The 58269-nt window shown below is 48.5% G+C and overlaps 2 protein-coding genes across 2 annotated transcripts; one reads left to right on the top strand and one right to left on the bottom strand.

The window, feature by feature from the left end:
* Positions 1-29973: 29973 nt before the first annotated feature.
* Positions 29974-34380, top strand: KCNJ9 (potassium inwardly rectifying channel subfamily J member 9). Its single transcript, XM_007947699.2, has 2 exons — positions 29974-30823; positions 34049-34380. Exons 1-2 carry the CDS (start codon positions 29974-29976, stop codon positions 34378-34380), a joined length of 1182 nt encoding a protein of 393 aa, XP_007945890.1.
* Positions 34381-38086: 3706 nt separating this feature from the next.
* IGSF8 (immunoglobulin superfamily member 8) lies at positions 38087-45028 on the bottom strand. Its single transcript, XM_007947700.2, has 6 exons — positions 44962-45028; positions 41060-41437; positions 39944-40402; positions 39167-39574; positions 38566-38979; positions 38087-38202 (listed from the first exon to the last, which is right to left on the bottom strand). The coding sequence occupies exons 1-6, from the start codon at positions 45026-45028 to the stop codon at positions 38087-38089; spliced, it is 1842 nt and encodes a 613-aa protein (XP_007945891.1).
* Between the last annotated feature and the right edge of the window lie 13241 nt (positions 45029-58269).

Below are 58269 nucleotides of genomic sequence, written 5' to 3' on the forward strand. Positions count from 1 at the left end.
GGGTTTGAACCGCCAGCCTTCTGGTTAGCAGTCAAGTGCTTTTAGCCACTATGCTACCAGAGCTCCTATTTGCCGTCCTAGTATGCCATCCTAGTATGTGTCATTTACTGTCTTTGGGAACTTCTGTCAATCTCTTAATCTCCCTAGGGCTGTTTTCTCATCCAAGGAGGCAATAAAACCTTCCATTGTGTGGTCAGGATTACATGAGACAAAGTGTGTGAAATCTGTAATTCTCTTATGAAAATATAAGATGTTTATTACCCTATTTTGCAGGTGAATAAAAAATATTTACTGAATTAGGGAAGCAAAGGCTCAGAGAGGTAAGTGACTTGCCTACATTTATTTAATAGCAGAGCTTCTGACTTCAGCTTTCCACTCCCATTGTCTCTCTACACCCAGTGGGCTGTATGATACTCAAGCTAAATCACTGTCCTATTTCTCCTACCCCCTCCTTTCTCTAGGGTAACATTGATTTGTGGAGTAGGATTTAGTGTAATTCCAGAATTGGAAGGGGAATCCAATTTACTATTCTTCATCCCAAGGAACCTTAGTGGCACTGTGGTTAAGTACTTGGCTGCTAACCAAAAGATTGGCAGTTCAAACTCACAGCTGTTCCGCAGCTGAAAGACGTGGCAATCTGCTTCTGTAAAGATGACAGCCTTGGAAACCCTGTAATGTAGTTCTGCTCAGTCCTATAGGGTCGAAATGAGTCAGAACAGCAATAGGTACTCTTCATCCCACCTCCTGATAATTCTTAAGATGAGGCTCCTGCCAAAACCCTCTCAACCTGCCAAGAGGTAGGGAAGGTGTGTAGTAAGGGATACTGAATAGAATTAAAGTCCTCAGTTACTGCCTTTCAGCCCCTTGCCCTCCCTCTTGCCCCCCAACCTTAGTGGCTCCAGGCACCTGGCAGGCTCCTTAAAGACCAGGATGGCCAGGTCCCAGGAGATAAGGTCCTTGGAGCAGAGACCAGTGAGCCACTGAGCTGTCACCAGATCTGTCACCAGAGTCTGGAAACTAAAGAGGGGCCAAGCTGATGGGACCTGGTCCTTGGGATATCAAGGCCCCAAACAGGGCCATGTTGTTCTCCATAGAGAAGAAAGGGAGGCAGACTTGTTCCAGCTGCCCTTTCTTGTCTGTGATTTTTGAAGGTGTGAGGACTAGTAATGAGGGCAGTCCTAGACCTACTTGATGAGAAACCCAAGAGTCACTGAAGAGTAGGAGGAGGCAGAAGTGTCACTCCCCAGTATGCAAGCATCCCCAGGGGCAGCTCCCATAGGGTTCATTACATCTGCCCCCACTCCTTTCAGGAAGGGCCATCCCTACCTTCCCAAACAGGAGAATCTGATTCTTAACCTGTGCATTGTTCAAACCTGTAACCTCCTCAGTGCCTGGTATAGAACTTTGGCTAGGTGTCTTTTTATTAAAGGAATTTCTAAGATTGATATTCTCCATCACTTTGTCTTTCCTCAAGCCCCCTTTCCAGTGTGTGTTGTTGTTGTTGTTAGGTGCTGTTGAGTTGATTTTGTCTCACAGAGATCCCATGTGACAGAGCAGAACTGCCCCAGGGTTTTCTTGGCTATAATTTTTATGGAACCAAATTGCCTCATTGGTCTTTCTCCTAAGGAGCTGCAGGGTGGGTCCAAGCCTGTGACCTTTCATTTAGCAGCAGAGCACTTGATTCTTTGAGCCACCAGGCTCCTTTCCAATATGTGGCATACTTAATTATTGAGAAGTCCTTCCTTTGAGTTTCGTGTTGCTGCTTCAATTTTTAGACACTTGGAGCACTGACTTAGTCTCCCCATTAGCTTAGCCTTTACTCTAAGCTGAAAAGACATCTTTTCTTAGTTTCCTTCAGTCCTCTCTCCAAGCTACCCTCAGCCTCACTGCCATCAACAGTCTCTCAATTCTCTACAGTGAGGGTGGCCAGAAGGGAAACTGCAGCCCACAAGGGGCACACAATCCAGAACCTTCAGTGGGAAGTAGAGTCCCTCTTTCACAGTAGGAAAGGAGAGAGGCAGAAAACTTCAGGCCTGAAGACTTGGAAGTTCTCCTTGGACCAATCAGGACCTCCTGGGGGCCCAGAGCTATCTTATACCTGTGTGACACACCCTGACCAAAGACAAGAAGATTGAGTCTTGGGAGAGATGTGGTTGTTGTTATGTGCCATCAAGTCAGACCCAACTCATAGTGACCCTCCTTGGGTTTCCGAGGCAGTATCATTTTGGAAGTAGATTGCCCAACCTTCCTTCTGAGGAGTGGCTGGTGGTTTGAACCTTCTGGTTAGCAGTCAGGTGCCTTAGGCACTATACTACCAGAGCTCCCCTTGGGAGAGAAGGAGAAAGAAAATGAAGAAAAGGAAAATGGAGGGGAAGCAGAGGAACCTCCTTGTTAAGGCCTAGATTATAGGTGAGAGAGTCTGGCCTCTGCCGACATCTGCAGCGTCAGCATTCTCTATCATCTCTGTCTCACAAATCTACTTTACCCTTCAGCCACACTAAACATTTCTCAGCTCTTGATCAGGCCATGCTTTCCCTCACCAAAGAACTTCCACCATCTTTACCTTGGTAATATCTTATATACAGGAAGTGCTCCCTGTTAAGCTAAAATTTAACTGCTGTTGCCTAGTCATCTTATTCTTGTTCTTTGCAAATAATAGGACTCTTCCCCTTCCCACTTGCTTAGTTAACTTTTACTTCTCCTGCAAGCCCCAGCTAGATGTTACTTTTTCTGGGAAGCCTCCCCGAATTCCCCCATCACATACAATGTAGGTTAACCCCCTCCTCTGTGTTCCCACAGCACCATGAACTTCCTCTGTCTCAACCCGTACAACGTGCCAGGCGTTGTGCTGAGTGTTTATTCACTGGCATCACATCATCCTATCCTCCCTGCGAGGTCAGTAATACCATTGCTCTCTTTTCAGTGGTGTGGAAACTAGGACTTTGAGAGGTTAGGAAATGTGCCTAGATGACTATATGTAAGAGATGATATTGCAAGTTGAATGTAGGGCTGCTTAAACCAAAGTCTGTGCATTTCAACTTGCCACTGCACTGTGTCATAGAACATTGGTGCCGGGAGGCCCTTCGTGGTCATCCAGCTCAATCCCCTCATTTTACTGAAGAGAAAGCCAAGACCTAGAAAAGTTGGATAGCTTTCCCAAGATCACACAACTAGCTAGTAACAGATGATATTTTATATCACTAGTGTAGGGTTACCCAATAAGCTAGGTAAACATGGGCTTACTTGTGCTTACTTACTAATCTGTATTGAACAATTCCACATTTTTTCACCACATCAAGGACTCTACCCCTCGGTATGGCTGACATCTGTCTCTTTCCTCACTCCACAGAATCTTCCTACAGAATCAAAACCTCTTTTTAAATTTATGATCGCTACAGGACAGAGTACCCAGTAAGCAAGGTGAACACGGGCTTATTGTGTTTATTTACTAATCTATAAAGGACGGTTTCACATGTTTTAGGGTGAAACCCAAGTGAAATTGTTTACCACAGAACAGTAACCTTGCTTAATGGGTAATCTGCTTCTATATGTCAGAATCAGAGCATAAACCTGGCATAACCCTCTGTCTTCCTACAAGATCCTTTTCTCAACCCTGGGGTCCTGAAGGGTCAGTGTTGTGAAGCCAGCCTTGAAACATTACCCGCTGACCTCTTGCCCTGGACAACCCCAGCCATACCCCAGTATATGTGGGATGTGCCTCTCCCGCCCAGCAGGTCTCAGGAGTCTTCTCAACTCCTCCTGCAGCAGCTGCGCCAACTATGCCCAGAGAAGCTGCAGTGAGCAGCAAACACCAGGCCCATGGAAGGGGACACATTAAATGATGCTCTCTGCTGGGGTCTGTGAAAATGGTCAGGAGTGTTTCTTTAAGACAATGGAAAATCACACAGCCCACTAAGGCTCCAAGGGTCATTGATGCTGCCTCCCAGGCCAGCTAGCATTTACTCAATGAGGACTAAAGGTGGCCCTCTCTTTATCAAACTCACTCCAAACTCAATGCCATCAAGTAGATTTGATTCTGACTCATAGTGACCCCCACTGGGTTTCTAAGGCTGTAAATCTTTATGGAAGCAGACTGCCCCATCTTTCTTCCTCAGAGCAGCTGGTGGGTTAGAACCATTGACCTTTTGGTATGCAGCCAAATGCCTTAACCACTACACCACCAGAGCTCCTTTCTCTTTATCAGAGAGTGTACATTCTCTACCTCCTTCTGTTCTTCCCTTTTACCTTTACCAATTGCCCTTGAGTGGACTCTAACTCTTGACAGCCCCTTGTTGTATCAGAGTAGAAATGTACTTCATAGCATTTTCAGTGGCTATTTTTTTCAGAAGTAGATCACCAGGCCTCTCCTCCAAGGCACCGCCAGGGGGACTCAAACTTCCAACCTTTCAATGAGAAGCCCAGCACACTGTTTGCACCAGACTCTCTCTCCTTTACCTAGGTGCTACCTTATACCCAGGAAATTCTTCCTACGTTAAAGTTTATCACTGCTGCCTAAGCAATTTATTCTTATTTCCACTATACTATGGGTATAGTGTACCATGGAGATGGTACACTATACCCATAATGTGTATTCAGGAAATTGAGATACCTTCCCTGACAAGTATCCCCTCATCTCCCTTTCTTTCCCCTTTCCTTCGCAGGGCTCCTGCTCGACACATGAAGAGTAACCTCTGACGCTGACACAGAGAAGTCTAGGAGGTCTACAATCACTCCTGGGAGAGATTCTTCCCTATTCCCCAGTTTCCACTTATAGCTTATCCACATTCCTCATTTGGGAAGGATGAGGGCCAGGTGGCATGAAATCACTGACTACATGCACTCACTGTCCTCTCTTCTGCAGTAATTGCTCCAAGTGCAACAAGAAAGGTTGCAGTCATACTTTGGGCAGGCCTCTTTCTTTAGTATGTGGAGAGGCCATTTGGAGACAGAAGACCCACTTGAGTATAAGGGCTGGAGCAGGTATGTTCCTGCACTGAAGAAGTCAGATGGGTGAAGAGGCTTAAGCAGAACTCAGCAGCCAAAGGGGGAACATTCTAGGTAAGAAGTGGGAGACAGAGATGGAGTAGGAGGGTCCAGGGTTCTCCTGTGCAATTCTGACCCAAGGGAAACATTGTGGAGATGTACATTCAAAGATATTTGCAGATGAGCAAACTAGTATCAGCTTAGCTCCCTATCTAATAGAGTTTCTGCAGCTGCAACTCCCACCCATCACCTCAGGTCCCACCCCAGCTCTCAAATCTCTGGGATCCTGGTGGTCCTCTGTGTCTTCCCTTTTCAGGGTGTCCACTCCACACTTCCAGAAGATGCCCAGACCAGAATAGTAGGGGAAGCAAAGACATCCCCTACCGATCTTTGTTCAGACCCAAGGGTATTAGCAGGGCAGTTTAGAGCCAGGAATTACAAAGGATTTATAATCAATAAACCAAAAATCAGTTGCTGATAAGCTGAATCCAACTCATGGTGACCCCATGTATATCAGAGTAGAACTATGCTCCAGAGGGCTTTCAATGACTGACTTTTCAGAAGCAGAGCACTTAGGCCTATCTTCTGAGGCCTCACTGGGTAGACTCGAACCTCCAATCTTTTGGCTAGCAGCCCAGCATGTTAATCATTTGCACCACCTAGAGCCTCCTTATAAATCAATAAAGATCTTAATTTCTAAACTCTAGCCAAGAAGGCTACGGGGTTTCTCTCTCTCCGTCTAAAGTCCATAGCGGGAGCGGAGCCCACAGGAGAGTAAGAAATGAAAGGTGGTAGGTTCACCCTGCCTAGAGGTGGCAGAAGGATCAAGGTGACCTTTTGAAGTTCTTTCTAGACCCAGAGCTTATTTAAGGTTCCTGTATCTGTTGTCACTCCACCATAGCCTCCATTCCTTCCCAAGGAAGGTGGTTACAAGATAGCTCTGTTAAAATTCCACATGGGGGTGAGTCATCTAAGTGAAGAGAAGAACTTGGTGCAAAAAAAATCTAGAGGTTAAGGGACCTCCATTCTAGTCCCAGCCTTGCCACAAACTACCTGGACATATCATATCACCTTTCTGAGCCTCTCTATAAAACAAGGAAATGACAAGTGTCCCATCTACTGCACAGGGCTGTAAGGGTCTGTGCTATACCTCAGTGCACTGGACAAATGGAAAGATGATCATGGGGGGCCTGTGCTGCAAGGGTTATTGTTATTGACACACACCCAGTGTGGGCAGGGGTCATGGTCCACTCAACTCTCCCTGGTTGGGTGGGGGTGGGAAGCCACGCTCACAGTTCAGTAGAGGCTGCATCCGTGATTAACATGATTAACATATAAGCAGGTTCTGTCTGGGGCAGCAGGACATTCCCCGCCCCAGGGCCACATTCTTGAGGTCACAACAAGTGCAAACTTGTTATAACCTGTGTCAGAGCAGCAGGGGGCAGCGAGGGCATGGGGGGGGATGGTGCCTAGATGCCTGAGGCTGGTGGAGGCGGGTGTGCAGGTGCATACGTGTGTGGAGGGTGGCCTGGACGTGTGGTCACCTGGTTGCTCTGCTGCGTCTGGGCACATCTGCTTGGGCGTGTGGATGGAAGTCGTGTGTGGGGCCGCATAGATGAGTGTGCGCCTGTGTGTCTCTGCATATATGAGCCTGGTGGTGAGGGAGGAGGGGACATGGGCAGCCTTGTCCCCCCCTCCCAAGCATGTGGAGCAGAGGAGTGGTCAGTATTCATGCCCCTTCCCCTTTTCTGACTTCTGTGACCCGCATTCCAATGCCATCCACAGACTGCCTCCGCCCCCTGGGAGCCTGAGCCTCTCTCCTCCGGGTGGCCCTCCACAGCCTGCCCCACTGACTGCCCATCTCCCCAGCCTGTCCGGGCAGTGGGGGGGGTAGCCTCCGGCCCATCCCCCCTGGCCCTGGGCCCACTCCCCCGCGCACTCTGGGCCCTCCGGACACTGGGGCGGGTGGGGGGGTGGTAGTGGGGGGAGGTTCTGAAAGCAGGTGACTGTTTGGGGGAACTCAGGGACAGAGCCCCCATTGTGCCCGCCCCGGAGCCGCCTCAATGGAGTTCGCTGGCACAAAGGGGCTTTGACAATGGACAGGACATTAGTATGCAAAGCCAGCCCCTCAGCCCTCTCCCTGTCCCACAGCACAGGGGCGGGAGCTGGGGGGCTGCTGGGGCGAGTGGAGGCAGGGGGTGGGGCAGGGCTGAGACGAAGGAGATCTTAGCCTGCAGGCTCTCCTGGGGGCAAGGCTCAGGAGGCAGGGGAGGGAGACTAGACCTGGGCCCCCAAACCTGCCATTTGCCAGAAAACGACTTTCTGGAAAAAGCCACAGGGACTGGGAGGACGGAAGTGGAGGGACTGTGGGAGACCAGTCCCCTGGGCCCTAGATTGAGCTCTGGAAAGAAGCTTGTAGGCAGCCTGAGCCCACCCACTTTTTGCCTCAGTTTTACCATCTACTCAAGGGAATTGCGTGGGTGGAAGAGGAAAAACAGAGCAATAGACAGCAAGATCTCAAACCTAAGCCTGAGCCAGGACTGGGATGGGGGCTGCATCTCAGAATGGTCAGGGTTGAAGTAGGATCTGAATCCCCAGGATGCAGAAAGTGTATGTGCTCAGGATTTGAGGTATTTGGGCTTCTGCTTCCTTGATGCCGAGTCCTCTTATCCTCCACCTGCTGTGGTTTCAGAGGCTGAGGATGCAAGTGACACAGGGAAAGGAAGGAATAGTGACAAGGACAAGGGTCCCCTGCCCATGTGGACTCTTCTAAGGAGTTCTGCCTGAAGGGCCAAGAGCCAGGACTAGCTTCTCCCCAGTGGCTATGTGTTTGTCTGTCATGTCCTCCTCATCTCCTGCTTAGGGAATTCCAGCACCATCCCCTACCTGCATTAACACCTTCAGCAGTTGGCTTTCCCAAGGTGCCATGTTCTACTGTGGTACCACAGCACAAAGGTCAAGGATAGGAGAAGGGGAAAAGAAGGATTGTGGGCCTGGAGTTGTGGGTGAGTTGAGAGTGAGGCAATGATCTGGGAAGAGGTTGTAGGCAGTGAGCAGGGAAGAGGCACCACATGAGGATCCAAAAAAAACCAAACTCACTGCCATTGAGTCAGCTCCAACTCATAGCAAGCCCTCCTTGGGTTTCTGAGCCGGTATCTCTACAGAAGTAGATTGCCCAATCTTCTTTCCAAGGAGTGGCTGATGGGTTTGAACCATCAGCCTTCTGGTTAGCAATCAAGTGCCTTAGGCACTACGCCACCAGAGCTCCCTCATGAGGATTAGTATTGCCCAATCAGACTTCCTCGGCCCTGGGCCAGTAACTCCCCTGGAGACAGGGGAGGGTATCAGCTACCTTGAGTAAGGGGGTCACCTTATAGAACCACTTTCTGCAAGACAGGACAGAAAAATTTTCTGGAAATAGGTTATCTTCTCGTGATTTTCCTTGTTCTCTTGTCAGTTGCTATTGATGTGAGAAGTCCTCCATGCTATCTCCCTCAAGGCTTCTTGCTGTACTGCTACTACAGGCTCTGGGTGGCTCACCTGGGATTGCTGTGGGGAAGGTAAGGTCTGCTTCCTTGTTCCTCTCAGGACATTGTTTCTCCCCCCCCCCCCAAAGACTCTTGTGGGGAGACTGTAGGGCTAGGACTTAGGACTCTTCCTAATGGGTTCAGAGCCCAATAACCCTGTTAACTTTCCCTGGAACTTTGGACAACTCACTTTCCCTTTCTGGGGTGAGAAGTTGCCTTCTGTAATCTGGGAGGATCACCCCTGCAGCTTCCTGCCTTCCAGGCCAATGAGCAGTGAGTTCAGGGGCAAGGCTCTGGGATTTAGTAATAGATCAGACTGCTGATCACGTTTTACTGGTATTGTGCCAGTGAATTCTCAACAACTCTAAAAAGCAGGCACTTTTAAAAGCCCCATTTTCCAGATGAGAAAACCGAGGTACAGAAATGATAATAATTAGCCCATGGTCACACAGCTGCTAGTGGTAGAACTCAGGGTCAAGCTCAGGTGCTCTCTCCAGCACACTATGCCATACTGCCTCCTTAGTAAAAGCATTCAAAAGATGGTAGACAGTGGAGGAAGACCAGCCAGAATCATCAGATTGACCCAGAGTTTTTTGAAACTGTCTCCTGAGGTTCTTTAGACCCGTAGTTCTCAAAGTGTGGTCCAGAGATCTGGGGGTCCCTGCCTTTTCACAGGCTCTATGAGGTCAAATATATTTTCATAATAATGCTGACACATTATTTGGCTTTTTCCTTTAATTTGCTCGCAAGGGTTCAGTGGGCTTTCCCAGAAGCTACATGATATATTACAACATAGTGAAAGCAAAAGCAGATATGAAAACCAACAGTCTTCTTATTAAGCCAGATGTTAATGAGATTTTCAAGACTATAAGATAACACCACTCTTCTTACTAAGCATTTTTTTCTGTTTTGAAAAATAATTATTTTTCATTTAGAAAAACGTCATTTATGTTAACATGCAGTGGGTTTACTACTGTTACATTTAAAGGAATTAATAAAAATTTTAAATCTCCTCAATTTTCACTTCTAACTTGGTAAATATCAATAGATAGAGCCCACATAAACAGAAGCTCTTCAGAGTCTTCAATGATTTTTATGACTGTAAACAAATAAACAAACTCACTGCCATTGAGTCAATTCCGACTCATAGTGACCGCTTTTGAGTTTCCAAGGCAGTAAATCTTTACAGAAGTAGATTGCCCCATCCTCCTTCCGTGATGTGGCTGGTGGGTTTGAACCACCAACCTTCTGGTTAGCAGTCAAATGCCTTAGGCACTGCACCACCAGAGCTCCATTATGATTGTAAAGTGGTCCCAAAATCATAAAGTTTGAGAACTCCTGCTCTAGACTCAGATACACTCTCCCTTTCTTCTTACCAGTTGCCTGTGTCTTTATTATCATAGGCTCAGCCAAGAAGGTTCAGATATGGAGAGAAGCTGGGACTGAGATCAGGGTTGGAGTCAAGGGGGACAGTCCAGGGATAATGCAATATGAAAGGCCAGGCCTACATCTTGTCTTCACCACTCCACTTGAGTGGTATCCCTACAGCTCTCCCAACTTATAGCTACTGCTTAGAGGTATGCTCAAGACAATATAGCTGCCCCAGACTAGACTATGACCTTTTCCCTTTTTCACTCCAGATCCCTCTTGACAAGTCCAGCATTAGACTGGAGTCAAATCTTCCTGGCAAGAAGAGAGAGGTTTTGTGAGATGGGGCACCAATGGCCTGGACACTCACATGTTCTTTTGTGTTTGGGTCAGCAGTATTAAAAAAAAAAAAAAAAAATCATGGCCATCCATTCAATTCTGACTCAAAATGACCCTGTAGAACAGAGTAGAACTGCCCCATAGGGTTCCCCAGGCTGTAAATCTTTATGGAAGCAGACCCTCTCATCTTTCTTCCACAGAGCGGCTGGTAGGTTTGAACCACTGACCTTTACGTGGGCAGCTGAATGCCTTAACAACTGTGCTACCAGAGCTCCTAAGAGAACTGGAATTTGGGAGTTCCAACGTCTGCTGTTTTTAAACTCAGGGTGAAGCCACCTCCACAGGATAGGGCAGTTGGTAGAGGAAGGATTTCTCTTCAGGTTTGCTAGAGAGTTGGGTAATACTGTCTACATTCACCCTACTCCAGAAAGCTCATACAAACCTCTAAAGTCAGGGGTCTTCCCTCCCAAAATTAGCAATCCAAAAGGTTTGAGTCACACTGGCCAGTAGCCCACCCTGTGTCCTAGGAGCTAAGCTCTATGCTGGATGCCAAGGGGCCCAGGGGGAGAAGACATGCCTTTGTTCAGGGAGTCTCCAATCTGACAGGGGCACAAGTCCACCCTAGAGGAGCCCCCAGTCTAATGGGAAAGACAAGACGTCCCTTCCAATGTCACCACTGACTCTCAGGCAAAGCAGTAGAGACAAGGGACAAGCAAGTTGCTTTTCCTTTCATTCTCTCATGAGTGTCCACTGGACTCTTGCAGACGGTACACGACAGATTACAATATATTGAAAGCACAAGCAGATATATTCTGAGGAAGAGGCATTACAAGAGGACAGAGCAAATAGGAAAATAGGAGAATAGAGATTTGCAAAACGGATGGGGCATGGAATGGCATATGTGAGGTCCAGAGTGGGAGGAGGAGTGTGGCTCAGAGATTTTGGATGAATATGCTCCCCAGAACAGGGTTTGAATAGGACCATTCCAGAAGATGGGATGAAGGCAAAAGCATAATGAATCTTGAAGACTGATTGGGAAGTTTTCGTCTGATGTCAACATGGGTGTCTGTCTGGGAAAAGAAAGGACAAGGTAAAGCTAAAGTTTCATGACAACATATTCAGTGATTATTCCACGGTAGAATAAAGGGAGGAAATGAAGGAGCAAGAGAGGCTGGATGGGGAGGCCATTAAGGAGGCTGCCATGGGCACCCAGCTGGTCGGAGCACAGGGGAAGAGGAGGATTGAGAGAAGTTGTGGGGGAAAACCTGGGCAGAGAGAGGAACAGAAAGGATGTGGAGAGGAAGAGAGACAGGCAGGGCCTTCGGGGAAGAGAGAAGCTAATGTCTTTGGCCAAAAGAGAAAGTTGCTGAGAATGGGAAAAGAGACTATTTTGAGAATCTTGACAGCTCAAAACAAACAAACAAACAAACAAACTCACTGCTGTCGAGTCAGATCCTACTCATAGCAACCCCTCTTGGGTTTCCGAGGTGGTATCACTACAGAAGTAGATTGCTCCATCTTCCTTCTGAGGAGTGTCTGATGGGTTTGAACCACCAGCCTTCTGGTTAGCAGTCAAGTGCCTTAGGCACTATGCCACCAGAGCTCCCTCTTGACAGCTCAGTTCACATTTATTGAATTGGAGTTGAAGACAGGCCATCTGCTTAGTCAAAACTCACAGAAAGAAGGGGCTATGTGTGTGGAAACCCAGCCTTAAGAGGTGGCCAGCCTGTCTGAATGAAGACAAGAATCACGTTATACTTCTTTACAATTCTCTCACCTTCCCAAACTCTAGAAGGGTGCTTTGCACAAAAGTAAAGAGAAGGTGAATAGAAATCTAGTACAGAACCTCAGAAACAACCATCATGCAGGGCTGGGACAAGGCCCAGGAACCACAAGGAAGATGATAGAGGAGAAACAGAGAAGTGGAAAAATGTTAATTGCAAGCAATTCAATTGTACTTCCTACATGCTAAGAAGTTCTGGTGGTGCAATGGTTAAGCACTCAGATCCAATCAAAAGGTTGGTCATTCAAACTCACCAGCTGCTCCACGGAAGAAAGATATTGCAATCTGCTTCCGTAAAGATTACAGCCTAGGAAATCCTATGGGGCAGTTCTACTCTGTCCTATAGTCACTATGACTCAGAATCAACTTGAGGCAACAAGTTTGGTTTTTGGTTTTCTACTAAGCACCATTCCAAGTCCTTTACAAATATTGACTCTTTTAATCCTCACAACTGTTATTAAGCCCATTGTAAAGAAGAGACTTAGACAGCTACTAAGTGCTAAAACCAAGACTGAAACCTAAGCAGTCTGACTACAAGACCATGATCTTAACCATTATGCTAATTGCCTCTCGGGCAATTCCCCTGAAGCCCAGAGCAGAAAGGAACCCTGGGACAGCAATGTGGAGTTGCACTCTCCTTCTGAGAGGCCACTTAACAGTTGTCACAATAATCCTTAAACCTCTGAGCTTCACAGCTCCTCTCTGACCCCTTAATGATGGACTTTTTTTTTTTTTTTCTTGTCCAGAAAATGGTCTGTCCTCCACAATCTTCATTCCAGATGTCTTTCCTTTGATGGAAAGTACTTCCTGAAATTGAACCTAAGTCATTCCAGCTGCACTCTCAACCATTTCCCCAGGTCTTCTGTCATTGGAAGAACTGTAGAATGATTACATACAACCTCTCTATGTTGTACATTTTCTAGAGGCCTGAAGTCCTAATTCATTTCTCTCAAGCCCTGCTTCTCAACTTCTTTCTCCAAGCAGCACAGTTCAGTTACTACTTCTCTCCCACATTCCAGAACCAGCCCCCCACCTCCCACCACCTCAAATCCAGGCTCCAGGCTGGCAGACACCCACGGGAGGGTTTTTCCCAGAATTCCTTTTTCTTTGCCCTTTCAAGGTTCTAATGGGAGGATGGGATGAAGAGGGGCCACTTTCCCTGTGAAGAAGGAGGACAGCTCAGGTAAAGAAGAGAAAGCACAAGGTGATGTGGTAGCTTGAAAAGCTCTCATTCTTGGGTGCTGCCCCAGCTAACCACCTTTCATTGGCTACTAAAAATTTGGATCCCAAATATCCCTTTTCCTGCTACTCTCTCTGCACTCTTATCTCAATGATGTGCCTTGGATTACTCCTTCTCTCTGCCCCCTTCCATGGCCTCACTTCTACCCTGGACAGCTTGGCCCCAGTCTGGACAGTAGCACTGACCAGTTAGGCAAGGGAAGAATCTAGGCCAGGAAGGGGCAGGGGAATGGGAGTGGATGTTTTTCCTTCAGTCCTAAATAAACTTTGGCAGAAAAGTTTAGGGGCTGCAATGCCCAACATCTCTCCATCTCCCACCAGTGTGTGCATCTGGTGTGCAGAAACCAGATATTTGCCGGGAGGCCCAGGAGTCTCCTTTGAAGAAGTAAGTCTTTCTGCATGAGGCCTCCCCCTCCACACACACACATACACAAAGCCCTAAGTCCCTCATCCCACCAATCCCAGGATAACTCAAAAGGACTCCATCTGAGCCCATCCCCTGAGTCTTCTGCTAGTACCTTTCCTTCTGGCCTAAGCCAATACTCTAAATAAAGCTGGAGCTGTAAATGAGCTCATGTACGGTGGTGCAGGTGCAGGCCATGGGGCATGGTTCACTGGGGCACAGAGGGGAGGTGCAGGGATCCCAGTGGGCAGATAACTGATCTCCCACCCCACAAGCATTGTCCCCATAGACTTATGAGATGGATTTCTTTTTTCTCTTAGGGTAGGGGGCAGCAGTGGGATTCTGCACTAGAGCTACAGAAGGAATAGGACCATTACCCTGCCACCACCACCACCCCACACAACACACACACACACACACTCACTGGAGTCATTGCCATTTGATATCCACTGAGACAAGTTGGCTGCTGGGGCACTGGGGTGGGGGGTGGGGGATGGCTCAGAAAACAGCAGCTCCTTTCAGGACCCAGGTTGGCAACGGCTTTGGGAGGCTGGATCGGCCCAGATCACCCCCGACACCCCCTCCTTCCTTCCCTCACCACCACCACCACCAAAGAACTAGAGGGTGGGGAAAAGGGAGTTGGCACTGACCGGGCCATGCCTATTGCCTCTGCAGACTAGCTCTGGCCCCTCTCCCTGGCATGAAGCCTTCCCTCCTCCTCTTCCCCTGTTTCCTCTTCCCTAAAGAACCAGCTCTGAGCCAGTACACCTGGTCCTTCTAGACTTGGTCCCCCACCTACCCCTGAAGAATTAACAAGCCTGACCCCAAGGCATGAGAGGGAGCCCACCATCATGCCAGGAACATGCTTGGAACTCCTTGGAGATTAGGGAGAGGTCAGGAGGAAACTAAAAGGAAGTCACTGGTGGTTGCTGGCCATCTCCTGACGCTTATATCTTGATACCCACTCCAGCCCTCCTCAGCACCCCACCCAGGGACACCCCTCACAGAAAGGCGCCATATCCCATCATTGTATCCCTGTCTCTCAGGAATGTCAATGGAGAAAAAAAAAAAAAAAAAAAACCTCAAACACCACAGCAAGGGCAGATGGGCCAAAACTCTTCAGTCAGAATTTGTATTGATAAGCAAAAGGCTTTAAGGGCCCATATTTGTCCCAGCTTCATCACCCCCATGTTCCCATTTGCCTCATCCTGCCCTGAAATGAAATCTCAAGATACCAAAGTCCCCTTTCCCAATTGCAACCAGTTTTGTCCTTCCACTCAATCCAGGGTTCAGCTCCCTTCCCCCAATGCAGGGAGTTCCAACTTTCATCTTTCCAAACACAGGTGCCGTTGGTTAGTTCCTGGTGAGAAGGATGGAATGCGAAGGGGAAAATTCCCTCTAGAGGGTGAGTATTACAGAACTTAATCTGCCCTTCTTACTCCCAGTCCTCTTCTCCTGGGGATCTTGGTGTGGAGCAGCTGGAGGAGGGAGTTAAGAGAGAGGGAGGGTCTTGAAGTAGGAGCCAAGTCAGAAGGGAGGAAAGCGACTGGTGTGGGCAGGGGTCTCAGGTACACCAGGCTGCTGTGCATCCCTGCTCAAAGCAGTGCGTTGTGTTTTTCTCCCCTGGGTGAGCGAGTGATCTGTGACTGCCAGTGTGTGTCGCAGTGTGGGGAGGAGAAGGGGCTGGGCATGGGAGTGGGAATAACCCGGTGATCCTGGGAGGAGGGGGCGCAGTCTGAGGTCCTCTATGTGGGAGGCATGGAAACAAGAGGTCATCACTGTATTAGCTGGAGAAGCTGTGATGCAATACAGGTCTGCCCAGTGGGAGGGGGCATCAGGAAAGCACCTTCCTTAGAGGGCTGATGTGACCAGCCTGCATAAAGTTTCCTTCGTGGGGAGCTTTCCCAAGAGGGTCCGTTTGGGGCAGAAGGCCGAGGAACGGGAAGGAGGAAGCTGAGGTCGGGACCAACGGGCTGTGGGGTCCCCCCGATGACCCGGGCCAGGTTCATCAAGGCCAGGTTCTTACCTTAAGTCCGCAGTGGAGTAACCTCTCAGATGCGCCACGGGGCAGCGGAACCGACGGACTGACCCGGCGAGCAGGAACGGAGCTGTACTGAGGACAAGACCTGCACTCTTAAACCCGGAGCTGGGATCAGATAAGGGTTGGTCCGGGGGCCAAGGCCGGGGTCGGGCTGGCCGGGGGCAGAGCTGGGCCGGGCCGGGCTACCCCCTCCCTCCGCAGCTCTGGAGCCAAACTTTGTGTGAATGGAGGGGCCCACGGGGGGCCGGGTGGGCGGGGGCGGGGGGGGGCTCTGGACCAGCCAATGGCAGAGTGGAGCGCCAGGCCCGAGCCGCTGGGATTGGAGGGCTGTTGGGCAGGGGGTGGGGCGCAGGGGGCAAGGAAGCGGAGACCCAGACGGCTGGAGACGCAGGACGGAGAGAAACACCCAAAGACAGACCCAGACAGACTCAGAGAGAAAGAAAGATAAAGAGAAGATACGCGACGCGATAGAAGCTGAGCTGGCAAGATAACAGAAGAAGAAAGAAGATAGAAAAAGCAGGCAGTCCTGTCGGAGTTGAGGAAGGAGAGCGGGAGCCGACGGGGCGGGACTGGGGCCGAGTTAATGAGGTGGAAACCAATTCAGGACCCGCCCTGTGGCTCTACAGGTTGCGCCTGTGAGAGAGATTGGGGCAGACTGGGGCTGGGCTGGGGGGGGGGGGCGGTACAGAGCAGTATCCTTCAGCACTTTTGTCCTGTTCACTGTTTCCTAAATCCCAGGTGCTGTGCTGGGTGCGAACTGCACATCCCTGACTGCAGCGGGTTGGTCAGGATAGACCGATAACCAGAGGTGCTGGAGGATGCAGAAATGGAAAGTTCACTCTATTCAAGGAGGTCCCGGCAGATGTGGGAAGAAAGAGGTGGCCCCCGGTAAGGGCCTTTAAGAGATGCAGAGGGTTCAGGTACTGGGGATTATTGGGAGGGCATTCAAGGCTGTGGGAACTGCATAAGCCAAGTCATGGGCGGGAGGGTGGGGGTGGGCATGAAAATACAAATCTGCTTGAGAAATAGCAGTAAACTGTTCGATTGGACCAGAGTAGCAGGTAGTGGGTCTCAACATTTTTATCATCTAGGACTTCTTTTATTATCCCAATCTATGTTTTGAGAGATTTTTATCCACAATCTCCTATCCTTAGCATTTATTACAAAAGAAAATAATTATTTCCCCCATTTTTGTTCATCTTAAGCATCAGTAAACTGTATTACCATGAATTGATATAAATTCAGGGGGTGAAAGCAAAGAAACCTGACATCTTAGCTTAGTGTCACCTCTAAAAGTCATAAGATGGGTAAATGTGCATTTCAAAGAACACTGATTTGGGCAGGGTCGGGAGGATGGGCTGAAGGTGAGACACCACAGGTAGTGTTTGTGCTGGAGGGAAGACCAGAGTAAACACAAAGCTAGGCTGTTCCTGTTCCCAGTCAGCCTCGAGTTTCTGTAAGCAATAGAGAGCCAAGTGAAGGTTCTTGGTCAGGGGAAGACAAAACTATAGTAGAATTTTAGGAAGATTCCTTTGGAAGTGAGCAAGATGGTTGGAATCAAGGAAAAATAGTAAGCAAGTAGACTAGATAGAAAGTAGTTGCAGTAATGTGAGCATGAGGAGATGAGAGCCCAAACCACAATGGCAACAATGAAAATCAGAACAGAGCAGATGAATTTGAGAGAGTGCAGAAAACTCAAAAGAAAACAAAAACCGTTGGGACCAGTTTGACATGCTGAGCAAAAAAAAAAAGAGGCTTCAGAGATTACACTAGGGTCTCAAGTTTAATGATGAGGAGAATAGGGAAGCCCAGAGAAGGAGCCAGGCTGGTGAGGAGACTGAAGATGGGGGTATGGGGGATGATGAATCCAAAGCTGGGAATACAGGCTTTGGGGTATAGAGAGAGGTCAGGGCTAGAAAGATAAAGAGGTAATTGCTGCCAGGGTAGGGTAAGTGGGAGCCATGAGAGCAGAAGAGCTCCCGAAAAAGATTATGTACAGAGAAGAGCTGGCCATAGAGAGTGAGAGATGCTTGCATTTACAGGATGAGGAAGGAGAAGGAGGAAAAAAAAAAAAAAAGTAAAAGAGAAACCACCAAAATGGCAAGAGAAAGATAAAGAATGTTGTAAGAGTTAAGGAAGGGACTGTTAAGGAGTAGATTCTAGCAATGTCAAAAGGTGGAGAGAGAGAGAGACAGCATTGGATTTGGCAGTGAGAAAGTCACTAATGACATCTGAGAGCAGCTTTAGAAGAGTGATTAAAGTGAGAACCAGATTACAGGGGGTTACTGTTAAAGAGTGAGGAAATGTTGACAAATATAGTTTACTCTTTTGATAACTTAATTTAGAAAGGAGAGTAGTACAACAGCTCAGAACAACGTATGTAGAAATTGTCTTCCAGCTTTTTTTTTCTCCAAACTTCTAATCCCCCTTTTCTTTAAAGCAGTGGGGATGAAGGGATTGGTAAAATGCTCTGAGCTAGGTTGGTATATAAACATATTAGAAACAAGATATCTAAGAGCTCCCTAAGGGAGGACACAGTCTTGACAGTCTGAGCTAAAGAAGGATTTGGAGACTCTGGGGGGGAGCTCTGAAATAAACATGAGACCACCACACATGAGAAACCAAAGAAACTGTAATAACTCGTGCATGACTCACACATGCATTCTCGAGTTTATAGTGCACTTTTTATTTTCAAAAAAAAAAATGTTATCCAAGCATTTGCCCTTAGTTACCACCCATGTGTCAACTTCTCCAGCCCACTTGGATGTTCATTTCAAACTCAGTATATTCTGAGTAGAACATACTATCTTGCTCAAAAAAGTGCTGATAATACTAGGGAGGGGCACTCCTTAGAACAATCACCTATACAAGATCAAAAGGGCAGCAATTGCCCAGAGATAAAGCTCAGAAAGCAGGAAAGGATAGGAGAGAAGGACAATGGAAAAGGTAACCACAGGGAGGAAGTGGGAAGAGCACTGTTACATTGTGGAGATTGCAATCAATGTTACAAAATAAAATGTGTATGAATTGTTGAATGGAAAACCAATTTGCTTTGTAAACTTTCACCCAAATCACAATAAAAAGTTAAAAAAAAAAAAAAGCACTCCTCTTCATTTATTCTCTATCACAGTGAACACACTGCCAACACTCAACCAGAAACAAGATGGCCATCCTAGATTCTTCATTCTTCCTCATCTTCCTTATCTAATAAATACATCTCCTTTCTAAATAACCTAATACTGCTCCGTTACTCTTTGTCCCATGCCATTGCTGTGGTTTGGGACACCATCTCCTCCCACCAGGATTACTGCAGTAGCCTCATAACTACTCTTCCTACCTCCATTTTTTCTCCCACTCTAATAATCCTTAAAACCATGAATGCCTTCATTTAAAAATAATTGAACACCAATAATGTGCTATCTCTCTGAAACACAAATCTGTGTCACTTCTCAGTTTGAAAGTTTTCAGTGGCTTCCCATTGTCCATAAACAGAAAAACAAACAAACTCACTGCCAGTGGAGTCGGACCGACTCATAGTGACTCCTCCTTGAGTTTCCGAGGTGGTATCACTACGGAAGTAGACTGCCCAACCTTCCTTCCGAGGAGTGGTTGGTAGATTTGAACCATCAGCCTTTTGGTTAGCAGTCAAATGCCTTAGGCACTATGCCACCAGAGCTCCCAAAGGAAGGTTCCAAATTCCTCACTGTGGAACAGAAGGCTGGTCATGACCTGGTCTGGAGCCCATTCCAGCTTCACCTCCTTCTATTGCCCTTACACACCCAATCCTACAGCCCCTTCCTCCTCTACTGCCCAAGGTTCAGTCTTCTCCCTTGAGTCTTCATCACTTCCACAGCTCCAACTATCACTTCTGAGAGATGCCCAAATCTCTGTCTTTAAGCCCTAGACTCTCAGGAGTTCCACTGGCAGTTTCAGTTGCCCGCAGGGGATTTGCATTCAAACCTGACAGGCCCAATCTGTACTCATTATCTCCCCAAGGCTAGGAAGTCTTGTGATTTCCTTATTTTCCTGAGTGTTTCTTCTGGTCTACCAAAAAAACCAAACTCATTGCCGTGGAGTCAGATCTGACTCATAGCGACACCTCCTTGGGTTTCCGAGGCAGTATGGCATAGTGCCTAAGGCATGTGACCGCTAACCAGAAGGCTGGTGGTTCAAACCCACCAGCCACTCCTCGGAAGGAAGATTGGGTGATCTACTTCCGTAGTGATATGGCCTCAGAAACCCAAGGAGGGGACGCTATGAGTCAGATCTGACTCCACGGCAGTGCCTTGCCTTGCATTATCACTATAGAGCAGACATATTCATCTACCCAGTCAGACTGGGGTGGGACTGAGCAAATAGAAAGGTTCAAAATTCTGGAACAACACAGGTGCAGGATTGTGGACAAGTACACAGACAGCTTCAATGGTACTGAAATGGTCTCATTTTAAAAGACTGATTTAAATTGAGTTTTTGTTTTCAAATCATGGTTTATAACATATACACATAGACTTATCATGTATATTTTTTTGTACATATCAAATGTCATTTTTAAAATTTTTATACAAAAAAGAAGCCCTAGAACTGTCAGCAGGAGCCCAATAAGGAATCAGTGATAAAGGGCAGAAAAAACTAATAATTGTGAGTGCTTACTATGCAAGTTAGACACATTACCTGAGATGGAGAAACAGGGGTTCAGAGAGGTTAAGAGTGGTTTGCTTATGGTAATAGCCAGCATTAGATTCGGGATTTGAGTCCATTAAGTTTGATGTTTGTGTTTTACTGATTATGCAGAGGCATTTGACTATGTGGATAACATTGCAATGAATGGGAATTCCAGAATACTTCATAGTTCTCATGAGGAACCTGTACTTAGACTAAGGGGCAGTTGTTTGAAAAGAACAAGGGCATACTGCATGGTTTAAAATCAGGAAAGTTGTGCATCAGGGTTGTATTCTTTTACTATACTTATTCAATCTTATGCTGAGAAAATAATCTGAGAAGCTAGACTATATGAAAACAAACACAGCATCAGGATTGGAGGAAAATTCACTAACAACCTGAGATATGCAGATGACACAGTCTTACTTGCTGAAAGAGAAGAGGACTTGAAGCACTTACTGATGAAGATCAAAGATGACAGTCTTCAGTATGGATTATACCTTATTTTGGTCATCTTGTACCACTCTAACAGAAATACCACAAATAGATGGCTTGAAAAAATAGGAGTTTGTTCTCTTACAGTTTTGGAGGCTAGAAGTCTGAGTTCAAAGTGCCAGCAGCCCACTAGTTCAAGTCCAGAGCCAGTCCCAAGATCAGAAGGAAACATGGCAGGCTGCTAAATGAAGACTCGGCTACATGCAGAGTCCAAGTATGCCAAAAACTAGAGACCGTCCTCAAAGCTGCTTCTTATATACTGGAAGCAGATCACATCCCTAAGGCAGCTACTCAGATGCTCCAGTAGAGTCCACCATGAAGTTGATTACCAATCTCATCATGGGGAATAACTACATCCAGCTGCCTAGCCACTCAACCAGGCCCAGCCAATGTGACACATAACCTTAACTACCACACACCTCAACATAAAGAAAACAAAAATCCTCACAACTGGACCAATTAGCAACATCATGATGAATGGAGAAAAGATTGAAGTTGTCAAAGATATCATTTTACTTGGATCCACAATCAGTGCTCATGGAAGCAGCAGTCAAAAAATCAAACAATGTATGGCACTGGGCAAATCTGCTGCAAAAAGAACTCTCTAAACTCTTAAAGAGCAAAGATGTCACTTTGAAGACTAAGGTGCACCTGATCCAAGCCATGGTATTTTCAACAGCCTCATAAGCATGTGAGAGCCGGGCATTGAATAAGGAAGACCAAAGAAGAATTGATGTATTTGAACTGTTGGGTTGGTGAAGAATACTGAATGTACCATGGACTGCTAGAAGAATGAACAAATCTGTCTTGGAAGAAGTACAGCTGGAATTTCCTTAGAAGCAAGAATGGCCAAACTTCATCACATCTACTTTGGTCATGTTGTCAGAAAGGACCAGCCCCTAGAGAAGGATATCATGCTTGGTAAGGTGGAGGGTCAGCCAAAAAGGGGAAGACCCTCAATGAGATGGAGTAACACAATGGCTGCAACAATGGGCTCAAGCATAGCAACGATTGTGAGAATGGCACAGAACTGGGCAGTGTTTCGTTCTGTTGTACACAGGGTCACTATGAATCAGAACTGACTGGACAGCCCCTAACAACAACACAACATATTTAATTCCAAAGCTTGTCTAAGGGTAATATGAAAATGATACAGAGGGGATTGTCATGAGTTGGAATCAACCTGACAGCAACTTGTGGTTAAACCTAATCTGACTTGTCAATTAGAGGCCATGACCTCTGAGCACATGCTGATATGAAAATTTCACCAGGGTTACAATGTCTAATGCTCACCATACACAATGACAATCAAGGAAACCATCTTTCTTTTAGGACCTCCCTCTCTTCTCTCAGTTGGGCAAGTTATGTCTTCTTTATTCTTCTCAATTGCTCCTTTTAGACTCACTCCTTCCAACTTTGACCTTGTCTCTTTTGCCTCATTCATAATGGGGCAGGTGCTCCCTCAGAACAACATAGGGAAAGAGTGGGGGTGAGACACCAGTTTGGGAAGGAGAGTCCACAAGTGGGCAGCGGTATGAGGGGGTTCTGCTGGGAAAAGCAGGTGTGGACTAAAAGGATGAAGGAAACTTGGGTCAAGAAGCATAAGAGAGGTTCAGAATAGGCAATACTTACCTTAACAAGTCAGAAAGTTGGCTAAAAAGAATAGACACTCAATTGGTCTACCACAGGATTCCAAATGAGATTTTGGTGGTCAGGACCCATAGGGAAATCCATTAGTAGTAGAGTACCTGGTAGCTGAATGATTCAGGCACACACGGAAGAGAAACCCAAGGGAGGAATTGAGCTACATCCCTCCAGTCATTAAAAAAAAAAAAAAACCTCACTGCCATCAAGTCGAATTACGACTCATAGCAATCCTCTTTGGGTTTCCAAGGCAGTAAATCTTTACAAAAGTAGATTGCCCAGTCTTCCTTCCATGGAGTAGCTGATAGGTTTGAACGGCCAGTTTTCTGGTTAGCAATCAAATGCCTTAGGCCCTACACCACCAGGACTCTTTTCTCCAGTCACTAGTGGATCATTATTTAGGTATATCACCTCCTTTAAGTAAATGCAATGTACATGAATTTACATTTATTAGCCATATAAGTTAAGAGAACTTAATCATATCACTACAAGATTCTATCCCTTAAAAAATAAATAAATCATTTCTTTAACTAGGTGACTCCTCTAGTACCTTTCCAGTTGGGTCCAATTGATACAAATTCCATCAACAATTCACTGCGGTAGGAGGGAAACAACAGAGAATGAAGAAATGACCAGGAATCAAGAGTCAGGAGGACTGGTGCTTAGTCCTGGCTCCTCTCAGGACCCATTCCTCACCTGTAATAAGGCTAAAACTGGACCACTTCTAAACACCATTAAAAAAAAAAAAGACACCTCACTGTCATCAAGTTGGTTCCGACTCATGGTGACCCCTCCTTGGATTTCTGAGACAGTATCTCTGTGGAAGTAGATTGCCTAGTCTTCCATCTGAGGAGTGATTGGTAGGTTTGAACTGCCAGCCTTCTGGTTAGCAGTCAAATGCCCTAGGCACTATGCCACCAGAGCTCCTTCTAAACACCATATGACATTTAAATCTCAATCTATATCCACCCCTTCTGTAAAGCAAGATAGACATGTGCATGAAAAGGCTTCTGATCCTCTTGCTCTGCTGAAAACAGCCAGCAGGCCATCAAGTTCCTTAGCCTCAGGAACCCAGCTGGCGCTTTGTCTGTCCTGGACTGGTGCTCTGCTTCTCTCCCACTTCACTCTAATCTCCAGCTATAGTCATTTACCACAGCCTCTGTTTCAATCATATCCCTCCTCTGCTTCAAGATTTCTAAGACCCCATCTCTCTTGAACTGATATATACTCTTATAATCTACCAGGTAGGAGCTCTGGTAACATAGTGCCTAATGTACTTGCCTGCTAACCAGAAGGCTGGTGGTTCAAACCCACCAGCCATTCCTCAGAAGGAAGATGGAGCAATCTACTTCCATAGTGATACTGCCTTGGAAACCCAAAGAGGGGTCACTATGAGTTGGGGTCGACATAACACATAACAACAACAACAATCTACCAGGTGGCCTCCCTGCTCCATTAAGCTCTATCTTCAATCATCTCTTGTCTTTCCATCATGCTTAGTCTCCTATCTCCAAGCTTTTGCCCAAGAAGTTTCCTAATCTTCCCCAAGGAAGCCTTCTCAGGTTTGCTGATCCCAGGGCTACCACATACAGTTGTATAGTTTGTGTACTACACAAAGGCATCCACTGAGGGGGCAAGTTGAGGCCTGAACTGTAGCCTGGATTAAGCTTGCCAATTCTTGCACTTTGGCTCAGAATTATGTCTACTGGAGGAAAGGAACTTTTTTTTTTTTTTTTTTTTTTTGGCCAAAGGTATCACCTGCTCTCCCAGCTGTATGTCATAAGTAGTGCATCTGCCCAGAGGGGAAACCTTTTTCTATTTTGTACCAAGGTTCTTTAAAGGCCAGCAATGGTCCTAGCTGTGCCTTTCCTGCCCTCAACATTCTCCAATCCCAAATCCAATTTCCCATCATTACGACTATACTGATATTTTTGCTGACTCCTTGTAAATTTTCTTTCTTTCATTCATTAAGACCTGAAAGCTACAAACTTGCCTATTTTTCTGTATCCTGGTACCTAAGAAAGCTTCCTCACCCCTATGTCTCTATCCAAGTTCAGTGATAAACAAGGAGTTGAGGTTAGATAACAAAGTCTTGGACTTGCAGGATTAATATATCCTGCAAGGGGGAGTGGTGGTCTACCTGCTTGTCAGTAAGGCTGGGTTCAAAGGTAGCCTGGACGGACACAGGAGACTGGCTGAGAACATCTTCTGGAGGGCTCTGCCAGCCCTGTGATTTCCCCTCCAGGAAATGGGGCCAGCTCTATGCAAATGAGTTCTTGCCCAGGAGTTTGATTTCTTTTCCCTGAGCTCCTGGCACAGTGGAACCAATGTGAGCAGCTGCTTGGCAGGACAGAGAAGGGCAGGCTAGCAGTCCCCAGGCTCGGGTGACAGGACCAGGCCCAGGAGACGGGGATGTTGACTGGGGCTTTAACAGCCTTCCTGATGCCAATCTCAGGCTGAAAACTCGATATTTCCACTTGGAACAAGAAACATGGGGAAGAAGGCTGGGGAGAAGAGGGTAGTGTGCAGGGAGCGCCCCCTGCAGGTCTCACTGGGTGGTGCCAGAACAGAGGAAGGCAGCACACCCTGGGTGGGGCTTTCAGAAGGTCCCTGGGATGACCTTGATAATGAAGAGGAGAAGGAAGATAGCCTCTAGCATTTACTGAATAGAAGTAGTCTACTTACAACAGAGGAGCTCTGGTAGCATAGTGGCTAAAGCACTTGACTGCTCACCAGAAGGCTGGCGGTTCAAACCCACCAGCCACTCCTCGGAAGGAAGGTTGGGCAATCCTACTTCCGTAGTGATACTGCCTCGGAAACCCAAGGAGGGAGTGATACTGCCTCAGAAACCCAAGGAGGGGTAACTATGAGTTGGGGTCGACTTGAAGGCACAGAACAACAACTTAAAACAGGTTCCATTTCAACAACTGCTTAATAAGTCAGTTCTGACATCAGCTGAAAATCTCATTTTTAAAACAAGTTTTCATCATTATTGCCTTTTATTATCAATATCTTTATAAATCCAATCTTTATTTGCCTTCAGGGATTGGCATGAGAATGATAATATCAACAAATCATACACTGCAATATAGTATGTAGTTCTCATTACCAATAATAAGATGTACAAAAACTACCAAACAAACAAAACTGGATGGTCTTAAATGTGGTTTATCTTAACTTGAATACGTCCTAAATCAAGGACTACCTGTACTTATCATGTACCACACATGGCCTTATCTCCTCCTCACAACCACCCCAAGAGACGGATAATACTGTTATTCTCATTTTTTTAGACGAAGAAACCAGTAACTTGCTCAAAGTAACCCAGCTAGTAACAGACAGAGTTGGGATTGGAACCCAGGTCATCACTTCTCAAGCTTATATCACTCAGTACTGGCTTTCCCGCCTTGCCAGTTCATTCCAGGAACATCCAACCCTCCAGTGTCCTTTTCTACTTATTCCTGCTCTTCTACCTCCTATCTTCTTGATCCAACTTCAAGGAATCTGGAGAATAGATCAATATGTTGGGTATAATAATACCAATTACAATACCACCTTGCATTTGTGTACCACTCTCTGATTCTAATTACTTCCCCAGAAGAAAATGAACATTCAGCTATTTCTCCAAATAATTTTTTTATCAGCTGTGCCCTTCCAGCTGTTTCTATTCAGTTATGATCAATTTCTAAGAACATGTTATGCTCTGCTTTTTAAATTTAACAGTGTCCATAAACACATTCACATACATGAACACAGTAATTTGAATGACTTTACAGTAACCTATTGCTATGCCACAGATATTGTATTACGGATGCAGTGTAACTTTGTGAGAACATGAGTATACAGAGGTGTGAGTATACACCTCTGCCCAATGCCAGAGATATTTTGTAAATCACTTAACCATTCTCAGTTTTCATTTTTTCATCTATAAATGAGAACAATAATGCCCATCTTACAGAGCTGTCCTGGTGATTAAAGGAGACATGAATTTAGTTCATAGCTAATGCTTAATACATAATTATGATGATGATGATGTATCTTTCTCCCCTAGATCATGAGCCCTCCATGGGCTTGTTATTCATTTCTGTAACCACCTTCACCTAGCACATTGCCTGCTATTTTGCTGGGCCACATAAAAGTTTGTTGAATGAATAGTTAATAAGTCCTAGACAAGACTTTTCCCTCTGTTGGACATCTGAGTTGTCTCTAGGCATTTTACTATGAACAAAATACATTTCAAAGCCCTTCTATTTATCTTGCCTCATTTGATTTGCACATCCTGTGAAGTAGGCAGAAAGGAATTATCTGCATGGACCCACATCCTGTGATAGATTGAATAACTGTGGATCTGGGAAGAGAAGTGACTCCTATGGGTGACATTGCAAATGACTAAGAGTAGAACCCTCAGTCCTTTATCCTGGAATAGGGGCATCAGTTTCACATCCCTTCTTCAGGTAGGTGTCTTTTCCCTCTAGCTATCTCCTTCTGGGCCAAAGTAGTCTCTGAAAATGGAGATTGTGATGATGGGCCTGGTTCAGAAGCAGCACCTGCCCCCAGAATCTCCAATTGGAGGTGATGAGCTGTCATCTACCATATGGAACCTGAATCCCCAGGAAACCAAACTCCTTATTCCCAAACCCACTACAGCCCATTTTTTTCCCAGGGCAAGAAGCTTCTTAGTAAAGAACCAGCATGCCAGCTTTTATTTTCCTTCTTTTATTTTTTTCCTAAGGGGGTGAGGAGGCGAGCTCTGAGTTGTCCAGGAGGAGGGAATTTGGCTAAAAATAGCTGTGGCATGTAGATCAGCTTCTAGTGGTACCCAGGACCAGGGAAGGGAGGGGATGCTGTGGAGCTGTCGCCAGACTGGTTGCTGTGGAAACAAGAGAGAAGCAGGGGAGCCTGGGAAGTAGGGATGACACAGATAGCAAGTCCTAGTCAGAGCTGCCGCTACATTTAGGAGAAACATCAGTGTCCAGCTCCCACCCTCCAAGGGAGTCCAGGAGTGGGGCTGTGTCAGGGGCATGGATGCTATCCCCCAGGGGTCTCTGCTGCCGGCTACACTCCTCTCCACGTGCTGTGAGTTGAGTTGCGGGGGACTTGGGGTTTAGGCCCCCATTTCCAAGGCAAGTGGGGCTTTGGGAAAAAGGGAGTTTTCACCAGGTCTTTTTCCAGAAAATAAGCCTCTTTGCTGCTCAGCACTCTTCCCACAGGGAGGGAGAGTGGCTCAGGAAAACCTGGTCCTGGGGTCTTTGGAAGGGGCTCACAGCATGCACAAGGAATGAGGAGGAGTAGGTTGGAGGAACTGGAATCGATGGAGGTAAGATGCAGAAATTGAGTTCTTGATCCTGGGAAAGAGGCAACGATTTCACATCTTTCCTTCCCCATTAAGAAAATACGTAGTCCCCATCCAAGAAGACAGGAGATGGGACAAAATCAAAATAAGAGTCACGCAGCTTGCAGCTTGCTGGAGCAATGGAGACAGAAAGTGTTCTGGGGAGAGTAATAGACCACAAGGTTCCATTCCCACAACTGGCAATGAGAGTCTAGGCAGGCAGACTGGGGATCTGATTACCTAAGACCCTGAGAGAACATCTGGAGGCCCACCGGGGGCTGAAGCTAAGATGATTTGGACCCTGGTACTTTTCTGTGTGACTTGGGGCCTCTGGGCCAGTCAGTGCTTAGACATCATTTCCTGAGAGCATCCTGAAGTGCTGGGAGGGGAAAAGGAGGTCTGGCATCAGGGGAGGGGAAGATCCTAATCTATCATTGCAATAGGGCTACTGGACCCTGTGTCCCCAACTCCTGGAAAATAAACATGGGAGGTACCCTTAAAGTCCCAGTTACCTCTGGTTTCTCCTTTTGCCCTCCATCCCAATATGCACACATCCCAAAGGTTTGGCTAGAGTACCTCACTCCAGGACTTCAGTGCTAGAAGGCTGGGTTTAGAGTTGCATATCCAGGCAGTTTCTCTCCAGGACCTGGTCAAATATCCAGGCCATCTGTGATTCTTATGTCACCCCCAGCTAGGCCCTCAAATTGGGGGAGGAGAGGAAGGGCAATTCCCAGGGAAGAGAAAGAAAGGTCAAAGAGTCCAGAATCCTTATTCTAGACTTTTCTTTTTATGGTCCATACTCCCTGGTGTCCTGTGGTGCCTAGGGAAGGGCTCTCAGCCTCTCTCAGGACAGACTGCAGCCCAAAGAGATACTCAGGGGAAAAAATTTAAAGCAAATTCAGGTGGGCTTCGATTTGAGTGTGGGCTTTGGAGCACATGGTGGGTGGGAGGGGCTGGCATTAGGGTAGTCACTAGGAAGTAGGAGGCTAACAGGAAAAGAACCGGAGGAGGTGGGGAAGTAAATGTGAATGCTTAGTGCTTCACTTTATTGGATTTAATGTCTCTCACAAAGAGTAGGATACTACCCACTGCTGTGGAGTGGAGTCGGATTCGACTCATAGCGACCCCTCCCTGGGTTTCCAAGGCAGTATCAGTACGGAAGTAGATTGCCGAACCTTGTTTCCGAGGAGTAGCTGGTGGGTTTGAACCTCTAGCCTTCTGGTTAGCAGTCAAATGCCTTAGGCATTATGCCACCAGAGCTCCTAGAGGGATATAAACCCAACTCTTAAGGAACTTTGTGCTCCCTTTCCCAGGCTGTGTTGCTCCCACACCCCCCAGTCCCTCTCCCCATTCTCAAACCACTGTTGTCGCCACAGAGGAAAGAACCTGGGGAGATGGGGCAGCAGTGATCATGGTTAGGAGGATGTCCAGTGGGAATTTTGTAGTGTGGGAACGTCTGACCCTTGCCCACTGGAGATTTTTCACTTGCTTCCTAAAACTTCCAGTTCCTTCTACTATGTAAGCTTGTTGAGAGGAGGAAGATTTGGGGAAGAGGAGTGGAGTGAATGAGGTGAGGGAGGTAAAAGTGGGAAAGAGATCCAGTGCATCAATCTTGGGGTGAGTCTCAAAAGAGTGAGTTGAGTGGTGGGAATAGGGATTACGAGACTGCACTGACATCAGCCAGGGAAGGAGTGAGGGAAGTCTTTAGTGCAGAAAGTACACATAGTACAAGAAGACTGCGTCTGCCTCCAATAAGCTCATAGTCTAAGGACTTCAGGAAACTGAGTTGGTGGGATACAGATCTCTGGTACCTCCTCCTAAAAAGAATAATTGAACTTGTATTACACTACCCAATTCACATACATCACCCTCTTTCATCCTAAAACTTTCTGAGGTAGGGGGACAGTTCGGGGTATACATATTATTCCCATTCTACTGACGCAGCAGACTTTAAGGCTCGGAGATGCTCTCAGGGACCCCCAGGCAATTGGTGCTGGGCCTTCCTCTTGTCTGGCGGGTTCATTAATTCAACAAACCTTTATTAAGTTCCTTTAGGATCACTGCCGCCGCCAAGGCGCCGAAGGTGGGGCCCCGCGTGGCTGCAGCCCGGGCCCCCAGAGCGCCCCCGGCGCCCGTGGCTTTCGCCTTGACGCAGCCGCCATGGCGCAGGAGAACGCGGCCTTCTCACCCGGGCCGGAGGAACCGCCGCGCCGCCGCGGCCGGCAGCGCTACGTGGAGAAGGATGGCCGCTGCAACGTGCAGCAGGGCAACGTGCGCGAGACATACCGCTACCTGACCGACCTCTTCACCACGCTCGTGGACCTGCAGTGGCGCCTCAGCCTGCTCTTTTTCGTGCTCGCCTACGCGCTCACCTGGCTCTTCTTCGGCGCCATCTGGTGGCTAATCGCCTACGGTCGCGGCGACCTGGAGCACCTAGAGGACACAGCATGGACACCTTGCGTCAACAACCTCAACGGCTTCGTGGCGGCCTTCCTCTTCTCCATCGAGACGGAGACCACCATCGGCTACGGGCACCGTGTCATCACCGACCAGTGCCCCGAGGGCATCGTGTTGTTGCTGCTGCAAGCCATCCTGGGCTCCATGGTGAACGCTTTCATGGTGGGCTGCATGTTTGTCAAGATCTCGCAGCCCAACAAGCGCGCCGCCACGCTGGTCTTCTCTTCGCACGCAGTGGTGTCACTGCGCGACGGGCGCCTCTGCCTCATGTTTCGCGTGGGCGACCTGCGTTCCTCGCACATAGTCGAGGCCTCCATCCGCGCCAAGCTTATCCGCTCACGGCAGACGCTGGAAGGCGAATTCATCCCGCTGCACCAGACCGACCTCAGCGTGGGCTTCGACACGGGCGACGACCGCCTCTTCCTCGTCTCGCCGCTAGTCATCAGCCACGAGATCGACGCCGCCAGCCCCTTTTGGGAGGCTTCGCGCCGCGCCCTTGAGAGGGACGATTTCGAGATCGTTGTTATCCTCGAGGGCATGGTGGAAGCCACGGGTGCGGGCCGGTCCTGGGAGGGGCGAAGGGTGGACGGGGGCTAGAGTTGGGGCAAGAGGCAGGGCTGAGGAAGGCAGAGACAAGTAGAGGGGCATGGTGAGGAGGGGGGATGGATGGGGAAACTGGTGCAAGATTGGAGGTTGAGATGAGATGGGACACCTGGAAGGAGGGCTGGACAGGACCTAGCAGAGGCCAAGAGCAAACTGTGAAATAGCCCTGACTTGGGGCCTTAGGCAGAGAGATGTCACTTGAAATCAGAAAGAATAATAATAGCAAGGAGCCTTGGTGCTGCAGTGGTTAAAGTGCTTGGCTAGGAGCTGAGAGATTGGCGGTTGGAAACCATCAGCCATTCTGTGGGAGAAAGATGTGGCAGTCTACTCTTGTAAAGATGTATAGCCTTGGAAACCTTATGAGGCAATTCTACTCAGTACTATAGGGTTGCTAGGAGTCAGAATCCATTCCAGGGCAATGGGTTTTGTTTGGGTAATGAAGATAGCTAAGACTCGTTGAGTGCTTAAGAGCTCTGGTGGCACAGTGGTTAAGTGCTCAGTTGGTAACTGGTAAAGGTTGGTGGCTGGAACTCATCTAGTGGCTCTGGGAGAAAGATCTTCTCCTGTCATTGTTGTTAATGTGCCGTCAAGTCGGACCCAACTCAGCGACTCCTCCTTGTGTCTACAAGGCTGTATCACTAGGGAAGTAGATTGCTCAACCTTCCTTCCGAGGAGTGGCTGGTGGGTTTGAACCACCAGCCTTTTGGTTAGCAGTCAAGTCCCTTAGGCACTACGCTACCAGAGCTCCTTTCTCCTGTCATTCTGAGTTAAAAATTGCCTCAAAGGCACTTAACATTGAGTGCTTACTCTGTCATGCAGGATTCTAAAGTTCTTTATACATATGAGTTAATCTAATCCTAAAAGCAACCCTATATTATGTTCATTTTTCAGAGATGAGATTGCCCCGACGAAAGGTTGAGTACATTGTCCACAATTATAAGCTAGTAAGTGGCAGGCAGCACCTGGATTGGACACAGGCAGTCTGGCCTCAGTGTTTAGTGGTCCAGGGCTGGAAGGAAAGATTAGGTTCTTCTCATTGCTGAGAAGTCTGGGCTCTTGGGATTTGGTGGTGAGGGTTTTCCATGGCTTGAGTTATTCCCAGGTTGGACCTTGGGGAAGTTTGCCCTTCCATGGAAGCTTCCACTATCAAGGGAATTAGATGATCTTAGCATTTTTAGCACGTTCCTGTAAGAAACTGGCAACTCCCTTGTAATGACAAGCACCTCCAATTCAGGCCAGGGTTTGGGAGCAGTTAGGAAAAGACTAGTCTTTAGGATTTGAGATCTTGTGGTAGGAGATGAAGAAAACTTTAGGTGTAGAACCAAAGGCCCACTAGGGGCCCCTGCAGTTCCTGTCACTGGTGAGTTTCTGTTGCCCCCTATTGTCCTCTCTGAGAAACTGCTGCCTTCAAATTCTTCCCTGCCCCGCTGCAAGCTGAGCCTGTTTCACCTCTCTCTGCCTCAGTGTCCCCCATTCTTCCCTCACTTCCACAGCTCCCCCCATCTTTTTGTCCTCTTCGTCATCCCTTTTTAGCCAGTATCATAGGCAGGCCTCTTTCCTTACAGGGAAACTCGTGTGCAGACCTCTCTTCCCTTTGGATCCCCAGTGTCCCTTTTGCCTTTTCTTCTCCTCCTCCCCCACCAGGTGCTTCCTATTCCAGCCTCCACCACAGGAACAAAGGATACCAGTGTCCCCAAGATGTCTCAGTGCAGGGAGATGAGAGCCAGGGTCTGGTTAGCTAATGTTTACTCTTCACCCCCGCCCCTCACCTTGTTCTGAGGTGGATATGGGCTAGGGGAGAGACCCTGGGATAGGAGGAGACTGCCCTGTCCTGTGAGTGTGCCCATCTGACAGGGAAGACAGGCCAAGGAGGGCTGGGGAGGGAAGGGTGGAGAAGATAGGGATGGGAGCTTGTTTGATTTATCTAGAGAGACAAAGCTGCAAAGGATGGTTAATATTTTTGGTGAGAGAGTCAGGATTACTTGCTTGCTGTTGAAAGGCAAGAATATTGAGCTAAAAACCAACAAGATGACATTTAAAAGGAATAAATATAAAATTCTACATTTAGGCTTTTTAAAAAAAATCACTTATGTAAGCACAGCATGGAAGAGCTCTGGTAAAAAAGATCTGGGGGTTTAGTTGGCCACCGGCTTGATGCTGTAGCAATGTGATGCAGCTTCCAAAAACAATTATGTAATGGAATCTTGGCCTTATTAACTAAAGCATCATGACCAGAATAGGGGTGTTGGGCCTCCTCTTATGCATGGATCAGGCCACGGTTGGGGTGTTTATCACACTCATAGCCCTAAAAGTGGTCCTTCTTGGCTCATTCTGGTTTGTAATGCAAAAGGTGAAATTTTGGGAAATCAGGTCAAAGGAAGAATGATTCAGGAAAAACCAGGGATGGTCAGCTTGGTGAAGATAAGACATGAGGGAACTTGAGACTCCCCTTTCAGACACTTGAAGGGGTATCATATGTCAGGAGGATCAAACCAATGGGTGGAAATAACATGAATCAGATTTTAGTTCTGTATAAAGAACAATCCACTGATTAGAGCTGTCACACCAAGGAGTGGGCTCCTTGTGAGGTAGTGAGCTCTCAATCCTGGGAGGTGATCACGCAGAAGCTCGATGCTCACTGTTGGAGATGGTCCAGTGGGGAACCCTGGTGGAGTAGGAAGTTGCAGTACTAAAATCAAAACCAAACGCACTGCCATTGGGTCGGATCCTACTCATAGCAACCCCTCCTTGGGTTTCTGAGGCAGTATCACTATGGAAGTATATTGCCCAACCTTCCTTCCGAGAAGTGGCTGGTGGGTTTGAACAACCAGCCTTCTGGTTAGCAGTCAAATGCCTTAGGCACTATGCCAACAGAGCTGGTCCCTAAAGTCAATTTCAAGGTTAATCTCTGTTTTCAGTAGCAAATGGCCAGATCCCTGGCATCATCAGTGAAGAAGAGAGGAGACTGTGGCTGGGAATTAAGAGGAGTTGGGGCAAATGGAGGAAAAGGAGCTGAACAAAAGCAGGGGCTGGGAAGTGGAGAGAAGGGGCTGGGCCAAGGAGTGGGGCCCTTGGGCAGGAAATGGAAGGAAGAGTGCTGGGCTTAGGGTGGAATGAGAGGCAGGAGAGGGAAGCTTGGGATTGGAGCCCCCTTGACTCATGTTCCTGCCCCCAGGAATGACATGCCAAGCTCGGAGCTCCTACCTGGTGGATGAGGTGCTATGGGGTCACCGCTTCACATCAGTACTGACCCTGGAGGACGGCTTCTACGAGGTGGACTATGCCAGCTTCCATGAGACCTTTGAGGTGCCCACACCTTCATGCAGTGCCCGGGAGCTGGCCGAGGCCGCAGCCCGCCTTGATGCCCACCTCTACTGGTCGATCCCCAGCCGGCTGGATGAGAAGGTGGAGGAGGAGGGCTCAGGAGAGGGGTCAGGTGGGGGTACAGGGGCTGACAAGGAGCAAAATGGCTGCCTGCCACCCCCGGAGAGTGAGTCCAAGATGTGACCAGTTTCTTCTAGATCCCCTGCAGCAGGCAGGAGGCCAGACACAGGTACCTGGGGAGCTGGTTATGGGAGGTGGAGGAGGAGGCAGGCAAGGTCTCTGGGGAAGTGCTAAAGCTAGAGAGGGCCCCTCAGAATCTTGAGTGTAAGATCGAATGGAGAGCAAGGGGTCATGATTTCAGAACAGAGATGTGGGGATGGGTGAACATACCAGCCTTTCTGTGTTTGACCTTCACATCTGCTTATGGATGGGCAGAGGAGGGCTTATAGGGGGTTGGAGGGAAAGGTGGTAGCAGCTAGGGACAGGTGGTGGTGGGTAGGTGAATGGACTGACATACAGGTGACGTACTCAGGGCTGCCACTTACCCCTAGAGCATATTTATGGAAATCCCAAAAGGCACCCTTTTCCTCCAGTCAGACGCTGTCCCAACCCACAGTGCATGGATTGGGGAGCAGAGTGTGGCCTGGATCTCAGCCCCACTTACCTCCTCTGTGTATGGTACACCTGCCTAACTGGACACAGTAGCCCAAGGTGAGCCAGAGGAGAGAAAGCCAGATGAAGGTGGGCACAGATGGGGGAGGGGGGGCTTCCAGACCCCTTCCCACCACTAAGACAGATAGGAGGATAATAGACTACAGGGAGGTTCAGGAGAGTGTGAATTACCTTAATCCACTTGTAAAGAGGATCAGGCAATGGAGGGGATGCTGGAGCTGGAGAGCAGGGCCTGGGGAGAGCCAGGGATGGCTGTTTTCTGACAGTGGAGCAAGAGCTCACAGATGCCAAGGTAGAGGTGGGAGGAGAGGAAAAGGTTCTGAGGAGGCAGAAGAACCAGGAAAGATGAAGTCCCTAGAACTAGGATACAGGGGCCCTTGGGAGAACATAGTTTGTCCTGAGGTTCTTAAGAGGGAAAAGTCATTCAAATCAGTGATTGGATGCCTAGTGGTACTGCACTGACCCAGGCACCATTTGGTATGGACATTCAGACACCTGGTTCCTGTCCTCGGAATATATTATACATGGGACAAACAGAGAAATATGCTTGCAGCAATTGAACCATAGGCCAGTGTGTAAGTATAGTGTGAACTGCAACTCTGGAGAATCTGAGAATCCTTTCAGAGCTGGGAGTGGGGCTCTTGGCGATCAGAAAGCTAAGGATTGAGCAAGGCACAGTTAAGCGGATGTTGCTAGTCTGAGGATGACACTTTGAGAACCAGAGCTCTAGCAAAGATGGAGGTCCCATCAGGTGGTGAGGCATATCAGCTGAGGAAAAGTTGAAGATCTTAGGGAATATGAGGGGAGGGTGGGAAACAGTGAAATGCAGTGGATGGTGTGTGGCAAAGGGGATCCTGAAGCCCAGGCTGAGGTATTCAACTCTGGGCCCAGGAGCTCCACTATAAGTGGAAACAGAGCCATGACAAGCTGAAGATGGTGTTTTGGGGAAATGAGTGAGCAAGATAACAAGGAGGAAACAGTCAGGAAGCCTTGAAGTGATCCCTGGGGAGGTGCTGGGAACCATAGCAGGTAGGCATCAGTGGCCAGAGGGAACTCCTTTATAGGACTTAAGAGGCAGGAGTCAATGGGGAAGAGAAGGTGAGAAAGGAGTCCAGACATCTGGATGTGTTTAGGATCTGCTCCCTGCCCAGCTGTGACTGAGGACTTTGTAGATACATATTCCCATGCTACCTCCACCTCCTTCCTGATCACATCCCAGCCAATAAGGGCAGCCCCCAGGATGGTGAGTGTGGCGAGGGAAGAGCAAGAGTAGGTTGAAAAGGGGCAGGGAACGAGGGGACCTGACGCTGGCCTTCTGGGAGGAAAGTGTCAGCCCTCCAAGGGGATCTAGCCTTCGTCATCACTGGCCCAGCAAAGACTTCCACTCCTTGGCCGTGGCTACATGCCCCCGTCCTTTAATAAAAGTCTGAGCCCCTTGGGGGAAAGCACTCAGTCTGCTCTTTTCCAGTCTTGGAAGCAGAAGATCCTGTGGGCAGTGTGCCTCTTAGAAGCAGGACATTGTGGAGGGAGCTCATCCTAGCTTGAGTCCAATCAGTGGGGACCCAATGCCCAGTCCCTTCCCTCCAGTCTAAGCATGGACATCTTGGCTTGAGGTCACAGGGCCACTTGGGTTACTGTTAGTCAAACATGACGTCCTTGAACCCTGGCATTGGATGTTTCTCAAAAAACAAATGATGGGGTGGGAGGAGTCATTTATGTTTAATTCTATCAAATAGCTGGAGCCTGGACAGGACAGGGTGAGTCTCTTGGTAGCCATATGCACATCCCTTTACATTGTAATTAAGCCATTGCTGTTGAATATGCAGAAAAATTAAGCCTGGAATGGGACCAGTTTGCCCCCCTGAAGTCACTGAGAACCCACCACAGCTCTCACCACTCAGTCACTGCTCAGAGCACCACTATACAGTGCAGAGCACTGAACCAAAAGGCAGGAGACCTGGGTTCTGGTCCTGACATCACCACTAATTAGCTCTATGACTCTGGGCCTCAGGTTTCCTCATAAATGTTTAAAATGGAATTGAAGCAGGTAGAATAGGTGCTCTTGTGGTACAGTGCAGCTAAGAATTCTAGGATCAGAACATCCTTAGGCAAAGACAAATTCAGGGACTCCTTGGGGCACTGGAGGAGGGGTGAAGCCAGAGCGGGTGGCAGATGCATGTAGGGGCTTTGTGCACACACAGATCTTCCCCAGGCTGCTGACCCCACCACCCAGACAATTGTGTTCTGGGGCCTCGTTTCTTCTGCTGTCTAATTAAAGTCAGGAGGAAAGAGACTGAAGCCTCAGGCTGTAGTGGGAGGAGTCAGGCTAAGACTAGCCCAACCAAGAGAAAGAGACATGCAGAGTGATATGAAAGAGTCTAGGGAACAAGACCTGTCCCTGGAAGCCTCTGCCCTCTAACAGAGGAGAAGGCTGGGAGAGGGTAGGGGAACAAGCTCAGCTGGAACTCAGCCTCCCTTTCTGTGCTCCTCTCCCCAGTCAGAGTCCAATCAGGAATAGGCTCAGTGCTGACAGCTCGGGCAGCAGATGGGACCCAGGTGTCCCCTCCTGGGGTGAGTGGCACGGCCCAAGGAGGCCAGATGGTGTTTGTGGTGAGAAAGGCCTGAGTCGTATCAAATAGGTTGTCAGCCCCCATCAACCTCCCTGCTACACACTCCCATCCCTTTCCAACCTCTTGGTAGGGAAGACACAGCCAACCCTGGATATTACAAAAACAATTTATTCACATTTTAGAAAAACTAATTCTAGGACAGGGAATGCCCTCCCAATGGGATGGGTATGGGACCAAGAGAAGAAGGCCAGAGGAAGGGGGCTGGGAGGTCTCCACTGGGGAGGGAAGGAGTGGGGAATGGGAGCCATGCCTCCCACTCTTGGTGGGGAGAGGTCAAATAAATTAAAGGGCGGGCAGCTGGCAGAGGAAGAGGGTATCCAGGCAACCAGAGGAGGGCTTGGAGCTGGACTGGAAGACAGTTGACACCTGCAAGAACTGAAGAGAGAGAGAGAGAGAGAGTGCATGAGTTAGCCAAGGAGAGCGAGCCCTGGGTGGGACTCCCTCCTGGCTCTCGCCCTGTTAACAGACTCCCAGGAGGGCAGTGGGTCAGAACTGCAAGCTGGATGTTCCTCCTCCAGGACTTGGGGAAGGGAGGTCAGGGGAAGACAGGCTGGGGGGTTCTGCTCCCTCACCTGGGAATGGAGGGATCACCGTTTGCGCAGCCTCTTCATGAAGCAGCAGGTGATCGTGCCAAGAACGGTGGCGCCAGTGACTAGGGCAACCCCTGCACCCACCAGCAAGGGCATGGTCAGGGTGTCCAGGGCTGGGTGAGAGAAGATGGCTCCATTCAGCTGGCGTGCCATTGTCCCCACCCACTGCCACCCTTGTTTCTCAACACTTTCCCCATCAAGTTCCCAGGACCCACCTCCTCCCCTCTCACAGACAGCTCCTGCCTGGCCCATTCCCCGCCCTCTCAGCATTTTGGTCAATATTGACCATGGAGGACCCTGGTGCAGTTGTGTATTGAAGATTGAAACTGATTTCTCAAGGCTTTTCAAGAGAAGGAGGCAGAGTGATGAGAAGGCAGAGAGGACAGTAAGGGAAGGATCAGAAGACAGAAAGGGAAGGATAGAGCATGGGGCTGGGAGGAAGGCAGTGAGGAGGGTGGGGGTAATGAGTCACTCACCATGCGTGTAGGGGTAGACTGTGACTGGCCCCGAGCGGGCACTGCCTGCCTGGTACCAGCTGTAGTCTGCATGCTGCACCCAGGCACTGGGGGCACAGTGGTACACGCCTTCGTCCTGGGGCCCCAAGCTGTGCAGTCTCAGCCGATGGCTTCGGGGCCCTACCAGCTCCATGCTTACAGGGCCTCCTCCGGGCCGGACTCCCAGTTCTGCCACACCATCCTGTCCCATGCCACCCACCAGCTGGGCAGGGGCAGTGCCCAGCTCCCCTTCTTCTGGTCGTTCCACCCACCAGCTGGTGGCCAGTCGCAGCCCTGGGGGGCCACCCTGCACAGAGATGTTGCAGAGCAGGGAAGCAGTCTCCCCCCTGTAAACTGTGCCTCCTGCAAGCCATGCCACTGCCTCCAGCACCACACCTGTAGAACAATGGGCATGCATTAGAGGGTGAAGGGCCAGGGAGCATGGGGGCTAGGAAGAAGTGCTGTCCAATTAAACTCCAGGGAACCCAGGGAGTTCCCCAATCTTGGAAGAAGAGGATTGTGAGATCTGCGGGATGGAGGTAGCTGATGAGCCTGACCCTCTCACCTACCAAAGGCCTCTCACCTTCCTCCCGCACATGCACAGGGAGGGGCCGCGAGCGGGCGCTGGCTGCTTCTCGAAGCCGGGCTCCAGACCCTCTGACGTAGGCTTTGGCAAGGCAGCGGTAGGTGCCTGCATCACCAGGTCTGGCAGCCTCCAGCCGTAGGCGGTAGGTCCTAGTTGCCACCTTCTCCATGGCAATATGCCGGCCCTCATAGCCAGGGCCCAGGCTGCCCACACCCTCTGTATCCAGCTGGGCTACTAGGCGTCCAGGCCCAGGTGCCCCTGCAGGTGCCATCTCCCAGCCCACTGAGTAGGCAGCATGACGGCCTGTGGGGGGCAGTGCCCCTGACACATTGCACAGCAGTTCCAAGGGCTCCCCAGGGCCAATCCGACGTTCACCAGGCCCCACTGCCACTGCCAGCTGGCTAGCTGGAAAACAGGAGGGGGAAGGGGTGTCATGAAGTCAGGAGAGGCACCTAGGCTCCTAATCCTTCCTTTACAGCAACAACTTTGAGGCCTCCTGTCTGCCCCTACTGGGACCCCCAACTCCCAGGCATGACTATCTTCCTACCCAGGGGCCTGAATCTCACCCCTTAGCCATAGCCCTCTTATTTTCACACCCAGTTTCTGAGCAGAGAAAACACATCATGAGGAGACAGGAAATCGATGCTAAGAGGGCTGCTCACCCATGGATGACAGGTTCCCCAGAGTCAGATGATGACTACCTGTGCCGACTGGCCATGATGCCCACTGAGATGCATCCCTCCCAGGTCCCACTATGGGAGGGGTGGCACTCACACAACGTCTGCACGTCCACATGGGCCAGGACAGCCCTCTTCTCCCCGATCTGGGCCCAGCTGCCATCGGGATCCTGAATCCATTCGGCAGCTGTGCAGTGGTAGGTGCCTGCATCGCCTGCCTGGGCACTGCCCACCACCATGTGGTATCGATCAGTCCCCTCTTTGCCCAGTCGCACCTCCCCTGCAGCCAGACGCTCAGCATAGGGAGCTCCGGCCTCCACGGCCAAGTCTGGCCGGAGTCCCACCACCTCCTGAAGAGTCGCTCGCCCCACTGGCGCCTCAGGCACAGCTCGGCCAAAGGACACTGCCAGGTGTGTATGCTTCTGTGTATTCGTCCTAGCCAAGCAGCCCAGGGTCAGCTCCTGCCCCTCATGCACAGTCAGGCGAGGGGGTGAGGTTGGGGCCTGGCGGCCTCGGGGCCCAAGGACAGCAGACACTTGCAGCATATCTGGAAGAACTGTGGAGAACAGCGGGCAGGAGGGAGGGCTGGGGGCTGGTAGTCCTTATAATTGTTTCCTCTGTGTACAACCTATTTCCCTGACTAGACTGTGAGCTCCTAGAGGGCAAAGACTATGTGTTTTTTTTTTTTTTTTTTTTTTTTTCTGTAACCCAACAGTGCCCTGCACACTCTAGACGCTCAATAAATACTTTTTGAATTTAATAGAACCAGCCCATTACCTACCCACCCTCATCTTCAGGACTGCCCTCTGTTTGAAATACTCAGTAAAGTGGCTCTGTCTTCCTTCTCAGAAGCAAGAATGTCACACGGCCTAACTCATCCTACCCTACCTCTACTTTCCCTCCTCTCTTTCCCCCCAGATCTGAATCCTGGAACCTATCCCACTTTACACCCTATCAGGGAATGTTCAAGGACACTGGGCCTTCTCCCAGGAGGCAGCCTGATATGAAAAGAAGAGCAGTAGACTGGAATGAAGAGATCAGGGTTTGATTCTAGACCAGCCACTAACTTCTTGAGTGACTTTATGCAAGTCACTTAACCTCTCTGGGCCTCAGGTTCTTCAGATAAAAATCTGAGGGAGGCTACCCAGGTCTTCTTCAAGCCCTGACTTTCTGCCTTTAGGATGAGTATGGCCTGACCGCCAGGACCCAGTACCTCTTAGCTCCACCTTGCCGCTGTAGCTGCCCAGGTAGTGGGCATCAGTGGAGGGTGTGTAGCACTCATAAACACCAGCATCCTGGGCCTGCAGGCGAGCAATCTTGAGCATGACAGCATCCCCCTGCAGGCGCTGCACCTGCACCTCGCCAGCGGCAACGCGGGGCCCGAAGATGGCATAGGAGAACCGGGTGTCCTTGGTACTGACAATGCCCAGGGCAGCCTCTGGGGCCTCGGGCCTGTACAGGAACCACTCGAAGTCCTGCTGGGCAGGGCCCTCGTAGCCGCTGACGTTGCAGAAGATGGAGACGGCTGTGCCAATCACTCGGTACAGGGGTCCCTCAGGGACCAGCACCTCCCGGGCACAGCACGCAACTCCTGTAGAAAAGGGCATGAGGAGTTGGGGATGCCTGGGCTCCCATTTGGAGCTCTGGTGGCATAATGCCTAAGGCATCTGACTGCTAACCAGAAGGCTGGTGGTTCAAACCCCCAGCCACTCCTTGGAAGGAAGATTGGGCAATCTACTTCAGTAGAAATAACACCTTGGAAACCCAAGGAGGGGTCGCTATGAGTCGGAGTCAATTCAATGGCAGTGAGTTTGGTTTTTTGGTTTTGGGGCTCCCATTCCACCCCCAGTACCAGCACCATTCTGACTCATGCTTGTGAAGAGAACGGAAGTCTGGAGGAAGTTGGTAGACAGTTTGGGCCCTGTTCTCAGAACAGGGAAGGGATGCTGGGAGGTAAAACACCTGGGTCTCCAGGAGGTGGTATAGGCCCAGGTTTGCCTCAGAACTTAGAAACATCCCATTTCTGGAGGACTAAATAAAGGAGAGTGCCTAAGGGCATAAAAGATCACACTGGTTCCTAATTTACCAGTTCCTCTATTCCAGCTATACCCATGTTTACCACAACCCCTCACATACCCCTGCCCCATTTCTACTGTTCCTCCCTCAAGGCCCGGCCAGAGAGACTCTTGGCTGAAAAATTCTAACACATGTCCCCCTCCTTTGCTTGAGGGGAGCTGACAAAATCTTGCTCTGAAGGTTGCTTGGCTCAGCTGTGTCACCTGGGCCAGGGGTTCTGGACAATGGAGCCAATGGCCTGAGTCGGGCCAGGGCACAGGACCAGTCAGTTCTCACCACACAATGCCCTCCCCCCCCAGCTGTGCCATGAGCTCACTGTTTCTCCACCCGATGGGGCTACAGAGGCAGCTGGGGCGCCTGGGATAAGAACCCGGCTCTGCTCAGGCCCCCGGGGCAGGAGATTCCCTTCCCCCAATGCCTGCCAACCCAGTGCCTGCCCAGCTGTGGCACAACTCCCCCCAGTCTTCTAACAAAAGCCTTCATTTGCATATGGTGTGTTCATTAACATATAGCTCCCTTTCTGTGAGAGGCTCTAAAACCCCAGCTGCCCCTTCCCATCTCTTTCTCTTCCTCTTTGTTCTACCCTCACCTTATGCCCTACCCAGCCCAAAGATACTCCTGGCAGCCTTAAGGGCTCAGCCTCTTCCTTCTCTCCTTCCACAGCCCCCTCTAGATAAGATCACAGAACTCCAGAATGTAAGGGGTGCTGGATCAGCTCATTTTCCCCATTTTACAGATGAGAAAGGTAAGGCAGTAGTCTTTTGAGCTAGATCTTACACAGTCCCTGGATAATTTCCACACATCTTAGCAGAAGGACAAAGCCAAGGAGGAAATGGGGAAACTCCAAGTTGAGGCCTGAGGGAACTGACCTCACCATCCAGAGTCACTTCCAGGCCTCCCAGGGGGAATACCCATGGCCTTTCTGCAGGGACTGGCAGAAAATACCCAGCTGTCTATGGTCAAACTTTGCCCTCCAGTTCTCCAGAACAGCTCCCATTGACTCTCCTGCCCTAGAGCTGGGCACTAAGCCCCTTCTTCCTGCGGTTGAGTCATGAGGTGAATTCATGGTCAGTTGGTGGCACAGTACCTAAGGCCTTTGACTGCTAACCAGAAGGCTGGTGGCTCAAACCCATCAGCAGCTGCATGGAAGGAAGATGGGGCAATTTACTTCCATAAAGATTGACTGCCTTGGAAACCTAATGGGGGTTGCTATGAGTTGGAATCAACTCTATGGCAGTGGGTTTGGGTTTTTTGTTTTGTTTTTGGTTAGAACACAGAATGGAAGTCAGGAGTTTGGGGTTCCAGCTCTTACCCTCCCAGCCACCTCAATTTCCACGCTGGAGCAGCTCTTACAGTAAGTGTGTGACTCAGGAGGGCCCTGCCCAAGGCTCATTTCATAATCAGGGTGATGGCAGAGACAGCAGAGCTGACACTTACCCTGCAGCTGCCTCAGGGCCAACTCTGTTGGGAACAGCCCCTTCCCACCTTCCTGGCTCCACAACTGCTGATGCTTAGAGATCCCCATGGGAAAGTCACTCTCACTGCCTTGGGAAATTCAGCTGCCACACACAGCTCTCTCCCTAGCCAGTGCCCCACCCTCCTCTGTGTTAGCCACTGCAAAAGGAGGGAGAGCAAAGAGGCCTGCTTTCCGGTGATCTGGGTTCAGATGCTGGCCCTAGCACTCACTAGATGAGTTCTCTGGGGCAAAGAACTTCATTTTCCTCATGTGTGCAATAATGACATCTGTGAATCAAGTGCAATGCCCATATGCTCTCTACAGGATTCTCTTCCAACCACAATTCTCCACCCACCCCCCATCTCCTCTGCTCCATGCTATCCACTAGGGAAAATGGGCCAAGTACTAGGCAACCGGGCCCCACAGCTCCTTCCTCTCTGTACATCCTCCTGCCTCAACCCAGGGCCCCAGGACAGGGCTCTTCGTAGCCCCATAGGGCATAAGGCTCTACACAGCAGATGGAGATGCAGTAGGTGGAGCCATTCTGGTGCTACCTTGGAGCTCTGGTCTAGAAATAGGCAGCTAGGGTGACCATCAGCCTCTGCCCTGACCACAGTAGCTCCAAATCCTGGCACCAAAGCCACCAACAATACCCCTTTGCCTACCCCTTTCAACACCATCTTCTTCCAAGGGCTCAATCTCCTATACAAACAGTTTTCACTGTCTAGATGCCACATTCCTTCCCAAACCACCTCCTACAGGAAGTCCTCCAGTTCAGGCCAAAATCCATCCACTGTCACTATCCCACATAGCCACATAGGAGTGGCCAGAACACCCTACCATGCACACCCCGCGGCACAAACGCAGGGTGCTTGGAGATCCCAGGACTGGTCTCCGTGGAGCCTGGTTCTCCTGAGGCCGGGAAGCTGGGACTAAATGGGTGTGACCAGGTGGGGGTGGGGGAGGCCGCAGACCCAAGTGGCATCTGGAAGAGGGGAAGAGAGGCAAAAAGGGACCGGCCTAGGGTGGAGATAGGAATGAGAGAAGGAACTGCCCCCGAATCTCAGATAATGAACTGTTTTTTGGGGGAGGGGGCAATTAGGGGAGACTTACTTCAGAGATCGTGGGCAGAGCCGGACCCTGGGCCTCTGGCCAACTCCAGGACAATTATGAAGACGGGCAGTGTTTGCCCACGCAGGGCGGGCACCCAAGGCCGGGCCTGAGCTGCGTTTGGGGTAGAGAGGAGTCGCACTATGCGCCCTAGGACCTGAGTATGCCAGTTCATAAGTGGGGACAGCCCGGAAGTCTGGCGGTGCCTGGAGGCAACACCTGGAAGGAGGGGTGAGGGCGGAGGGGCTATGCCCCAGCCTGAGGCCTAGAGCTTGGGAGCCCTCACCCTGCCCATGTTTGGCTCAGCGGGTGGCCACAAAGGGCAGCTGGGCGCCGGAACCCAAGAAGGCTGGAGGCACCCCAGAAGGAGAAAAGGGGTGCGAGGGACTACGAAATGCCGGGGAGGAGGGCCAGGCTGGGTGGCCGATGGCAGGCACCTGTCCCGTGGATACGGGGGCCGGGGCCGGGCTTACCCAGCATTAGCAGCAGCAGCAGCGGCAGTGGCGGCGGCGGCAGTGGCGTGGGGCCGAGGGCGCCCATCCTGAGCAGCGGGCTCTAGGGAGGCTCCGGGGGGAAGTAAGGGCTCTGAGGGGCCTGGGGCGCAGGGGGCGCATGCCCGGGGGGGGCACGAAGCGCAGCAGCTAGGCGTGGGTGCGCGGGAGCAGAGCTAGAGCTGCCAAGTCCCCTCCCTCCTCCTCCCCTTGCTTTCCCTCCCGCCTTGGGCGGCTCTGGCAGACAAATCCGGTCCCGCCCTAGGCCCGCCCCTGTCCGGCCCAAGCCCCGCCCCTCCCTGGGCCCGCTCCTCCCCATCAAGGCCCTGCCCACATCCGCGGCCCGGTCACGCCCAGTCCCCGCCCGAATCCTGGCTGCTGCCGGGGCACTCTGGCAACATGTCCACTCACTCAAGTCTCCACCCATTCCTGCAGAGCGTACTCCCAAGCCCGCACTTGCTGGTCTTTCTCTGAAAGTTGGGACTTTGGGCTCAGTGAGATGATTGTGGCCACGCACTTAGTCCAGTCATTCGCTCTAAGCCGCCAGGCCTCGCAGCTAACCCTGGAGGTCCAGAACGTGAAGGATCTAGGGAAAGAGCGCTTTAGTGCTCCCAAAGGTCACTGGAAACCTGTTTGCCACCCCCTCAAGGGACAGAAATAAAGGAAAGTAGTTTAGGAGCATGGGTCGTCTGAATGCCGTTACTTCCTGGTTGGGTGATTCTGGTTAAGTTGCTTAACTTCCTTCAACCTCAGTTTTCTCGTCAGCAAATTGAGCGTGACGACATCCACCTCAAAGGGTTATTTCAGCTATTAATTGATAGAATGCACATGAGGTGCTTGACAAAGTGTAATGCGAAATAGAAGATAGATTTTTGTCTTGTTTTCTTTTGAATTATTTAAACTCTTCCCAAGAGGTTTGGTTTAGATCTGAGGAGAGGGTGAGCCCGCGGTTTAGATGAAGAATCTCAATTTCTGGTGAGGAGAGAGGAATCTGCTCTGAGAAGGGGGGGGGGGGGGGGAGTGCTGCCCCGGAGTGAGAAGATGGAGGAAGCATTTTTCCCAGAATCTGTTTCTCCTCCTTAGTGGTGGAGACAAGGGGAGTGGGGAAGAGCAGGAAGAGTGGGGCCAGAATGGTGGGAGGGACAACCTGGTCTGCAAAGCTAAGGCTGTCAGAGTAACTCCTGGTGGAAGGTGACTCCAGAGCTCATCTAACACCCCTCATCCCCGGTTTCCCTTCTCACCACCACCCATCTCTTGAGACCCCATCCTCTCACTTATCCCTCTGTCTTATCTCCCTTTGCAGGGGAGGAAACTGAAGCCTAGAAAGAGGAAGTGGCACCCACTAGACCAGACCTTCTCTGACTTTCTATTCCTAGAGTCCAGCACAGTGGGTGGCTCAGAGGAGATTCTTATGTCACTTGAAGCCACATTCAAGAGCCTTGGAGGAACCCATAGAAGCTCTAAAGAGGAATGCTGGGGACCCTGAAGGAAAATCAGAGGTCTAGCCCTCCACACCCAGTACTTACTAGACTGGGCCTGGGAACAGGGCAGCAGAATCTGTTTATAACAGCCTGGATCCTCCAGACCCATTTCATCTAAATCCATCCGCAGACCCAATTGAGCTATGTGAAAACAAGTTTTCAGGGAAGCTTTTGAAGGAAAACCACTCGACCTTTTTTTGAGAGTGAAGTGGATTTAATGCTTTTCTGATACTTGGGAGATAAAAGACATGGCTAATCATAGTAATAATAGATGCCATTTATGGCATGCCTACACAATAAGGCCCTTTTAGATATTATTTCTAGTCTTTACAGCTTATTTTGTAAAATGATGTCCTTTAACAGATGAGAAACCTGAGGTTCAGAGAGGGTAAGTCTTTTGCCCAAGGCCACATAGCTTGTAAACGGCCAAGCTCAGGCCTGTCTGTCCCCAAAGCTCGACTCTTCCCACCTCAAGCCGCTTTCTCTCATCCCAAGTCTCTCCACCCTATAAATCCATTCACCCAACCACAACTGATGGGCCTGGCCCTGTGGTCGGCACTGGAATTACAGAGGTGAACAAGGCTGACCAGTCAGTCCCCCTGCCTTCAGGAAACATATAGTTGTGCCAGGGAAACATAGCCCGGCATGAGCACATGAGCTTTATGAGAGGGAAAGCTTATGGAGCTGAAGAACTCCCTGACTCTGTGGCTTTGAGCTCTCTAGCTGGAGGCAGTAGGTATTAAGGGCTGGGCTGGAGTTTCCAGAGGAAATGAGGCCCTAGGAGGACAGCAGCTTTCTTCCACAAGCCCTTACCCAGACTGTAGGTTCCAGAGGCTGCCAGCAGGGGGAGCCCACAGCCCAGGCCTGTCTCATCCTTCAGACACTTATGTAACTGGGGAAAAAGAAAAAAAAAACTGGGGAGGAAAGCAAAAGCCAGGAACGAGGCTCATCACACATAAACAATCACATGTACCCACTGTAGTGGAAAAGACGTCACGCAGTCACCTCGACAGAGTGATGCACAAACACACACGCAACACATGCATATGCTGCGAAGGAGGAATCCATCAGATTGGAGAGCACACCTGTACCTATTCATCTCACCCTAAAAAAAAAAATCACAGCCCTACCCAGTACCCAGGTGGTGCCCCAGGGTAACATGAGCAGAGAAAGAGGAAGGTAGCCTTTCTATGTGTCTCAGGCCAGATTGAGACATGAGGGAGGGAGGGAGGCTGGGATTGCAAGGAGACATGGGGCAGGGTGTGCAGTAGAGAGCATGGGGACTCCAAGGCAGGGCTGGGCTGTGTTTGACGTCACTATAATATCACCGGCTGTCCAACCATTACTTCTGGGTTTAAGCATACATCACACAGCAGTCTTGCTTCACGTACTTATTTAATTCATTTCACGAGACCGTATACATACACAGCACTAAGATGGCACTGAGGTGTCATGAGTATTGTTAAAGAGCGTTAAGACTCAAGTGCTGCCCTAAGTCAGTTTATAACCTGGCTGAGCTATTTCCCATTACAGTCACAACCATGGAGATATGGCAATCAGAGAGGAGAAGCACACCTTAAAAAAAAAAAAAAAAAAACCTCACTGCCCTCAAGTCAATTGCACTCATAGTGACCCCTCCTTAGGTTTCCGTATTGAAGTAGATTGCCCAGTCTTCCTTCCAAGCAGATGCTGGTGGGTTTGAACCACCAGCCTTCTGGTTAGCAGTCAAATGTCTTAGGCACTATGCCACTAGAGCTCCCAGTCCAAAGATAGGACCGTTAATGAACTCTGACCTGTGCCAGGTATGAAACATGATCTCATTTAATCCTCACCAAAACCTTGTGAGGTTAGTGCTATTATTATTCCTATGAAGAAACGGAGGTGTAGAGAAGTTAATGGGCTAGCTAATGTCTAAACTCAGATTTGAACCTATGATTGTCTGACTGTGGCATTTGTGCTTTAGCCCTTGTTATATCAAAGACAAACATCACTAGAAACAGTGTTAAACGTGGGCCCTCAAATAAACATTGACCTACAGACAGAGATAAGTGCCTTGGAGACAGGTGACAAACACATCAAATAAACAAGCACACCAAACACTAAGACATACAGAAATGACAACACACGTACATAATACTCAGTTCTTCCCCTTTTAAATGTCTATAAATTCCAGCTCCATGGGAAGCTAAAGATCACACACAAGAATGTCCTGTGATTTGTGTGTGTTTATAAAGCCTTGACCCATACTGGCCTGATGAGCTATATTTTCCCACCCTTATTTTCTCTGCTGAGTTACTGAGCTGCTCAAGCAAACAAAGGTAGAACAAACACCTACCCTCACTCTGACAACAAACTCACACAGAGACACATCAAAAGAGAGGTGTACACACAGGGAGTTAGGCAGCACACACAAACACTATGAACACAAAAGCGCACTCCCAGAACCACGAAGCCTCTCCCCCAACTAGATACACACACATACACACACACACAAAACCAAACCAGTTGCTATCAAGTCAATTCCAACTCAGGGCGACTCTATGTGTTGTGAAGTAGAACTGCATCCCATAGGGTTTCAAAGGCTGTGAACTTTCAGAAGCAGATTGCCAGGCTTTTCTTTCAAGGCACTTCTGGGTGAATTTGAACTGCCAACCTTTCAGTTAGTAGCTGGATGCTTAACCATTGGCACCACCCAGGGACTCTGTACCCACACATACATACCCACATTCATTCTCGATCCTCTCCCTCCCTCCTCCCTGTGACAGGCATCTTCACCTTCCTGGTGGATTGTGTGCATGTTTGGTTACTCCCTGAACCCTCCTCTTGTCTTGCCCTGGCTGAGCCCACACTCCTGCCCTGGTTCTCAAACCTGATGCCATTAAGGGGACAGCACAGCTGTTCAAGAATAGAGGAACCGCAATGCCACTGCTGCCCTTATAGCACCACCTAACGCTGACTCCGGAGACGCCCTGCCATTTCTGCACTCTGGAATAGTGCCAGCTGCCACCCACTCTGGAATGCCATGGATGGAGCCCTCTGAGCTGGAATCCCTCACCCTCCCTCTCCTGACAAGTCCCTTGTTCCCCAATCTCAGAGGGCTAGATGCCTAGGCTCCACCCCAGGTAACCCCCCTTCCCACTCCTCCAGTCCTAGCCAGCTAAGAGGGAGCTGTGTCGGCACAGACATCTGTCTGGAGGGTGGCACAGGGCTGAGACAACCCACGCTGTGTGATATCACTTCTCCCCCAACCAGAGTAGCCTGGGGTGGGGACGATTAATCAAGAGCAGAAGATGGCAGTGGTTTGCTTAGACAGAGGTTTTGGCTGAGTGTTATAGCTGAGCCTGGGGGAACAGGAGGTGGTTAGCACCAGGTGGCTGCCTCTGAGTCACTGAAGTTGAGCAAGAGACAAATTTGGGAGCTGGAGCATTTTTGAGTTTGTCTACACCCAGCTCAGAGTGAGGTGAATGAGAAGGAAGCAATAGTCCAGAATAATTGCTAATACTTACTGAACACCTGCTTTGTGCTAGCATTGTTGTAAGCTCTCTGCATACTCACTCACAACATCCCCACAAGGTAAATACTATTATCTTTATTTTACAGACAAGGATCAGAAGCACAGAGAGGTTACATAACTTACCCAAAGTCACGTAGCTAGCAAATGGTAGCACCTGGATTCAAACCCAAGGTATTTGATTCCCAGACTTAAGCTCTGAACCTTGTTCTATCACCTGCTTCCCTAGCCTGCACACACTTATTCACACATACATGTGCACATTTGTGTACACGTACACACCACTAGTGCCTATGCAACCTTTTGAAGTAACTTTTTCCACTAATATGTCTCCAGCCCCTAGCACATAGTAGGTGATCAATAAATATTTGTTGAATGAATGAATGCAGTGCTAAAGGCCCAGGGAAGAAGGAAATAATGAGGGATGTGTGTGTGTGTGTGTGTGTGTGTTGGGGGTGGGAGATAGTATGGGAAGAAACAAGAAGGTGAAACATAACTTAGGGAAAAGTCCTGTTTGCTAAATTTGCTTGGGACCCTGGAACTAAATGGGTCTTGTGATTGCTCACACACATACACATCTCTGCTGCAAATGATATAGAAGACTCACTTCTAACTCCGGGTCCCAGCCCTTCAAATCACCCTGGGTGGGGAAAGAAGGGAAGCAAGTTCACAGGATTCTCTGAGGTGGGAGGGGGACTTGCTTCTCCCCTCTAGTTGAACAGAGGGCAGGGGCGTGTGAAGAGAGCTCTGGGAGGGGGTTATAGGCAGCATACACAGCCACCTCAGCCCTGGAAGCCAAGCTTAGCTCCTCCTGAGTTCTCACCTCCTTCTGCCCCAGCACTGCAGGCTCTTCCGGCCTCCTCCATCCAAGCCTGGCCCCCCTCCACTTGTGCACACCTGGACTCTCCAGGTACCCAGCTCCCCCCCGCTTCCTGGCTGAAGAGTGGACAACCACCCTTCCCCTAGTCCAACTGAAACAAGGGTGGAATTTTTCCAAAGACTATTAGGCAAGTGAAAGAAAAACAGCTAGAAATAAAGACTACAAAAACAAAGAAACAGATGGACCAGTGGGGGTGAATGAGCTCACCATGGGAGAGGGTTGAGCACAGATTCCTGATGCTAACATGACCCTCCCCTGGCTTCCACAGCCCCCACCGTCAGCACTTGGATGGTGGTTCCCACTCGGTGTTGTAATGACAGGGCTTGTTTGCGTCAGCCTCTCCATCTTGGCTGTGAGCTTCTCCAGTCCACTCTCTTTTTCTGCCCTCACTGTGCCTGGCGAGGTGCAGAAGCCCCAGCTCACTGAGTGAGCGATGAGAAAGAGAATCTGGGTCTCTTCTCACTAGTGGTCATATAACCTCCATGGTAGGCACTGTTATTCCCCTCTGGAGTCCATCTTACTCTAGTCAATTTCATCACAGCTCTTTGAACACCTCCCCTCCTGTTTCAGAGCCCAAATCTTTCTTGTCTCAGGATACAGCCCTCTCTGGCTTCCTGGGCAGCCTAGGAAGGGCTGAGTTCTACCCTCTGGGCAGAGGAGGCAGTGGGAGATCAGATCCAACTGAAAAAGAAATGGCAGCCCTAAGGCCAGGACATTGGAAAACAAGGGCAAAAAATAATAGCTAACATTCATTGACCATTTTAATTCCCAAAACAACTCTGAGAGTCATTAAGGGAACTGAAGCTAAAAGAAGCTAAAAAAAAAAAAAAAAAAAAAAAAACCCTCATCCAATTAAGGTAGACCTAGGATTTCATACGCACATTCTGACTCCACAGCATGAGTTCTTAAACATGTCATCATGGTGTGTGTGTAAAGTACAAATTATCACCTAGGGAAGGAACCAGCTGGCAGGACAGCATGATGAGGAAACAGGTGAGCAAATCTGCCCACTGCAGATCTACAGAGAAGCCCTTGGCATTGAAGATCTACCTTATGAACTGGACTGTTGTTGTTAGGTACTCTCGAGTTGGCTCTGACTCATAGCGAACCTCTGAATATCAGAAAAAAAAACCACTGCCTGGTCCTGTGCCGTCCTCATCTATGAACCAGATATCCCTGGGAAAAGGGGACTGGACCACCTAAAAATTAGGGAGTGAGGCAGATACTAATCAGGAGTTCAGGCAAAGGAAATGAAGAAGCAGCTTCTTTGTTTTCAAAATAGTAAAAAAATGTGGGACTGAGATTCCAGAATCAGACAGTGTAGCTGTGGCATCAGACAGACCAGAATTTACCAGCTATGTGGCCTGAATCCTATTACTAAATTCCTCTAGCCTCAGTTTTCTCATCTATAAAATGAGAATTACAATGGTATCAACTTCACTGTTTTTTGAGGATGGTTGTGTGGATTAAATGAGAATGTGTGTATTGGGGCCTTGTTATGATCAAAGCTGGGGCACATGGGTACACTGGGCTCAGTAGCCAAGAAGAAGAGAGGGAGTTCTTCACAATGTGTCATGCCCATCTCCTAGTTCCCACCCTCTCTGCTCTCTCAGGTGCTACTATCTTCTTTCTCTTTCCATTTCCTATAATCCTCTTGGGAAGAAGGTAACGTATACCCCCATCTCAGCTTCCTCTCCACATACTCCTTTCCCTGTACAATTTTTTTTCCCCAAAATTTGATCTCTACAGAGACAGTTTACTCAAAGATCACACCAGTGACCTCTGAGTTGACAAATAAAGTGAGCAAAAAGCTCAGTGTTTATTTCCTTTTGGCTTCTCTGCAGCATCTGGAACTGCTAGTTTCTTGCCCCTTAAAACTTTTCCGCTTTCCTTTTCCAGACCTCTCCTTGGTCTAGTCCTCCCACCTCTCTGGCTTGTCTATGTCCCCTGTTCTGGTTCCTCATCCTACCTCCTCTCCCTCAGGTAAAGGAGTTACCTGAAGTTTTGCTCAAGATCCTTGGCCCTATGTCTTCTAGGTCCTCTCCCTTGGCCATTTCCTCTGCTCTCCTCATTTAGTGGTCATCACTAAGCAGGTGATTTCCACAGCCCATCCTCTCCCCCAAGCTCCAGCCCCCATTTCCAATATCCACTGAGAGCCTTCACTTGGAAGCCCTGCCAGTACCACCGCAAACTTAGTATTTTGTTGCTGTTGTTGTTAGGTGCTGTCAAGTCAGTTCCGACTCATAGTGACCCTATATACAACAGAATGAAACACTGCCCAGTCCTGAGCCAGCCTCACAATTGTTGGCATGCCTGAGGCCATTGCTGTAACCATTGTGTAAATCCATCTCATTGAGAGTCTTCCTCTTTTTTGCTGACCCTGTCCTTTATCAAGCATGATGTCTTTCTTCAGGGACTGGTCTCTCCTGATAACACGCCCTAAGCATGATAGACAAAGTCTCGGCATTTTCAATTCTAAAGGGCATTACGGCTGCATTTCTTCTAAGACAGATTCGTTGGTTCTTCTGGCAGTCCACGGTATATTCTATATTTTTTGTCCACAAAACTAAAACCAAACTCACTGCCATGTAGTTGATCTGCCTCATGGTGACCCGTCCTTGGGTTTCCAAGACAGTATCTCCTCTATGGAAGTAGATCGCTGAATCTTTCTTCTGAGGAGTGGCTGGTGGATTTGAACTGCCGGCCTTCTGGTTAGCAGTCAAATGCCTTAGGCACTACGCCACCAGAGCATGTTAAAGCTGGACAATGAATAAGGAAGAATGAAGAAGAATTGATGCATTTGTATTATTTTTGTCCACACCATAATATGAATGCATCAGTTCTTCTTCAGTCTTCCTTATTCATTGTTCAGCTTTCACATGCATATGAGGCAATTGAAAATACCATGGCGACTTCCAGTAAGATGGAGGAATAGGCAGACAAGCAACACAGAGCCTCTTCAACAAAGAAAAGAGAAACCAATTGACAGAGATACAGAAGATAATCCTGGAGCCCAGAGCTTTGAAAAGAAGTACACAGAAGTGGATTAGGTACCAACTAGTGGAAAAACCTGAACAAACACAGTGAGTACAGAGATGGTTGGAGCAGTGGACTGTCAGCTACTCTGACAGACCAACAGCCTGAATATTTCCAAGTGGTGTTGGGACTTGAGAATTGACCTAAAGATCAGCCCTGGTTGCCACGGGCTGCAGGAAAAACTGCACTGGTAGCCTATGACTAGGAAGGGAAACAGCAAGGTAGAAGACAACCTGAGCTATGGACTTTTGGCTGTCTGTAGGGTGCAGGCGTTTTGAATGTTTACAAGTGGTGGCCATTTTGGACTTTAAAGTGACAGCATTCTCATCCAGATTCCAGGGACCTAAGAATAGGCTACATTTGCCAAGGTCAGCAGGGACATACTGGAGGCTGATAATGGGAAAGGAGACAGGTGATGAGTGTATAAGTGCTGCCAACTAGTAAATAGAGGAGAATAGCACAGTACCCTTCTGACATAGATAGTATACAAAGAAAACAAAAATCATAGGCAAATTACTCCAACATACAATCACCAATTAAATATAAACACAAAAATGTCACAATGCCACAGAGACAACAGAGTGTCACAGTCCACACAAAGAAGCAAGATAAAACAGGAGAAACAAGGGACCAGGATACAGACCCAAAACATATCCCTGAGGAATTTGCAGCATTGGAACTCTCTGATAAAGAATTCAAAAGTATTATATTTAGGTACCTTAGATGCATTGAGAGATAGATCAAGGAAAACACTGACAAAATTGAGGACAACACAGAGAAGAACCTAGAACAATTTCAAAAGGCAATATAAGAACAAAATGACAAAATAAATGAAAAATCAAAATGATACCAAATTTACAAATAGAAATCCAAAAGATTAATACTAAATTTTCAGAAATAGATAACACGTTGAATGAGCAAAGGAGTAGAATTGAATCAATGAAAGACAGAATTAGTGAGATTGAAGGCAAATACCTCAATACTTCTTTGGAAAGGAATCAGTCAGAACAAAGATCAAAACAAAATGAAGAAAGCCTAAGGTTCATGTGGGATACCATCAAAAGGAATAACCTATGTGTCATCTTTGTGTCATGAGAATTCCAGAACAGGAAGAGCCAAATAAAACCACAGAGGAAATCGTTGAAGATTTGTTGGAAGAGAATTTTCCTGGTATGATGAAAGATGAGAATATATGAAGTCCAATGAACCCCACACAGGACAGACCCCAAAAGAAAATAAACAAGACATATCATCATCAAACTCACCAAAACCAAAGACAAAGAAAGAATCCTGAAAGCAGCATGGGAAAAACAAAAAGTTACCTACAAAGGGCAACCAGTAACACTAAGCTCTGATTTCTTGGCAGAAATCATGCAGGTGAGAAGGCAATGGGATAGTGTATATAGAACCCCGAAAGAGAAAAATTTCCAACCAAGAATTATGTACCCAGCAAAACCATCCCTCAAATATGATGATGAAATTAGGACATTTCCAGATAAGCTGAAATTAAGGGAATTTGTCAAAACCAGACCAACCTTACAAGATATGCTAAAGGGAGTCCTTTAGACTCCCTTAGAGAACCTTAGAGAACCAACAACAGCAAGCAACAACCAACCATTAACACACATTAGGACATAACCCAGACACCAACCCAGTTATAGAAGTATCCAAAGTAAATAAGCCTACAAGATAGTAACAGGGAACCAGAGACATCAACTGACAAATGAGGACAACTACAAACAAAAAGAGGGAACAAGTTGTGTTGTTACAGAACTTCTAAATAGTAGGGAAGGCAAGAGAACTGAAAGATAGAACAGACTGTTCTAAACTTGGGAAGAAAACTATAAATCACAGGGTAACCTCAAAGAAAAATGATAAACCTTCACATCAAAATAAAAAAGAGGACCAGCATAAATATTTAGCAAATGCTAAAACTAAACTTGATGGGCTCAAGTATAGCAGGGATTGTGGGGCTGGCGCGGGATTGGGCAGTGTTTCGTTCTGCTGTGCATGGGGTCGCTATGAGTTGGAAATGACTCGACGGCACTTAACAACAACAAAAAAACAATAGCAACAAAGGAAGTGATAACACAATTCATAAACAAAACAAGCTTAGTACAGAAAATTATATGGAACAAAGAAATCAACACCACGAAAAAGTGCATAACAAAATGACAGCAAAAAATTCATACTTGTCAATAATTACATATTTGGCAAGGGGCTTATCTCTAAGATTTATAGAAAACTCCAACACCTCAACAGCAAAGGGATTAACAATGCAATTGAAAAATGGGCAGAAGACATAAATAGACACTTCATATTCAAGCAGCCAGCAAATACGTCAAGAGATGCTCAGGACCATTGGCTATCAGAGAGATGCAAATCATAACAACAACAAGATACCATCACACCCCAGCACTGATGGCAAGGTTCAACAAGACAGAAAATAATAAATGCTGGCAGGGATGTGGAGAGATTGGGACTCTCATACACTGCTGGTGGGACTGTGAAGTGATACAACCACTGTGGAAAGCAGTATGGCAATTCCTTAGAAAGCTGGAATTGGAGATACCATTTGACCCAGCAATCCCATTACTGGGTATATATCCTAGAGAAGTGAGAGCCAGGACAGGAACAGACACATGCACACCCATGTTCATCATAGCACTATTTACAATAGCAAAAAGATGGAAACAACCTATGTGCCCATCAAAGGAAGATTGGATGACCAAACTACGGTACATACACACAAAGGAATGCTATGCAATACTAAAGAATAACATAGAGTCTGCAAAACACTGCATAGCACGGATGAACTTGGAGGACTTTATGCTGAATGAAATAAGTCAGTCACAGAAGGACAAATAAGTATTAGTTTGCTGTTGTGCAGGGTCAAGGGAAGGTTTATATATGGAAGGAAATTTTCTTTGTTAGTTGCCAGGGGTGGGAGGGGAGGGGAGGGAGCATTGCAAAAAAAAGAAAAGAAAAGAAAAAGAATGCATTGACCCATGTCACTTTAGTTTTTTGTATTTCACTGTACATAAATTATATTTCAATAAAATACATTTAAAAAATTACCATGGCTTGGGGCAGACACACCTGAGTCTTCAAAGTGACATCTTTGCTCTTTAACTCCTCTTTAAAAGGTCTTTTGCAGCAGATTTTCCCAATGCAAAACATTGATTACTTAACTGCTGCTTCCATGGGCATTGATTGTGGATCCAAGTAAAATGAAATCTTTAACAGCTTCAATCTTTTCTTCATTTATCATACTTCTTATTGGTCCAGTTGTGAGGATTTTTGTTTCTTTATGTTGAGGTATAATTCATACTGAAGGCTGTAGTCTTTGATCTTCATGTCCTCTTCACTTTCAGCAGGCAAGGTTGTACCATCTGTATATGGCAGGTTGTTAATGAGCCTTCCTCCAATTTTGATGCTGTCTTGTTTTTCATATAGTCCAGCTTCTCAGATTATTGTCTCAATATACAGGCTGAATAAGTGTAGTGAAATGATATAACTCTGATACACACCTTTCCTGATTTTAAATGGGTTTGAACTGTCAGCCTTCTGGTTAGCAGTCAAGTGTCTTAGGCACTACGCTACCAGAGCTCCCCTCTGTACTCCTACAGCCCTCTAAACACAATAGTGTACATCCATCAGGGCCTAGCTCAGTGTGTATGCTCAGTGGGGCCACTTCTCTTTCCCCTTCACCTCCTGGGCACTTGTCACTTTCACCATTGTAGCTGAGTGATTTCTGTACATAAGTTTCTCAAAAGAAGGGCCAGAGTGGATCCTTCTCTGTGTCCTGCAGCATGTGTAGGACTCTGAGTGTGCAGGCTCTGGAACCAAACTCCTTAGGTATGAATCCCAGCTCCCCTGCTTGATAATGTCCTTAGGATCACTGTGCCTCAGTTTCCCTGTCTATAAAACAGGATTGTCATGTAGATTCAATGAAGTAGTGCATGCAAAGTGCTAATGTGCTTAGTATGGTGCCTCATTAACTGTTAGCTATGAAAGCTGTGGTGGTTCAGTGGTAGAATCCTTGCCTTTCATATGGGAGACCTGGGTTTGATTCCCAGCCAATGCACCTCATGCACAACCACCACCTGTCGTGGAGTCTCAAGTGTTGCTATGGTGCTGAGCAGGTTTCAACAGAGCTTCCAGACTAGGAAGAAAGGCCTAGAGAATGACTTCAAAAACTCAGCTAATGAAGACCCTGTGGAGCTCACCAGTCTGGTCTGCAACCAACCATAGAGGTGATTCAGTTCTCTTGTGCACTGAGTCACCATGAGTCAGGGACAGACTAAATGGCAGCTAACAACAACAACACGATGAGTAAAAGGTCTGAGAGACAATCTAGCTCCGGAGTTCTCAACACTGCC

The sequence above is a fragment of the Orycteropus afer genome, unplaced genomic scaffold (genome assembly GCF_000298275.1).
Source record: "Orycteropus afer afer isolate SDZICR_OR568_19922 unplaced genomic scaffold, OryAfe1.0 scaffold00193, whole genome shotgun sequence".
In the NCBI taxonomy this organism is placed as follows: Eukaryota; Metazoa; Chordata; class Mammalia; order Tubulidentata; family Orycteropodidae; genus Orycteropus; species Orycteropus afer.

What these genes read in the sequence shown, in the direction of transcription:
- KCNJ9 (XM_007947699.2), top strand. Translation starts at nt 29,974, where the DNA reads ATGGCGCAGGAGAACGCGGCCTTCTCACCCGGGCCGGAGGAACCGCCG. An exon ending in GGGCATGGTGGAAGCCACGG is followed by an intron (nt 30,824 to 34,048) that starts GTGCGGGCCGGT and finishes TCCTGCCCCCAG; the next exon opens with GAATGACATGCCAAGCTCGG.
- IGSF8 (XM_007947700.2), bottom strand. Translation starts at nt 45,028, where the DNA reads ATGGGCGCCCTCGGCCCCACGCCACTGCCGCCGCCGCCACTGCCGCTG. An exon ending in GCTGCTGCTGCTAATGCTGG is followed by an intron (nt 41,438 to 44,961) that starts GTAAGCCCGGCC and finishes CCTTTTCTACAG; the next exon opens with GAGTTGCGTGCTGTGCCCGG. An exon ending in TGTGGACGTGCAGACGTTGT is followed by an intron (nt 39,575 to 39,943) that starts GTGAGTGCCACC and finishes CCTGTTTTCCAG; the next exon opens with CTAGCCAGCTGGCAGTGGCA.